At 27.8% G+C, this 59,153-nt stretch overlaps 1 protein-coding gene across 1 annotated transcript; it reads left to right on the top strand.

Annotated features, from left to right (window-relative positions):
* Positions 1-27,955: 27,955 nt before the first annotated feature.
* LOC111036214 (laminin subunit alpha) lies at positions 27,956-57,711 on the top strand. Its single transcript, XM_022318164.1, has 51 exons — positions 27,956-28,335; positions 34,414-34,560; positions 36,271-36,398; positions 36,459-36,567; positions 36,922-37,092; positions 37,163-37,376; positions 37,473-37,682; positions 37,762-38,034; positions 38,115-38,252; positions 38,337-38,609; positions 38,698-38,832; positions 38,912-39,076; positions 39,152-39,310; positions 39,382-39,638; positions 39,716-39,865; positions 39,937-40,068; positions 40,650-40,856; positions 40,911-41,547; positions 41,635-41,792; positions 42,023-42,179; positions 42,934-43,333; positions 44,449-44,569; positions 44,656-44,820; positions 44,882-45,363; positions 45,469-45,697; positions 46,013-46,140; positions 46,281-46,405; positions 47,312-47,616; positions 47,741-47,891; positions 47,963-48,216; positions 48,280-48,447; positions 48,517-48,974; positions 49,053-49,332; positions 50,477-50,632; positions 50,720-50,907; positions 52,655-52,857; positions 52,929-53,082; positions 53,149-53,332; positions 53,394-53,524; positions 53,589-53,882; positions 53,959-54,166; positions 54,229-54,393; positions 54,644-54,811; positions 54,870-55,183; positions 55,244-55,485; positions 55,550-55,735; positions 55,816-55,985; positions 56,040-56,273; positions 56,389-56,542; positions 56,610-56,840; positions 57,080-57,711. The coding sequence occupies exons 1-51, from the start codon at positions 28,102-28,104 to the stop codon at positions 57,355-57,357; spliced, it is 10,980 nt and encodes a 3,659-aa protein (XP_022173856.1). The 5' UTR covers positions 27,956-28,101; the 3' UTR covers positions 57,358-57,711.
* Positions 57,712-59,153: the final 1,442 nt, after the last annotated feature.

The following is a 59,153-nucleotide window of genomic DNA, read 5'->3' as shown; positions in this document are numbered from 1 at the left end:
ATTATGACTACAGTTCTATAGTTTAAAGTTAAATAATATTTTATGAAGTATGCATTACATTTGCAGTAAACAATTTAAACTCTAAAAATAGTATCAATATATCTAAATAACTAATATAGCTACTGCTACATACCTATTACCAATGAAGTGACTAGTAGATAGGTACAATTTTTAAGTTGAGTAGCTTAGCCATAAAGGTAACCTAAGAATTTTTTATCCGACGTAAGATATAACATAAACCTCTTGTCTATCACAAATATATTTTGTACCTAATAAATATATTTTGTTTCACAAATCTATACTTCCTTTAGAAATTCTTCTATATCTTTAAGATAATTTTTTTTTTATTAGCCTTTATAAAAAAAATTAAAATAAACAATATGTGTACAATATTAACGAGTTAAAAAAAAAATTAATAAAAAAGGTCAAATGACAAAGCCAGCCTTAAGGAATTAAGAGAAAAAACTAAATGAGTATGTTTTATAGAAAGTGAAGGACAATCGAAAAGGATATGCGATAAATCGCAGAAGCATTCGTCCAAGTGAAGCGTACAAAAAGAAGAACCATTTAAGTTTAACTTATAGGCATTGGAGGGTAAAAGATAATGTCCAATACGTAAACGATTGAACTGTATGATATATGATCTGGATAGAGATACATTTTTGAACCAAATATCAGTTCCAATATTAGGAACAATAGATTTAAATGTTGAGGCAAAGTTAGCAGGTAGGTTGTTCCAATAGGTCTTTAAGATAATTATATATATTTTAAGAGTATTGAATGGATCCAAGTTTATTGAATTTTATAAAATCGTGGGCATTTATACTTTGTTATTTTGAATTTTTTTCAAAAACAATGATAATCATCTCTTTAGATTTTTAGGTTATTAAAAATACAATAATTTTTATTCTACCTTCACATCAACATTTTAAATTTCTAAACTGAATTTTATAACTGAATTAAATTGATACACTGCAAATCCTAAGGTTCATGAAATTATTCAAAATATAAGTAATTTAAAAAATAGAAGGGTTTACAAATGTAAAATAATGATATGTCCGACCAATGCACGTCGCTTTGGATACATGTTTTTAATAAACTAATGTAGCAGGTACATTATATAATAATATAAGAGTATATAATGACGCAATAATATAATAACTTATATGCCCTGTTTAAAATAAACGTAATAAAAATATAACATACTTTGTGTTTTTTAATTCAAATAATAAAATGCATTAAAATATATCTGAATAATCTAAACGTTTACCTTATGAGTTATGGCCAATACCTAGAGCAGGGTTTTTCACCAGACTGAATAATTAATTCAGGTATTCGGTTTTAAAAACATAATCGGGGGTTGAAAACTGTAAATAATATTGATATACGTTTTAATATTTCGAGTACAGAACAACTTGGATAGGCATGATTGGAAAGCATGTGGGGTATTATTTACATTGACCGTGATAGTTCTAGGTATCTTTTTTGATGTAATTTCTTACAGTTCTTTCATTACAATATTCATAGGTATGAAGTACCTATCAAATAGAAATACATGTGGACAATAATTAACGTATTTATCAAAGGTAATTAGAAATATCAACATATAATTCATAGTTGTATTAAAATAATAATTAAAAATAAGATGTAACTTTTAAATCTTGGCCATTGAAAACCGTGAATCACAATGGTTTTTGACAGTAATTAAATAACTTTATTGTTGTTCTAACGGTATCAGGTGAATCCTGGTGAAAAGCCCTGGTCTAAAACAGTATCTATACTACCATATTATAGGCGTTTCATAGACATATTATATAATTTCCGATCGACTATACACAGATCAGAGGTGGCCCCCTTCCAAGCCATTATTTCTAAATGAATTACGTAAATAGTCCAAAATTTAAACGAGTAATTTGTTAGTTATTAAATGTTCATAAAATAAGAATAATAGTCCTTAAAAATATTAAATAGTTGAAATGCCTATTATATTTAGTAACTGTTTATTTTATATTTGGACCTTTTTACAAATTATAATTGTTGCTAAAATTATTATTAATTACTATTAAATACACTTTTAAAATCCCATACCATTTATATCTTTCAAAGTTGTTATCATGGATCTATTATCCTTAGTAGGTACACAAAGTTAAACTAAAAAACGAGTTAAAATTTTGATTTTGACACGTCATAACTTTTAAATAAGTTATATCCACCAAATAATTTACAGAAGTTTGTGTTCTACAAGACAATCATTAAATAGATCGTTCACTTCCTGATTTCGTTCAGAAACATAAAAATCCGTATCCAATAATTAAGCTAGTATTTTCTGTGAAAATATGAATATTGTATTGTGAACATTTAATATGAAATCTGCAACAATTAAAATTCGAAATAATATAGCGTATCATCGGTCTGCATAATATTGTTTCGTATCGTTTTGTAAGACGATAGTGACGAGAATTTATGTGTTTTGATTGATCGACACAGGAAAGCAAAACCATAATAGTGGTGTTCTCATACCGGAAGGAAATGGCGGGCACACAGCGGCGGCGGTGGCTTCGGTGGCAGCGCGCGCAGTACCAATTCATACTCGCTTATTCTTACCGCCGTGCAAGTACAAGTGCATGTCCGGAACGATACAGGTTGAAGCCAAAACCCTATTCAGACACACACAATGTAAACGGCTCTAAGAAGAATATATTAGTATATTATAGCAGTTTGCAGACAGACACGAATATATGGAATTACATTTCTTAATTGCATTAAAACCATTATGCTGATAAGGTTTGGAAAGTGTAAAACATCCAAACATCGTAAAAACAAATTCCATTAACTAATTTTGCTTTTTGAGTGTGTGCGAATACGATTCGTATACAATATACATACAAATTATTAGCACGCCATCAAGACGACAAAAATGTTTACATACATTACTGTATAATAATTATTATACTATATGTACTGTGCAGTATCTACTTGTATTATTAAATAATATTATTATCATTCTTAAATTTATTGTGTATGTATTATATTGTTATTACATTTAATGCATGTTTTGGGTCCATGTACTTAATTTTATATACTTTTTCAAATAAAATTATATAAAAGATAAATGAATATAATATATGTATGTATAGTAGCTGCAGGTAAACAGATTGTCGTAAATTTTGGATTAAATATTGTTGTGTTGTTCTCTGCAGGCTAGGTTACGACGAAATCTTTGGACAGCTGTCTGTGAAGACATTTTTGAGAATTTTCGTAATTTTATATTAAAAATATAAGGAAAAATAATTATTTCCCGAATGATTTCAGTACACGATTTATTTCACCGGAAACTATAAACTCTTTGTTTCTATCCAAAATCGACCTATACGTACCACACAACGTTTCAACCCTTTGCATAAATTAATGAATGAATACAAGGATAGGCAGAAAATGGATGCCATTATTTCTACAGTAACACACACATATATGTATATAATAATATAATAACTATAATACAATATACATACGTAGGTATGTATATTTTCAAGTATGATAAGGGCATAGGGCTAAACAGCTATAGTTATAAATTATTTAAATCTTTAAAATGTATTATTATGTGTTGGTGAAACAAACATGAATGTAATTCGAAATTAATTTTAATTGTAAGGTTCTGTATTATATTTTACAAAATAAAGTTTGTTACCGTTTATTCTAACTAATAGTATTTACACATATGTTGTGTTAGTCGCTGGCTGTCAACGTTATACAACTAATAAAAATAAAAATCTCACAACTTAATGTTTTTCGAGGTTATTACTTTTAGGACTATAACAACAATTACATGCAATACCCTATTAAAATGTAAAATAAAAAATACTGTTTTTTTCCAAACAAACAGTTAAACTTGGTTAATTTTTCATATTAACATATAACGATACAACTCATACCTGAGTGTTGAACAAGATATATATAATTATTACTGCAATAGTTGTCACTTATCGTCGTAAATACTTAATATAGTATATTATTAAAGTTTTACTGCGAAAAGAATACTTATATCATATGGATATCTGTGTATTCGATAATGTGTAAATCATATATTTAATTAAAGTTATATACTTAAGCAGTTATTTTTGGTTTATTCAAAGTCATGTTTTATCGATAGAAAAAAAAATAAATCATAGAGTATTTTTATTTTTCATGTTTCGCTTTAGATACATAATATTATGTAGTACACAGTACACTTATCTATTTAATAAAGTAACAACAGTATGTATATTATCAAATATTACAAGTATAACTCTCTAATGGATGTACCTATTATACTTAAGTACTATATTATTTGTTTTATATTTTAATTTTAGACAAGAAACAGAAAGGTTATTCAGATTTTTGTAGAAGATAATAAACAATGAAAACCATTTGTATAAATTAAAATGTAAGTAATTTATAGCTACCTACTAATTTTATCTAAAATGAATATAGATATTAGGTACCTATGTATATTATATAATATAATAATCTAGCAATTTTAAGCATGTATTATGTATATACAGTATAGATTATAAATTAACCTATAAAATTAAAATTAAAATAAATAACATATTATTTAAAACGTGTTTTGGAAAAATTAGTTCCGGGTTTACCATAATTCAGAAATGTGACTTTTTTTAATAAAGTAGGTATACATATTTATTTTTATTCCTAACTATACATTTATACATGGTTTCGACTTAAGGCAAATATGATGAATTAAAGTTTTCGGTAATTTTCTAGTTGATGATAAAATTATGGGTATAAAAAAAAAACATTCAAACCACCTTTCACTCAAAAACGTTTTTTAAATGCAATGATTTATTATTGGTTTCAAACAAAGAATAATAATACAATAACAGTTATTAATTATTATTTTGTTATTATACATTTGGTAATGTAATTTAGATGATTTAGAGATATCATCGCGTTCGAAAAGTTTTACAAATTGGTGAATTTCCTCTGTGTATCAGTGTGTACACCGTATAGGTACAATATACATTATACACGTCATAGACTATATTTCGTGCGTACAGTTTGTTGATTTATTTCCCATAGTAATGTAGTCAGTTTCGAATCATTTCACACCATAACCACTTGTCTGCTAAAGCATCAAATGCATGCAAAAAATAACCCCTAGAGGTTTATACAGGAAATTCAGACGAGAAAATTACTTACAAGGGTGTCAGACCCCCTATAAGGAAATTGATGGTAAATTCCTCCTGGTCCACCCCTTTTGACCACCACCAATCGTTCCCCCATTTGCTGAACCGAAATATCGCCGATTTACCGACTCACCACAGTCAACGCCCACATGCTGGTTTTTTATATTATTTATGACGATATGCACAGAGTTTTATAGTACTTGTATTATTTATTTTTATTCAAAACTTAATTCTAAATTGTATACACGCTCATCTCTTATCTTTCGTCTATATCCCCTTTGGCCTTTCAAAATATTAACGCTTCGCATTATATATATTTTTTTTATTTTACAATATATATGCAAAATAGGACATAATATTATGTACGTGCAATTAAATTACATACTGTTGTAGCTCCAACTGAGAAAAGAAATAATTGTAATAACAACCATTTTTTTAGTACCTATAACTGAGTTAGAATAAAAATACGCTACCTACTGTTACTTCAACAAAATCCTGAATCTACAGTAGTTATTATACTCGTACAATTACTATATAATCTGTACTAATGCATTCAATCGATTAAATAATATGCTACGATTGCTACGTATAATAATTGGGTCACGTTAACTGCCAAAAATTACTTGCAGAGAAAAAAATATAAATAAATATTTTAATACCAATATAATGTTTTCGTTCCGTCGAGAGCATAAAACACAACGGCAGTGAACATGTAGATGCCATGTTTAAAGTATCGTAAAGTATAACGCAGTAAAGAATTACTATTGAGAATTACGCATTATTATTTTTTTTTACCCGACGACATTAATTTAAATTTTTATTGTTCTAGATGTATAATTACGCAATGAACTACTATAATATTATAGGTATATTATATGAAATAACCAATAATATATTTAAATATATTCTGTACCTATATACGAAGTCATTCAAATTCATATCTTCCGACGTTAGGTTAACAATAACTATCATAAAAATTATAAAGATGCCAAAAAAAGAAAGACAAATAGAAATAAAGGTACCTATAGTAAGTGTACATAATACTGTGTGTGAACTGTGAAGTACATTTTCATTCTTTCTCCGCTTTATAACTACAGGGCCGGAACTTGCCGGGCCCATCCCACTAGGTATTTTATTATTATTATTATTATTATTATTATTATTGTTTTATTATTCCTTTTCGCCACGAAACGTCTATTAAATCGAAAATTACGCCGTACAAATAATGACTACAACATTTATATTAAAATTATATACCACAACGTACACCGACTACAACTACAATAATATCATTCTGGTATAATAGCTATATATATAAACATAGTACACTATTTTTTTTAATACTTATTCGTTTCAGTAAAGAAAGAAATATTTGAATACTAACTTACTAACAAATATAAAAGACAAACGAAATATTGCATAACATATAAGAAGAATCACATCTATAATTTATTATTTGTTGTTTTTTTTTTGAAAGTTTATTATCTTATAATAATGTATGGGTACATATTTTATGTCTTATTCATACCTAATCAAATATCTACCATGAAATAATCAATACATACACGATGTCTTTAAATATGAATTTGTTTTATAAAATAATATTATAAAGCGATTATGACAGTACAATTAAACTATATGTTAAGTATATTATATTATAATATATGTATTTATACTTATTACTTGTTTTAATCATATTAATTATTAGTTTTAATTACTGGAAAAAATTATTGACAACAATATAGTGGGTTTTATTAAAATAAAAAAGTACAACTAACTTTGGACTAACAAAACAATTTTAAAATATAATTATTTAATAGGTAATATTATAATGAGCTACGTTGTAATAACATTAGCAGATAAAAACATGCCAAACAAACCCAATACCGACAAATTTCTTTTTTGTTTAAGGGCATTATAGATATGTACCTAGGTATTATTAATAAATTATACTCTATCAGAAAATAAAAATAATAAATAATAATAGAGTGATGACAATATTAAAATAATATATTTAAGCATAAAATTGTACGTATGATATAGTAATATTATGTATAAAAATATATGTTTATATTTTAATAAAATCGCTCTCTATAATTCGATGTGCGCCGTCACTTTTCTGTGTTCTGCAAACTAAAATACTTAAAAATAAAAACATTTTTCGTTGTTACTTGTTAAGTGTAACAACTAACAATTATATGTTTAAGTTGGGTGGTTTTATACATTTTAATCGATTTTGAACTTAATTCCTTTATAACTGTTCTGTATATTGCATGCAACTAAATTTAACCATTATATTATGAAAATTAAAATGTACATATGTAGTGCAATTTGTTTATAGTAACAATAAAATTATGTTTTAAAAAACAACAATTTATTTTTATGAAATATTCATGTATTTTTACTGAATATTCATGTTTGGTACATTTAGATTTTCAATTTAGAATTTTTTACACGACATGAAATTGATCGTTAGAAAAAATTGTTTAATTTAGTTTAAGAAGAATTCTGCTTTGAAAATATATAATAAAAGTTCAACATCAATGGTTTTGAAATAGTGAGTTTGGTAAATACTATGATAAATTGTTCACAACTTCACTTCTCAATACAAATTCAAATTATAACTCCTCGTTTTTTTTTTTTTAAATATTATCATTTGTGTTGACAATTGAGTTTGCCTAAGGCTTATAATTTCAGCTGTTCCATAACCAAAGACAACTGCTGATGTAATAATGATATAATGCAATATTAATTAACATATTATTTAATTTTTAATACATGTTCTATAGGTAGGTAGATATGTTCATTAAAATATTACTATGTAAAAATTATGATTTGTTTCTTATACAATATAAAGTTTCATCAATATTATCATATTATTTTTGAGTTGATGAGTTAAACCAATCAAAATTAAAATGTATTATTTTTAAGCATTAGAATTTAAAAAATTAGAATAATACCTATAGTTATCGCATACTAATAATAGGAAAAATATACCCTTATAATATACATATTATAGGGAAACAGTTGTATTTGTATTTATATATAACATTTATACATATAGGTACTATTATACTAATACATATAGAACGACGACTACTCATATTTTTTTTTTTATTTATTTAAGCTTCGGCAACTGAGGCCATTAGCTGTTCTACTCATATTATATTGGCAATATTATAGTTATCTTTTAACCTAACGTCCTATAATATCATGAAAAAGTAGGTATATTCAATATTTATAAACTACATTGTTGTTTTTAATCAAGTACAGATACAATTAAATGATGCATAATGCATATAGATGATTATTTTCCTTTAATTTAAATAAATTATTTAAAAGCAAAATGCATATTAAAGATTAAAAGTAAATAGTTATCCGAAGAACTTTTCGTATTGTTTAAACGTGTAAAATTACAATAACAAATTATTCGAATAATACATTATTGAAAATTAAGTATTTATGAAATAAACTTTAAGCTACAGAGGTTTCATAAAAAAATATAACGGTTCTGTGTTAATTTTTCAAACAAAAATAAAATTAATTTAGAATAGGTGTAGGTATGTGAAAAATTTAAATAATTACTCTTATAGTTCTTATATAGTCTAATTAAAATTACAAGTGAAATAAATGCATTAGGTACGTATGATATTATTAGTTATGCCTATGTCGGATGTATATATTAGATAGACTACATAAGTATATTGTTTATTATATTATGATTCAACACATCTATATAATTTTAAAATACAATTCTGCATAAAATATTTTATTCTATAATTTAATACTAACTGTCTTTGACGTTTGAAATTTAAATATATTTATCATTTAATAATTTAAATAAATTGCTATATTAAATTTGTTTTCCATATTTTGGAATATTCTTGGTCGGATAAAATGAACGGATTGTAAATATTCCGTTGTTATTTTTTCATTATTATTTTTATATTTTTAATTTTGAATAATTTATACTGTAATAAAAACCGTATATTAATGTAAACGACCCGATCGTTGAACTCCAAACATGATATAAAACCATGGCAATATTTCGTTACTGTATGTTTTATAGCAGTTTACTAGTGTCCTCTAAATAAAACTATATCTTTTGATTTTATTAAATATTATGTCATCATATTTTAAGTAAATAAATAATATTACGACAATCGAAAGCAATATTTTAAAAACATTTTTGGGGTGGACAGTTTTAAAATTTGTCAATGGATTTTATTTATATATATTAAAACTAATAATAATAATATATGGATGGTTAGTAGGTATGCCATTAAATAATACATAATTCATAACATTATATAATATTCAGAATTGTTGTTATTGTTGTATAGATTAAATCTTCAAATATACATAATAATACCATGCGTTGTCAGGTAATGTGCGCTTAATAATAATATATAAAGTATATAATTATTATTACAATTTGAATAATACTAGAAACTTGCATATCAAAATATAAAAAGCCTCTAAGGTTACAATCACAGAGACCAAATACCTACCTACATTTGGTGCCAGTCTACCTTCTCTCATCTCTACACAGAACTATTTTTGTGGCGTTTTATTACTACTTATTTTAATATTGAAAGCAATAATAAACAGTGAAATTCGAAAAATTATTTTGAGTTTACATGGTATTCATCATGGTGTCCAGTTTGTGTTTTGGGTATATACCATGCCCCCCCTGACATTTCCCCCCTAATAAATGTATTTTGTATATTATTCAAGTATGAAAACTATAAAAAAGTAGTTTAATTTAAACGTACACCCCCCCCCTCATTTCATAATCATGGCTACTCCACTGTTCATAAAAGTTAAAACTTGAAAAGAATTAATGAATAAATACTTTCCAAATGTACTTAGTGATAAAAACGATATAATAAGTAAATAAAATAAATAAAAACAATATAATTATTAACAAACGTTCAGACGAGCCTTTTATTAAGAGTCCTATTTTATTTTGTAATATTCATATACACATAAGTCATAATAAGAAGTCATTTAAAAATTGAAATATCGTAAAAACCAAACGTACAAGTACCTACTTGCTTATAAATTTGATAATAGGTTAATTCCCTCTAATATTAATGAGCTAACAACAAAAGTTAGTTCTACTAAACGAAAATAACTATGTTGTAAGTTTGTAAGATGGAAACAACACATGCTGGTGTGGCGTCCTCTTGATGAAATAATTTGTTCACCTAACTAAGTAATTGAAAAAAAAGTTTACTTGGGCAATAGACACAACACACAACAATTATTCATATACACCAAATATCATAAGCATTAGCACACCCGTTTATAAAAACCAAAGTGTAGGTACCTATATTATATTTGTTAGCTAAAGGTAAAGGTAACGGTAGTGTATAATATTATGTATTCGAAGATACAGTAATGTGTAGTCGTATACAAAATACAATCTATCAATTTTAGCGTAGTCATCAATTTCCTTAAAATGTATCAGGTAATATCAGGATATTCAATCTCATTTTTACACAAAATTATTAATATCGAGAGTTATTTTCCGATCGGTGTATTACAATTTAAATTATTTATTTTCGCCGTCTGGGTTTTGGATTGGATAAGGGTACGAGTTGAGTTCAATTTAAATCAAAGAAGGAAATTAGAATCAAGGGGAGGGACATATACGTTGATCAAAAAACACAGTTTTGGGGTATGGAAACCGTCCAATGACGGCACAGTTTTATTGGAAATATATAACCTCTTAACATTGCAGGGTATTTTCCCCTGTAGGAAAATAAACAATTTTTACACGGAAGTTCATGCATTGCTGTCGTTGCATTTCCTTTCTCATGCCAAGAGCAAATTGAAAATATTTATGATTTTTAATTAAATACTAGCATAGTTTACATACAATTTCATTATAAGAACATTAATAAATGAATGTATTCATATTACGTGCGTTTAAACTTTAAATTTAGGATAACACTTAATTAATAACATAGGTACTAAAGATTTAAATATTTGTAACTGTCATAAATGGTAATTTAAATTATTATTTATAATCGTAATTGTAATAATAAATAATTGGTAATGTATTTTTAGCTTATTACATTTCTACAATGGTTGTAATTCATCAAACTGATAATAAATACATTTTATACATAGCACTCCACATATCACGTAAGACCTATTATTTTTTTTTTAAATAAAACTTTCGTTTTAAAAATAGTTATCAATTATTATAACTATGTCAATAATATTTAAACTAAATCATAATAAAAACAATAAATGCCTAGTATGAACGTGAATTGATATTCAACCAAAAATGTAAATGTAGTATCTTTCAACATTAATAAATTATAATATTTTATGTTATCGATTTCACGAATGAAAATATTATTTATATCCTTCAATATAATATCAAGATAACATATATTTATTGATATTCAACGAATTTTGTCTTCATATTTTAATAATATTATGAATAATCCAAAATAAAAAATGGGATACAAGCGTTGGGTGGGTTAGTGAAGCTGAGGTAGGGATTTTTAAAACAGAAAGCAATCATACATTATTACATTGAAATAACAAATATGAGTAGGATTTACCCTCTATTGGTTAAGATTTTGTAATAAAAATTGGCCCTTACTCTTACCGTTTTTCAAGAAAATAAACTAAGGAATTAAAAATAAAAATATGTGTGTTCAATTTCTAATTTACGAAAAATTGTTTACGCTTTTTAAATGATTTAATAAATTGGTATTTCAAATATTATTAACTATATATATTTTTTTTACTATTTTAAAATATCTTATATACTTATTTACTACAAAAAAAATTCATTTAAGCTTATTTTGATAAATACAATTCTATGCATGAAGTATATATATACATGTTACACAAATAATCTTAAATTGAACATAAGCAAAAAATTCAAAATTCCAATAGTTTCAATGTTTGAAGCAAAAAAATTATACTCATATGTATAGCATTATAGCTCGATATCAAAAATTATTAAAAAAAAAATATTAGGCAATTCAAAAATAAAACATGATTATTTAATCAATAAAATTATCAAAAGTTAAAAATGTTGACTGATTTAAAAAAACTGCATGCAAGTTTCCAATATTTTTCGTTCAATAAAAATAACAATTCGATACTGTTTTATGATGAGTAATTAGTATGAAATATTATTGTAATAAGTATAAAAACAAATGATGATAAAAGTCAATATTTAATTGAAAATGTATGAAACACAGTATTATAAACCTAAAAAATTATAAATGTTAATACATGTCTTACGTTTGTAATAAAAACTACAAGAGATTACCATTTTAGGTAAATTAATGCTCATGTACCAGCATCATATATAAATATTGCAACTATACCCACAGATATGAACATGCATTTTTAAAGTTTATATGTATATAAAATATATACAAATTACTAATTGGACATGAAGTAAATACTATGTACCTACCTACATGTATAACACGTGAAAAACTGACAGCGATGCTGTAACCATATTTGTTAATTATTAAGAAGATGTCACACCAAAATTTGTTATTTTAATCTCTCAGGGGCCCTATATTCTTGTAAGCATACCTGCACTATATACGAATATACGTTCGCCATTTATATTTATACTTCAACGTTCGTGTACGAATATTGTTTCTATGGTTTTCAGGAATAAAAACCCTATTATGCAAGCGTAACATACCTACTAACAAAATCGTACCATAGGTGATTTTACAAAGGTTTTATGTAGATTACAATTTATTGACCTATTATAGTAATTAAAACAGAGATATCTTTTGTATAGTAGTGTCTTTTACTAGACCATACCAGTTGATAATAATTAATGCAAAATATCTAATAGATTTAATCACCCATAAAATACTAAGATCACATTTTGTATTCTGTTTAAATTTCGTAAAAGCCTAAACTCCGTCTAATATTAAAATTCAAACATTTTGGTTTTAAAATGCAAAAAAACAATGTTTCTAATGTCTACTGCTGACAGTAAGATTATCCAACACTTGATAAAATATACTTTTAGCTAGTATAGTATAAACATGGATTTTTGAATATCGGAAAATACTCATTCCTATAGTATTTTTTTTTATTCTAAAACTTATTCATGTTTGTTACTGTAAAACTATTTTTAATTTTCAGTAAAATTGTCCTTTTTTGTTCTCTAGTCAATGAAACACTTATTTCTCAATAAACAGTATTATTATACAATTCATTAAGAACATACCACTCAGCTCAACAGGGGGGTGACTTAAAAAATTGTGTGAACTGCCTTTATGATTTACATAATGTTCTGTAGTCTGTAAAATGTAGATCGTCAGTCGTTACACACAATAGTGAACATTCCATTGGTAACGCGTGAAAAAAACAAATCTGATAGTTTTGGTAGTCTCTTGACCTCTATGGCTCTGTGACTTTGTATACTATTTAGCGAAAGGCCTATGTGTATCTATGTATTTTATATCTTAGTAGATACAATTATAAATCCCGATTCAAATATGTTCAAGTCGAATCCATCGTTATGCCTTACGCAAAGTTATTTTTGTCAAATTTCTAAAAAATGCTTTCGGATTACCGAACAATGCATCGTTTTAGTTTGTTCCGTTGTCTATGACGTAATCTTGTGCATACAAAAATTGTAATTTCGTATCACGAAATTAAGTTATTACTAATATAATTGCTTATTTGCTTATTACCTAGGTTGTATTAGATATCATAGTAATACATTTCGCTGATGATGCATTATTTCATAGGCGTATGTAGCAGCCGTAGATCTATAATTAAGTAGTAATTACTAGACCATATAAATAAATATAGGTAGGTACCTGCATTAAAAAAACCTTATAGGTAGATATCAATATATCATTTATAAAACTATTTAATGTACAATAAATTTTAATTAAATTATAGAAATGTGTAACAAACATATGTATAACATACTATCGTTCCTATTAATTGTAAATTAGCTAATATTCATACTTCTCAATCATTAGAATTTAGTCTACTTTGTAAGATAACTTGCTTCTAAATGGCTTATGTCATCTTGGATATTTGTATTTGTAAAAAAAAATTTAATTCCCTTAAAACAAAACAAATTACACCAAAATGTAACTTTACATAGTAAAATCTTATTACTATTAAATGTTCCTTCAATTAATCATGAGCATTGTTTTAAGTTATAACGTTATATTGTTATGACCAATGAATAAATATAAATATGACAATAATTAATGTAAATAGATAATTGGAATTTAATGTAAACAATTTAATCACTAGTTAATAACCACGTATAGTTGATTCCTTATATAGATTTCATATTACACGACTTTATTTCAACCAATAAAAGAAAAATAAATAAATAAATGTTATGACTTGTGAGCTTTTCTATCCTTAGCAAATAGCAGCAGTCTACAATGTAGATAACTCTGGTTTCAACTCACAAACTATTTGAGTACCGTGCCATTTTATGCAGGTATATGAAAATGTACTGTGATTTTTTTTTTTTATACTAAAATACTACATTTTATTGATTATTAGTACGAATTTTATGGAATATTGTATGTATGACAAAGCTAACAAAATGCTAGTAGACAAACAAATTAAATTTCATTTTAAATTTCATTATGTCTTCCCATTTTGCATTTTTGCGAGTATAGAAAAATAAGGGTTCCAATAATTAAGGTAGGTACTCATAATTCATTATAAAGAATGGAAAAGAAAAAATGTTGACATTTTATTTATTTTAAGCACGGCAGATATAAGGATTAAAATTATTTGGTTGAATAAGATTCTAAACTATACAGTGTCTTAAAAACTGTTAACATTGTAATTATATGAGTATTGCTTATGTACCTATAAGGTGTTAAGTTTGTTCCTTGTGGCTCTCAAAATTTCACTGATGTCGGTCGTCAGAATAATTGCAATCGTTTAAGATGCATGAAACTCCGCAAAATTTTGTCGTACATAAAGACTGAAATGTATACGAGTTCAAAGATGTGTGTTCGATAAAAAGTCAATTTTTCATTTTTGTACCTACTTCATTTCTTCAGTGAAATGTATGAAGTCTTAAAAATTTTAATTGGAGTAAAAACTGTCATCTACAATTTTTCCACCCTTTATTTCATACATACAACTGATTGTGCTATTTAATTTTCTTGTCAGCAAGATTATAAAATCGTTAATAGTTCGTAGTCTTGTTATTGTCGTATCTGTCATACTATTGATTGCAGTACTTAATTAATATTTGGTTGTCACTTGACTTTATTTATTTAGTAATACTTACCTACCTACTTTGGTTTGCTTTGAACGTCAACAAAAAACAAAAATTACAACGACACTATCATAACAATTTTTTTATATGCATTTGTTGGCTATTAAAATTGATTTCTTGAATGCTTAAATGTGTGGATTGTTTTCATTAGTTTTGTGTGTTGTATCCATTTGTATAACAAATATGTAGGTCTCGAAGAAGTGTTTATAATTGATAATTTACGAATAATGATTGTAATCTTATTTTTGTTCTACCTTTATAATATCTATGTTTAATTAAATTGTATAATTCATTTATATATTGTTGATTAATCTCATCAATTAGCTAATAATTTTCTTGTAGGTACTATGTATTGTAATCTAATTAGTTATACATTTTAGAAAATATTTAGACATTGACGGAATGGAGTAACTAATCTGATTTGAGGACCACTTTTCTGTTGATTTTGTTTTTATGTTGTATTTTTTTTTTTTTTATATATAGTCACTCAGTAATTTCTCATATTCAACGTATCTTTGATAAATGTAAAAAAAAAATAATAGGTACCTATAACAAAACATAATAATATACTAATATATTATATTGAATATATAAATATATAAATATATTTTAGCGCGATAAAAACATGAAGGTGTGTAAATAAAAAGCACGTTTAACTTAGAATATTTAAAGAATAATAAAGTAATATTATTCAAGTAATATTTCATTTGAAATTGATAATCTATAACATGACATATTCTACAGGTTAGTCAAAAAAATTATAGTTTGAAATTAATCATAATATAATTTAATTCAGGTTCAATGTTTTATGTTTTATGTTTAATCAATAACCATATACACTCAATAGAAAACGCATATGATTGGACGACTTATCAAAGTATATGTAGGTATGATATTTTTATTATTTTACATACTAACAGACTATTTCAGGATAGTTAATTTTTTAAACATTTTTTTCACGAAACTTATACGTTATCATTAGACTGATGTTACTTATATTAATACTCGTGTAACATTGCAAGTACATACTTTCTATTTATTTTCTATACATTATAAATAAATAAATACTATTGCTATGTGCAAATCTATAGTAATTGAAGTGTATAAATTATTCATAAAACGTCATTTACGTTTAGGTAGGTACATTTGTATTCCATAATCGTATTAATTAAACTGTTCATATTGGTATTTAAATGCAGTTGCACACTAATTTATAATAATATAACGTAATCTATACCTATTATACCTACCTACTATAGAAATGTCAATAAAAGTTACATCGCTCTCTATGTCACATACTTGGTAATAAAAATAATATATACCTATTTCTTGTTATACGGTCGAATACAATTTTACAGGCATAAATGTTTTTAATAACAGTAATAATAATAAACTACAATAGAAAATTTAAATAAATAGCAATGAGGTTTTAAAATAAAATGACTAATGAATTGATGAAAAACAAATGTGAATAATAACAGTTATGAGTTTATGACTAACACAACTAATATGTACATTTATAATTATAATTATTCTTGGAAAATAACTCGTAAAATATTACCCGTAAATGTAATTAAATTATAATATTTATTGTTATACAGTATAGTTGAAACTAGTAAGAACTGAGAACATTCATTTTGTCTTTTTTTCAAAATTCAACCTGCTTAAAAGACATTTTTAGTTTATTCATTCATAATACAACAAACATCATTAATTGGTTTAAAAGTTAAACTTGCACAGTTGCACGTGTTAAAATAAACAAAAACATGATTATTCCTTCGGTTCGTAAAATGGTTATGCCAAGATTACGTTTTTGATTATTTGCCCAATAAAACTCATTTAGCTATTATATAAGTAGAATTATTATAATAATTACATTTACTTCCAAGTGCCGTGTATATTTTATAAATAACTCTGAAACATAACATTTTTGTGTTTATGTGTATAACAACCGTAAGTCTGAAACACTCGAATTCATCATCAAACGGCCGAAATAATATAAAAGATTAAAATAACTATAGCCATTAATAATGTTGCCATCTTACTTATGAAACAAAATTACATATTGTTGATGTAACACACCTACCAACCTACCCTACTGCACAATATTAACGATGCACGTATTAAATACAGTTTTTACTAAATCTTATGTCAATATAATATCTAAATCTAACTACCGAATAAAAAATATGCCTATAACAAGAACTAAGATAAAAGTCCGAGGCTTATACCGGCTATTGTAAAAACTTACATACATAGAAAAATTCAATTTATTCTGATGCTTATTGGGGACGTAGATGTGACAAAGGTAAAACGTATAAAGTTTTAAAAACCAGAAGAATTTTTTTTGAATACCTGTTCTACAATAAGGGTTAGGTTAGTTTTGGCCGATACTTTGATCTCAATTCTGTAAATTAGATATACAAGCAATAGATGCATTGGGGGTTATATGATTTTAATTAGGAGATACATTTTTTCGGGAATCTTATTTTTTTTTTTTTTTATTGTATCCCAAAATAAAAAAAAAGATTCTAATCTTTAAGCCAAAGGTTACTGTGTTAAAATTTTGTTTTTAAATTTTTTCTATGTAAATTTTAAAACACTGTTAGATAATACATAAATAATATAATAAATAATATTTCAATGAATTTCAACAGTCAAATAAATATCAACGTATTCATAAACCACGATTTGAGCAAGTAGATACCTAAATAAAATAGTATTACATAGTATGCGTATCTAATCATAATCATATCATAATGCAATATATTTTTTACAATATAGTTGATGAAGGTAGGTAGGTCCTACTGCACATGTATTTTGCACGGCTAAAGAATTTAAGATAATGAATATACTATATTCATTTTTTTTTAAATAAAAGACAATTTTAAAACTATGATAAGTATTCATTTTTGGTAGGTACACGTTAACAAAATTAATTTAGAGAAAACATTTATAATATTAACCACGAAATTGAACGACCAAAAAACATTAAGGTATTAATACAACAGATTGTAACTTTTAAATTTTTTTTTTGTATCGCTATATTAGTTATTATTATTATTATAGCACAACCGAAATAAAAAATGTTTAATTGTAGCTATAAAATAAAAGTGCTTACTTAGTTAATTGATAAATATTTGAACACTGTAATATTCTATATTGTTATGTATAATATGAAATATCTAAGTAGCAACTCAGTGTTTTTACAATACTGCATTATCAATACAATCAGTTAGATTATTTTATGATGAAGGTATAGTAACAGCTTAAAACCATAATCTACTGAGTGATTGTTTTTAGTACTGGACCAACATTTAACGGGACACCCCCGTATGTACCACTCTAATCCGTAAAATATTTAGAATTTATCTACAACCACACCTTCAAAATTTGATATTTATGCATCGAAATTCTCAGAAAAATATTCTGCTTCAAAATATGATACTAAACGAAAAACGAGGAAGTCACGAGACTGTATAGTAGGTGCGAGTGTACCTCATCAATGAGTAGGTCATCATGATGGATGTGATAATAATTATTTGAATTCAATGATAAATCATATTGCATAGGTACTAAAAATGACTGAACGGAGTCGGTATATATGTATTAATTTACACTTTTTGTGTAAAATTATTTAGTAACTCTTATAAATTCGTTTGATGTTTCAGAATTATACTTTTAAAAAACAAATAATTTATAAGAAAATGTAAGGTAGGTCCTTTCACGGAGGATGAACGCTATAATTTAGATATATCTACAGTCAAATTACGAAAAATGTTCACTATTGTGTCGAACTTCTAATATTAAATTCATTCAAGTTGTCGTCTTTTTTGTAGAATAATATTTTGGTTACATATATTTACCTATGTTTTAAATTCACGTACGATGCACTATTACATCAAATAGTATTTGCAATAACGTACCTATGCTGAATATCTAAACATTAAACAAACAAAATCCTTGTCATAAAAAACTGAAAAATATAACTGACATAACACTGTTTACTTTTGGTTATACTAGTTCGTTAGTATGTTTATTTTAGTTTGATAAACACATTTTTTGAAATTAAATTACATCTTCAGAGTTCTTCGGCTCTTTATTAACAAGTCAAATATAGATATCTACTAGTTGGTTTCTCCGAAATTATGTTTTATAGAATATTAAATTAAAAACAAATATAATATATGTACCTAATGCAAACCTACGGTATAAACATTTATAATTTATAACTACATTTAAAAATATATCAAGGTATTCAAAAATTTCTATAAATTATGGAGGTATATATATTTAGATTTTGAATTGAATGAACCTTGGTTTTAGAATGATGTGTATACAATTTTAAAACTTAAGTCTACATAATTTGAAAATTTCATTGTATATGGAAATAATAATTTACGAAAAGGTTTCAATTCCTTATACTATTATACGACCAATATCTTTTGAGTTACAACATATAATGCCTAAAACCGAAAAATCACTATTCCGGGTAAATATTCGATTTTCATTAAAATTGAACCTAAAATGTCTACAAAAAAATATATTGTAGTTTTAGTACTTTTAATTGTTATGCACAGTTTATGTGATTGTTAGTTTTAAAAATGTTTAGCTATAAAATAGTTTGTAAATCGTGATTTTAACCAATTTCATAGAAAATTCTAACTTCAAATGCTTATAAATAAGGTTATAACTTATAAATATGTATTTTTTGATTTCTGTAAAAACAACGTGTTGCGAGGAACCTTGTTCCAAATTTTTAGTTTTTTAACATCCAAACAAAACTTTCATTATCATAGATCAAAAAAAGAATAAAATGTATTATATCTAAAAACTTCTGGTATAAATATTTTGAGAAAATTTGAATTATCAAAGGCGATTCATTTTTGAACTACACCAAGATAATAAAATCAATTTTGTGGAAAAATACTACGATATCAGCTTAAATATTCCCGTTTTTATTTATTTATTTTTAAATCATGATTATAATTGCTCTAGCAATACAGCTTAATATTTAGATCCATTGCAGTGGTGCCATAGTGCCATTAATCCCGTTATATAAATATACAATATAATATTAAATATAAATTATAATTTATTATTCTTAGTGTACGAACTTAGAAATGAATGAAAAAAACTTTAAAAAAATTAATACTTTTTTTTAGTTTTTTAGGAACACTCTGTGTCCGTGTAATGTAAGTACTTGATTCATATTTAAATAATTAAATTCTTTTTCTCGTGTCAACAACAGCGCTAGAAGAATAATTAAAATAAAACCGATTGAAAAATAAACTTAAATTTATATAATAAACATAAATTTAAAAATAAACCAGATAGATAAAATAAAATTATTTGATTTATTTGATTTTTTTTCATCAACTGTTATATTCAGATAAACTCATAACTCATACAACAGAACAATTTACGTAGTAATATAACACAATTATGTTATTTTTAGGTGTAATTTTTTCATTACCTACGTAGCTGACAAAAAAAAAAAAAAAATAAACGTTACTTTTGGTTTTCGACTCAATGTATTGGTCTGTGCTAACTACCTAATCTATTAGTTTTATCACGTAAGTACTATAGTCTATAGGTACCTATCTAAGTATACCTATCGGCTATCTGAATGCATCAAAATATACTTAAGGTGGCTTCACACTGCATCATGCAGAGTGTATCAAGTTCGAGTTAAAGTATTCAACTTGTATTAAGCTTGTTGATAAGTAGTAACTTGTTAGTTTGTTACTATAATTTTGTTTCCAACGGACAGCTATTGAGTATAATATTATACATGCAAAAATACACGATATAATGCTGCAGTGTGAAGATCTCTGAGCACTTTTTACGTGTGGCGTTTTAACTACTAAGCTTTAGCACAATGTCTAAATCTTCCATTACCCAATAGTAATGAAATGGATAAAAAATTTCAAATGCCAGATGCCTGAATATACCATTGACGCAAGTAAGGATTTCTATTCTATGATGATCAACCAAATCTGTCTAGAAGAAGAATTTATTGTTCATAATTAATTTTATTATGTAGGTATTTGTCTTATTTATCTGGATTAGATCAAAGCAAGATCGTTGACATAATTATGTATCGCTTAAAAAATTATTTGGAAAATCAAGAATAAAAAATGTTTATATTATGTTATCCGTTGTTGATGTTCATAATTATGCATATTATTCTAGAGCCGGAGAGAAGTTAAATATTTAAATTTCTTATAAACCAAAAACGAAGAAAATAAATAAGTCGGGGTTTTGTAATTGGCCGGGCTTACAACTTACGTGTTACTCTCAGACCTCGACGCCCTTACCATTACTACACCACAAGCTTGAAATATGGATATGAAAATAAATTAAATTGACATATTGTTTCCTATAAGAAGGAAAATCTTCTACAATATTATGACAATCGAACACCAGTTAATTATCTCAAACGAATAACGATATGAAAAATTAAACGCACTCAATTATTACACCTATAAATAGGTACTTACATGATGTTTGTATGCCAACTGGCTACCTACTAGATACCTATATTTAATTTAAGTAGATTTACAGTCATGTAAGAATCAGGTAACTGTACAATTATTTACGAAATATTTTATCTGTTGATTTGTTCAACGGATAACATTTAAAAGAGAATATTGTATAACAATTAATAACAATAATAGATAGTCTCAATATAGTCCACATACTACATTACTTATGATAAATATTTTGATGAAAACTCAGTGGAGCTTTTCAATTTCTAGGTATCATAGAAATAAAAAAAATGTATTATTCAGTGTCTGGGTACTTTTTAAAAAATCCAAACAACATAGTACAAGAAATTGTATACCTACGCCATTGTTGTATTCAATGGTCACTATTATTCTCGCTATATTTTACTTTGGTTTCTGCTACCATTTTTTCTTATTAATCCTCGGTCATCTAAAAGAGTTACCTTTTGGGGCAATAGGCGTGCCAATAATAATAATAATAATAATATGTATTCATATAACGATTTAAAATTATCAAGTGCAATAGCCAATAACATTATAATAATATTATTATACATTTATACTACCGACAGAGACATATGTCGCCATGGAAACGCAACGCCTGCAACTATATTCGTGGTCTTGTTACCACTAGATGGCAGTACATATTACATATTCTGAATATGGAAGATTGTTTTGTACACAATATTCGTAGTTGGTTTATTATTTTATTGATATTTGCATTTCCAGCCGTCCCCTCTGACGTCAATATTTTGGTATTTCCTCTTAAGCCTGAAATAAGCCTTCTTAAGCGACCCATATTTTGGGTACAACGCAATTCATAACTTATTAATATTATAAATATTATTTTAATTTATTCCGAAATTGAAGTCGACCTGGTTAAATATAATATATTATGTAAAATTGTATATAATTTATGTATAGTGGGATCACAGAGTCTAAACATGCATAATTATTCCCTTCCAATATTATTATTTCGTAGAAACAAATCCTATTCATTCCCATTTCAGAAATAACATCCAAATCTTTAATAGGTAGGTATATCGTTCAATGTAAAGTTCTGAGCAGACAGATCAATGTACCAATTGGTAATTGGTGTTAGTGCATTACAATTATATTATGTAATTACTAATTTTACTTTTTTTTTTTATTCTGTAGATGGCTACTCACTCACTGTCTTACTACAAGCACCTATCGCATTTTTAAATCAAAGTAATTTGTTACGATTTTGATTAGTAAGTAGGTATCTATAGTTATGTTGGCTAATTTTTATTTTGCGGCATCACTGACTACTTAATACCTACATAATGATAAAAGTACAGTAATAGCTATAAATTAGTATTTTTATTTCCAACTTTAGAGATAAAATAAACCTGCGATCACGTAATAATATTGTAGTGAAAATGTAAACAACTAAAAACTACATATTTATTGAGGCGCACATTATACTCGTATTTAAATAAAATGGCTCAAAATCTAATAACATGCTGTGGCACTATAACTGAGGTAATGGTAGCACAACTAAAATAATATTATATCACTAAATGTTAATTGTTAGTAGGTATACATTCGGTCGGTACGTCATAGACTTCTCTGTTTTCGATAACATTATAACAATATAGGTACGGTTGATAACATTAAACGTGATTATTGTAAGCGGCGTCCATTGTATTTACTCAATCACATTTTAGGTTGAAGGAGATAAAATGTAATATCCTCTTCCTGAACCTAAACGCGACTCAGTACAACAGTTGCCCCAAACGATAAATTTTTATTGAGCCTACTCTACTAGCAATTTCAGTGTCGACAAAATGTTTCCTTCGCCATTTTTTTTTATCGTCAATAAATAAAAACGTTATTTTTATGGTGTACAATTTGTATTACCGTTTTATAATATTAATTCTTATAATCTTATGTTTATAATTAGAACGATAAACATACATTTTCAATAAAATATACGCGTGGGAGACTTGTAATAAAATATAGTTTTGCTTAATTAACATTATTAAATAATTATTAATTTAATAGGTTCTTCGAGTTTTTATCATCAACGATGCATAATGCATTGGCAATAATTGTATTAAAATAAAGTTTTATTACATATTTATTAGATATTGTGTACAATTACTTTATTTAATAGTTAATAGCTATAATAATGAATAAGTAGTAGGATAATAGGCAGGTACTATAATAGGTAGACACCTAATACCTAAGCATAATTATTTTGGTGTCGTAGAGTTAAAAATGTACCTACCTATGTTATGTTTCTGTAGGTATCAATCAATTAGAAGTAATTTTTTTCTCACCAAGTAAAAGTGAATTATAATTTTATATTATTTTTAAAATACAGAATTTATATTGAAAATTTGGAAAACTATATATTTTGTGTTAACTAGCGCCATAGCAATATAGCAGTTATCACAATTCAGTCAAACATTACGAGTAGAAACATTTAATTTTTTAGTTTTCCGATATTTATGGCCGTTTTGTATTGTTATCATTATATTATTCCCATAAAACTAAGAAAATGAATATCCATACGAAAGTGTATTAACTTTTTTAAATTTGTGTGATATTTAGGTAACATGAAATGTACTGAAAAGGTAGATATAATGTACGTAAAAATGTATAGTTAGGTTATGTTTGATTGACAAAATTAGGCATAGCCTCTATGCCAGGAAGCAATAAAAAATTTAAAAAGTCATAACATTATATTATATTCAATCAGTTTTCTCGTTTCGTCATTATCGGCAATAACTATACACACCATTAGTTTGATCCCTTTAAAACCACACACGACGCGACGTCTCGTTTTGTTCTCGAATAGTTGATAACATATTTCCTGTATATTTCTTGATAAGTTTTCTTCGATAATATAAACTTCAATGTGGTAATACTCATAAAATGTAATTCCAAACTTATATTCTAAATTATTGATGTATGTATAATACTGTTTAAAATTATGGAATTCAAATTAAAACAATTGTAAAAACAACAGGTAGGTATAAAATATGATAAAACATTTAAACAAATATCTAGGTGTAAATACCTGTTGTAATAAAAAAATGCAGAATTATATTACAATTTAAACTTTGAAAAACATACTGTGCAATTATTTATGCAATACCAGTATGATAGATCATAGAGATGTCTTACATTTTAAAATATTAACAAAACATTTATAAAAAATATAAAAATGAATTCTAATAAAGGTAAGTTTAGTTTAGTTTGTAGATTTATTAATATGTATCTACAATATAATAAATTGCTACCTGGATTTTAACTATAACTTTAAATTGCCAATAAATTAATGTAACAGCAGTATGTCGTTAAATTAAGTCTTGCACTATTAAATATTAAAATATTATATTTATTTCGTATACAATAGTACATCTCTTACATTTACGGGTGTTGTTTAAATTCGTTTTTTGTATTATTATAATGTTGATTAGACATATTGAATTTGACTATCGACTATATACGACCGCTTTCATATTAATTTTTTTTTAATTGAGTGTGCTGCAGTGTGCACTATTGTCAGTTATCATAAAAAACGTTTGGTAAAACGTATTATCCTTTGAAAAATTGGTTTTATAAATTAATGTACAAATAAAAGACAGTTAAAGTACTTATTCTTATTATTGATTTACAAACTTAACAGATTAATGACTATTGGGTATAGGTTTAGTTCAAAACAATAGTGTATTATGTTTTACTATATGCATAGAAAAAATATTATTATTGGTTATTAAATATTATAATATTGTAATTGTATATTGTATTTTAAATAACCAATTAATTATATTAGGTAAATGTAATCATTTTTATTAGAAAACAGTTCAAAATTGTATTCCAAAATGTATTTCTTGATTAGAGACAGCTCTTACTATAGAGCAAATAGTACCTGTATGGATTATGTAATTTACTTTATATAAGTAGACTAAATAACCCTTATTTCAAAAAAAAAATGTTGAATATCCACACTTTGTTTTTGAACTTCAGTAAAACTGTTGGGATGGGGAGGAATGTTACAAACACTTTTTTGGAAATTATAACAGCTTTTAAAACTACAGCATACTCCTTAAATTCATACTTACCGGGTACCAACACTACAAATATCCATTTTCTGTCAAAATTCTGGACTGAAATATAGTTAATGAACAATGCTCCTCCTAAAATTTCGATTCTATATAAATTGGATAGTATAGAGATAAAATTGATATAAGTGAACATCATGCTCTTACACGTTTTCGACTAAAGAAAATGAATTTCAAATATTTTCTACTGTTATCTTGTTACGTGAGTTATTTTTTATTATGTATCATAGTTAGGTATAACTATATATAAGCGTATTAACAAATGCGTAGAGAACTTCTACTTGTCTATGAATAATACTTAGATTTTAGTAATAATAATAATATGTTTATTTATTCAATTTTCACATTATACTTATGAAAAATGAAAACGATTCCTACTTAATGATATTTATTAATTAAGTATATATGTACAATAGTTAATATACCTAGTTGTATGTGTAAATAGAAACCTTTAAATCATATAAATATATTTAAATTTTAAATAATTGGAACTGTTTTAATATAAATGTATGTTATAATAATCCTTTGTAAAAAAACTGAGTCTCGTAAGATTAAACAGATTGAGAGTAACTCTTGTAATACGTACATATATATATTGAGTATTTTTAGGCTTATATTTTTGGACGTAGTATAGAACATTATATTATAATACTGGGCTACTGGATTCCAACACGTGACAACTGTTTTCAATACACTCGGAACACCGCTCCGACATCTGGTCCTAACAAATAATAATAATAATAATAATAATAATAATATTCCGTACACAGGCCATATTTTGTTGGAGGTAGGAAAAAGGTTAAAAGCACTACGAAAAGGGACTGCAGATGAATAGAACACATCAGTGCTCGGAAACCAGTATTTCGCAAATCCATAATAAATATTATTCAACAGTGACCAGTTTACTCTTTCTGGCATTATATACTAGCCTTGAAATATTGATCAGCCATAATCACATTGAATGGGCTACAATAACTACCCTTATTAAATGGCTCAAAAGTGAAAGGAGTAACAAATTATAACAATTGACTCACACAACACCCCGGTGTTTCAAGCGATAATATTGTCGAAATACTGATGCAATCAAAATGGAATTGTTTGTCCGATATTTTTATCCTAATTGATTATCTCAACCAAACAATATTGGTAATACATATCATATCATACATTATAGATCAGTTTATTGGAAAAGTCGCATGCATATGTTATAAAATGTATTTCTTTTTTGAATTTATTTAAACCCTAGAGTAGTACCATAGGCCGTTTGTAAAAATTAAAATATTCTTTTAACAATTATTAGACAATTTCACTGTTCACTATGTAGTCAAAATAAGTTTTTTTTTTGGAAGATCATATGGAGACCAAATGTTTGTAAATAATCTACGATGGACGTATTTTGGGACAAGTGCTTCTCAAATAGACGCATCTGGAGGGTGAACCTTACACTGAGTTTCCTAGTTGGTTTTGCCGCACACATGTTTTACACGATTAGCTCCGACTGCGGGAATGTATAAAATATACTCAATTCGTACATAAAATACGCATGCATCGATTTTCTTTTACATATTAAACCAGTTGGATAGCCGACACTCGACGGCGAAAAGGATTTATCGAAAGTTTAGAAAATGGAAATGTGTTTCTATTTCGCATATTACATTCATAACCTTTACACTATATCATAGTATTATAATGTGAACGATTCCGAGATAAAGTACGCCTGTAGAAGTTGTGGTTGTGGATGGTGAGGATGTGCGGGGGGTGGAAGGGGGGAGGAGAGGAGTGGCCGTCGAGTTTAGGGACCACTGGCCGTCGGCGGCGGTCATGCCATGACATGTGTTCCGATGATCGGGAGCACGCACGAGGGATGAGTGCCGGATTATTATTATCATCACCGCACCGGTCGGTGCAGCATCACCGCGCGCAATATTTATTATAATACTATGTTATACGGCCGCAGTACACGTCCGTTCACGTAATACGTCTAGCCGAGTCACGTCCGTCACGTACCGCAGTCCGTCGTCACGCACAGCACGGCGATGCATGCGATCGCCGCCGGCGTTTTATGGGCCCTAGTGGCGCTGCAGCTGGCCCGTCCGGTTTGGCCGGAGGTGCTGACGCCGCCGTACTTCAACTTGGCCGAGGGCCGCCGGATCACCGCCACCGCGACTTGTGGCCAGGGCCTGCAGGGTCCCGAGCTCTACTGCAAGCTGGTCGGAGCCAACTCTGAGCGCAACGTCGACTACGAGGGCAATCTCGTCATACAGGGACAGGTGAGAGCGTACGAGACGACGGAAGTAAAATATATATATGTTTGCGATGCGAGAACCGCGACGGAAGGGAAAGAAGAAGTGCATAGTTTTCTCAATTTCGATCGTCTGGAAACCGACCTTTCACCTATTACATGATGTGCCTATACAGTGGCATACTCAGATAGCTATATGTGGGTACAATTGGCCGGGAGGGGAGGAGATAATCCAAAAATCGGGTGACTTTAACTGGTAATTCCGGAAAAATTAAAAAAAAAAAAATTTCATTAAATATAACTCGAGGACGGGATCCGATATTAAATCTATTATGGTAGCTTAGATGCAAACCGAAACGTGACATTATTTTTTCTGCTCTATAATGTGAAAAAAAATTTTTTAAGAATAAATTATTTTTTCTACCATATAATTCTATATTTTTGTAGTATATAGTCTGAATCGCTGTTACCCTTCATAATATGAATTCCATATCGTATGAATCTTAATTTTTGACCGAATTTTAAGTCAAATTTCGTTAATAAATACAGTTCGAATTTCTTCGGTTTTCTACTTATATAATTATTATATCAGGGCTATAAATATTATGTTTTCAATCATGCGTGTTGCAGATACTAGAATCTTTGTGATTTTTACGGTTTAGAACAGTTCCTATAAAAACATTAATGTTGGTAACGGTTTTTAAAAATTAAGAAATTCTGTTTTGATTCATCAAAATTAAAATGAAATGTTTTTGTTCGGTAATAATATAATATCGACTTTAACCCGTTCCAATATTATTTATAGGTGTACAAAAAATTAACTTATGAAAATGATAAAGCCAATAACATGGGACAATACCTTTACAGTACTCCGAGTACCCAAACTATTGAGTTCGATACCTATCTAAAATATTTAAATCAGAGCTTTGATGAGTTCAAGTTTCAATATCTTCAGAAGGTCCCGGTTCTAAAATCATTTCTTTTCGACATGGTTCAGATGTATCAAACTATAAAATATTTTTTCTCACATCAAATGGTAACCTTGAGCAAAAGTGCAAATACCTGTAAATCTTGAAAAGTTGAAAATGATTTTATTTTTAGAGTAATTATCTTAGAAAATTTTGAAATCTAAATTTAATTGATAGATTTCAAGTCCCAACTGGTCATAACAACTCATACATATATTATAATATAAAGGTTTTTTAGACTCAATGGTATTAATATTTATATATAATATTAAATTCGGTTCTAACTTATCGATTACCGTATAAATACATCTTTAAATCATGTTTTGAAGTTAATATAATATATATATATATAACATACACACATAAAACGTAAACCAAATTCTTCGATAAATCTTCAACATTACTTACATTGGTGTATACTGAATTATTGAATAATAATATTACCTAAAATTTAACTTCACTAACGCTGTGTGTAGAAATGTTTTGATTCCAAATAAATATATTATATATTTTCGTTTCAGTCACTATCACAAATGCCTAGCCTTACCTCCATAGAATCGGCACTAGTTGTAAAGTATAAACATACATAAATAAGTCCTTAATTATTAGCACAATTAATGCCCTAATAAACAAATTTTTAAATAATGCATAATCTGAATTGGAAATCTTACGATTATTAAAACAATTATTCATAAGAGAAGTACGAGTCTCCAGCATTATGCGTTAAAAGTAACTTAAACCCAATTCTAGTTAAAAACTTTGAACAGCCTGTTACTTCTCTGTTAATCAAATTAATTATTCACTCTCAAAATGTCAAGTTTTCCAAACTTCAACAAATACATGTTATACACCTTTTGGGTATTGTCCTGTAATGTCTATTTTAGTGTTTTCAACTATCATAAATAATTTTATACTTGTGCAAATAAATTATTCAGACGTTTAACGAATTTAAAATATTGCTGGTTTTATCTTTAAACTTTTAATTTCATAAAACCTGTACAATTTTTAAACCAAATAATAACTATATCAAATTTCATTTTACATAATTATTTCTAATAGTTGATCTTAAGACAGAAATTTTTTTTAAATTATGTTAAATTCTTATCTAAGTTAAATTTTTACACTGTGAAAAATCAGACAGTATAACATAACTTGGAATTTTAAATCTTTATACCATATTTTTTAGAATCTAATTTCAATTTTTTACTTACTATTCTGCAATTAATTTAAGTTTAATATTATATTAATGATGAGCACATGATTGTTAATTTTAATTCAAATACATAGTTTAATTTTTTTTTAAATTAAAAACATCAATTCAATTTTTATTAAGTTAAAAATATACCTAAACAAAAAATGAAACACTATTTATTAATTTACTAACATCGTTTAAAATTGTATGAAATTCTGTTTTATAGTTTAGTCTTATATTTTATTTGAAACCCAAAATAATAAGACACTATGTATAGTTATAGATAAACATTATGCTATTAACTGTTAAAGATACAAATAATTGGATAACTATTTAATTATAATTCTTGATTTCCCTGTGGGGCATATCATCAGTTAGTGGTTTACATGGTAGGTATAGTTACTAAGTTTGCTTACAAAATGTGTAAGCACAAGTACTGTCTTACAACATTACTGGAAGTATATTTTAATATTGTTTGAAAAGTAGAGTCTTAATCGACAGAAAATGTATATTTTTAGTCCATAAAATAGCGTGACCAAAAAAAAAATATTTTAAAACTATCTATAGTAATTTATTAATATTGTGGAATTATAGCCGTACGGTCATTAATTATCATGAAACATAATTGTAGTCTTTCTAATTCCGCCAAGAGTATAAGAACATTTTATTATTATAACCTTTTTATTTAAACATGTGACTACCGATAAGCCACCCTTGATGTATATACTAATAATATAATTTGTAACCTGTGTTTAAAACCAATATTTACAAAAATAATTACCGTATAAAAATATACTATTATACTATTATAACCATAGTTCATAATTTCATCGACAATTTCAATAATAACGCCTATAAATGAAATTGGTTTTCAAAAAGTTAATTTGAGTAAGTTCTATGATAGTTATTTAATATTGATAATAATTATGAAAGCTTGAAGTAAATGTTATGAATTAAGTACAGAAAACGGTTGCTATATAAATCAAATAATTAAGGACAAATGTGCAATTTTACGCATGTCTTTTATATTGTTGAACAAATTAACGCCCAATAAAGTTTTGTTTATACTTTACTGTGGTACACCATACATTGTCGTAAACTTTTACTTTCATCTCATAAAATTATTAACCGGGCAAAAGTTAAATATTTCATGGAAGGGGAGGGGGGGTCATAGGATAGCGAGTAGGAGGTAAACAATATTTCAATGCATTGTATTACAAATTAATGTAGTTCTACTATTTCAAACTTGATTAAATTAAAAAGGCTTTCTGTATAGTTGATCAAACTCGATATGTTGCATTTACACCGGAAGAAGAACCTGAAATCGTGTAACCTGACTTATTAAAATTTAAATAATTTACAATTGAATATGTATTAAAATTCGAAAGTCAAAGGATTTTAACTCTTATAATTATATTCACAACTCAGAACAATAGAATAAGTATTATATTACATATTGTTGATACTGTCTGTCACCTAAAACAGCTATAGATTTCATACACACTACAACGGCAATACCAATACGTATAATACATGTCATCAATCATCAGTTATCATGAGAGATGTTTTGACCTCAACATTTTTAAATAGGCTTTTTTTATTTCAACACCTCTTTGACATTGCTCTGTATACAATTATTGTTACATTAAGGTTAGTTTCATACACGCGATGTGCTAAACATTTGCATGTTTGTAATGATTAAAAAAAAGTACAAATTGGCATAAACAGGTAATACATTTTACACAAATGTAATGATTAGTGATTACTATTTAATAGGTTATGGATCAAACTGAACTTAATAATGTAAGTTTATGAAATGTATGAACCAAGAAACAGTTTTTTTATATATCAATGATATAGACATTTTTTAATACAGTTAAAAGTAACTATATTATATTTGATTAATAATCGATATTTTACAAAATATCTTGTGGTATGAAAATAATAAAAGGGTTATTATCTATAGTTAATTATTTATAAAAGGTAATAGTTTGTAATGTTGATACAATTTATCTATATTTAGTGTTAGTAGCTATAAAAATCATTAGATACATATTCAAATAATATCACTGTACAAATATAATTTATTATAAATAATTCAAATTGTAATTCTTGATACACTCCTTAAGATATAAGGTTTTAACTTTTTATTATTTATTCAAATACAATCGATATCAACTCAATTATAAAATGACCTAATTTTTACATTAAAAAAAAAAAAAATTAATAGTCATAAACATATTATAATATATCCATGGATTTATGCTTATAATTACTTATATTCATGTACCATAGGTACTAATTATTCAGATAAAAATGTTTTTATTTTTTTTATGTAAAAAGTTTATTTAGTTGTGGTTTTGTCCAGCCAAAAATTAATTGCTTTTATCTAAATATTATCACTGTTGATAAAATGTTGTATATAATATGAAACAGTATTGAACTGTAAATTTAAATAAATTTATGTTTAAATTTTTCCAAATAACATTAATATTTGTACATGTAACTTAGGCTCTATAAAGATATTATCAAGGGCGTAATTTTTTCAATGGTGTCCACGATTTATTTTAATTTAAAAAACACAATTACCTTTGATTTATTCGTGCAACTTTTACCTACATTTCGGACAATCTAATTTTTTTTAAATACAATTTTATTTGAAATAAATAATCTACATAATGAAATGCGGCATCATAAGTTTATGAGTTAATAGTATGGTACAGATGTGAAAGAGTTTTTTAAGGAGCCACTTATTAGTGACTTTATTATTACTACTTTGTTTGAAATCTCTTAGTCGAAGATATTCTGACGCATTAGATAGAAGATCATTTGGTATGGGAATAGGATTATTTTGAATTCATGTTTCTAATATGAAAGTGAGCATAGAAGATATTTGCTTCATGATCAATAGTTTTCAATGCAAAATCGTTTGGAAACTTTAGATTTGTAATAAATAAAGGGCCGATGGAGGGCACAATTAAAAAAAAATTTGAATTTTGCTGAAGTCAAAACTTTTCGATACACCTCGACGGAGTTGATAGGCATATATTTTACTTGATAATTATTGTTGCTCCGCATGATATAATTATTGATCGTACAACGTTGTAATTATTTTATAAATTACTGGTAAGTTTTATTTGATGGGTACGTACCTATTATTTCAATTCCGTTGAAAACAATTTGATATTAAAAGTACGTTTCAAAATTACCTCAAAAATATAATTTTATTTAAAAGATACTGAATATGTCAATTTTTTTTTAATGTATTTATCTTGTTGAAAATCAATTTACGTCACTAACATTGCAATACTATGTTAAAATATATAAAATTTAAAAATATATATCTTAAAATAATTCCAAAAGTATAAAAAAATTTTGAAAAATTAGCTTATATTATGTATATACTTATTGAAAAATAGATAAATTGAATATATCAAATAACTAAATAACTAGAAATATGTTTAGGTTTTAGAAAAAATATATTTGCAATATTTTTCCTTAATTATATAGGTAGGTCCATCTATTATTTATTTTAAAGAAAGGTTAAGAATCATCAACTTCAGAATAAAGTTTAATATTAATAAAACACATTTTCGGGTATTAAATATTTTAACATGTTGGATTTGCGTTTCGTGTCAAGCAAACGAATACAGCATAAATTATAATTACAAATTGTAATTTTCAATTGTAATGTTTAACGCAAGTTATAAATTAACAGTTTTATTTTAATATTAGTATTTTAAAATTTCTAAGAAAATAGTAAATAAATTTTTTTATTTATTAAATAAACATTTTTTTCTTCATTTACAATACCTATATTAATTCTTTAAATTTTTACTAAACAGAATATATAAAATACAGTTCGAACTTTCGACTGGGACTATTTGTTTTTTTTAAGGTTTATAATTTATTTTATTTGATGTTTTCATGTACGTTCACGTTCTAGGTATGCGATCATTGTGACGAGAGTCGTCCAGACAAATCTCATCCACCAGAATATGCGGTCGATGGACAAGAAACATGGTGGCAGAGTCCACCTTTATCCAGAGGAATGAAATATAATGAGATTAATTTAACAATCGATTTAGGCCAGGTATGTGAACGAAAAGATATTAATTTAATTTAATTTTCACTTATGTATAATACTCTAATAGCAACTTCATTTTGAGTTATTCTATTTCACAAAATATGCATTATCGATTGATAAAATGAAAACCAATATGTATTAAGTAACGTACAATTTTATGTTTACACGATAAATAAAACAAAGCTAAGGAGTAAGTAACGATTATAGCCTCAACTAGTTAAAAGGAAAAATATATTCAGAATTAGGTATTTTAAGTCATTGTCATAGCCCGAAATTTTTTTTATAAACAATGGTATCATAAAGTAACAGGTGATAATATGTCTAGTTCTATACAAAAACTATAGAAAAAACTGAAGTGCCCTACTCAAAAAAAAATGTTCTGACTACGGCACTGCTAAAATTATTAGATTATCAATAATATGTTTCTTATTATTTCATTCAGATATCATAATAATTTATAAGTGATTATTATAATAGTTATCAACTTGGTGTTACCTATACCTACATAAATATATATATATTGTTATATATTGTGATGAACAAGGCCGTAAAATATGCATAGTTTTTGACATTTCGAACTTTTATATAACGATTTCTTAGGAAGTAGATAAAGTTATGCCGTTATACTAGAATAAAAAATAAATTTAAAAAACAAGGTCGTGAATATTTTCTAATTTGCTCGAGAGCAAAATTTAAAGAATATGCATCGAATGTCCAGGTATACCATGTGTAAGCGTAAAAGGTCGTCCGTGGTTATCACACTTGCCACGCTCGTGCGGTTCAATATCCCAGGAACCAGATAAGTACGACCTACATGTCCGATAAGTTGATTTCATTGAGTTTGAATATTACTTTTTTGGAACACCACGACAATAATTTCCTTGTGCTTTACAATTATAATAGTCGTAGTACTTGTTAATTAACGATATAATGCCGGCTACTTAAAGAATGTTTTCCAATGTAAAATACGATATCGTAGTAAAACAAATTTCATAAGCTATTTCTTAATAATAAAGCTGTATTGCAGTGGCTATTGATGTATGAGTTTATAATGAAATAAAAAATATTTATATTACAACAAAATTTTGTTTTTTTATCTATTCATGATATGCTCTTTTTTATTATCAAAATCACTTCCGCCGGACGATTAATATACTAGCAAATAGATAATATTTTTATGAATGCCAACTATTTAAGCTCATTGAATAACAACTACAAAATATCATTGTATTAATGAACTAAATAATGCATTATAATATACAAATTAAGATTGTATACAGAGTGATAATATTTGTTGTTATTTCTACTTAAATTTGATTTAATGAATACATTAATACAGTGCTACTGTAAACTAATATAATATAATATTTATGTTTATGATTAAATTTAAAAGCCATATAGGTACCTAATGCACTCCCGAGTACATATAAATTATAATCAAACACTTATACCTACGAACAATGTCTATTATAATATTCAATATTCATTCAAATTTGTAAATAATTTTGATACAACACTATACCTACATCAATTGTATTAAGTGTATATAAAATATTAAAATATAATAAAATACTGATACGATTTAATTAAGTATTTGACAACCGTCCTATTCAAAGTAATTTTCATTTGTAATATATTATATTAAACAATTAAAATATATGTATTATGTAATTATTGTACTTGTGTACTACACAACATTTAAAAATTATTTTTTAGGAATTTCATGTTGCTTATGTTGTTGTTAAAATGGGTAACTCACCTAGACCGGGTGTTTGGGTACTTGAAAGATCAGCAGATCACGGACAAACATACCATCCGTGGCAATATTTTGCTGACACTCTTGCGTAAGTAATAGGTTGGTAGTTATTATAGAAATTGAATATTTATCGGTATCTATATTTTAGAGACTGTGAATCATACTTTGGAAAGGAAAGCATTAAACCCATTTCGTCCGATGATTCAGTTATATGTGACACATCGGTTTCAAAAATTGTGCCTTTAGAAAATGGTGAAGTAAGTGTTCATAATGTATATGTTTAATTTAAAAATACAATTAATTAAAATCAAATTGCTGATTGTAACACAAATACTGAAATACCTATAGGTGCTAAGAAACTTTTGGTATTGGAAAGGTGGGTGGAAAATGAAAGTTATAAGCTTATAAGATATATTATTTTAATTTTATCTCTATATGAAATAGAATACGTATCATTTCGGGTATCATCATGTTTAGCCATTTTAGATACATCTATTAACTTACAGGCTTAGTTTTTTCTTTAGTAATAATTAATAATATATTATAAACGATTAACACATTAAGACACTCATCTAGTATTATTCAACAACATATGAATTTCCTGTTTACAGATATTTGTGAAGCTTTTATCTAATAGACCTTCAGCAAACAACTTTTTTAATTCTTACGCATTGCAAGAGTTTACCAGAGCTACAAACGTACGATTTAGATTACTTAGAGTAAAAAATCTTCTTGGTCATCTCATGTCTGTGGCCAGACAAGACCCCACTACCACCAGACGAGTAAGTAAACAATTGCCCGATTAATATTATATTAATTTAATTTATTTGCGAGTGTTTGTCTTGTTTTTAGTACTTTTACTCGATAAAAGACGTGAGTATTGGTGGTAGATGTCGTTGCAATGGTCACGCAGATCTCTGTGACATAACTGATCCCACAGATTCGTATAAGCTCATATGTCGTTGTCAACATAATACCTGTGGCCACAATTGCGAAAGATGTTGTCCCGGTTTTGAACAGAAAGCGTGGAGTCAGTCTAAATACGATAAATTATTTGAGTGTGAACGTAAGACAATAAATTATGAAAAATTGAGACAACTTAAAGTTCATAAATAATAACAACGCATCAACTGATTTATTTCATATTTCATTATCATATTAGCATGCAATTGTTTTGGTCATTCTGAGAGTTGTGTTTACGACAACGCAACAGACTCGTCACATCTGTCGATAGATATTCACGGGAAATACGAAGGAGGTGGCGTGTGTCAAAATTGTCGAGATAATACAACAGGTATCAACTGTGATAAATGCGTTTTCGGTTTTTACAGACCCGTTGGAAAGTTGCTGAATGAAACGGACGTGTGTCAACGTAAGGCGCTTATAATTATTATGGTTAATTTTAATTAATTCTTAAATCCTTTGATACCTACCTACTTTTTAATTTTTAGCTTGTAATTGTGACTACTTCTATTCGACCGGAAATTGTTCGGAAGGTTTTGGTAAGTGTGAATGTAAGGCCGCTTATGCTGCTCCAAATTGTGACAAATGTAGCGAGGGATATTACGGATATCCGGATTGCAAGCCTTGTGAATGCTTCTTGGATGGAACTAGAGGAAGACAATGTGAAAATACAGGCGGCCAATGCCCCTGCAAACAAAATTTCGGTGGGAAATTTTGTTATCAATGTGCTGATGGCTTTTACAACTTCCCGGAATGCAAATGTAAATATAATTTTATTTATATACAAGTAAATACGAGAAATGTACAACATACAATTGTTTACATTTGATAATTTACACAGCTTGCGAGTGCAACGAAATTGGGTCTAGAAATTCGATATGTGACCTAAAGACTGGTCAGTGTTCGTGTCATAGCAGTTACGGAAATCTTTCATGCGATCAATGTAATCACGGCTACTATGGATTTCCCACGTGCTCTTGTAATTATTTTGACATAATACCAATACATCTATATTCTATAATAGCATAAAATATTAGCATATTGTTCATATTGTTTTCTATAGATTGCAATTGTGATTTGATTGGCTCACTACCAGAAGTATGCAATAAAACGAACGGGCAGTGTATGTGTAAAGAAGGATATGCTGGTCCTAGATGTGATAAGTGTTTACACAGTTATAATGGATATCCTGACTGTAAGCCGTGTGGTTGTTCAGAACGGGGAAGTGCAACATCCATTTGTGATGCTTCTGGAAAATGTCCTTGTTTACCTAGTTTTGCTGGGAGAACATGTGAACAATGTAGTCCAGGATACTATCAATATCCTGAATGCAAATGTAAATACATTTATATCATAAATTTATATTTTATACTATGTAATTTTTGATCGCAATTAAAATGTACACCCATATTTTATTATTTCAGTCTGTGACTGTAATAGTCAAGGATCGATAGGAGTATCATGTGATAATGATGGTAAATGCAAGTGTAAACCAAATTTTACGGGAACTAGGTGTGATAAATGTAAGGAAGGTTTATACAATTTCCCAATATGTGAAGGTAAAATATTAACAATTTATTCAAGCTATCATAAATTTTTAACTTGACATATTTAATTTTATAACCTATGTTTTTACAGAGTGTAATTGTAATCCTGCTGGTGTTTTGTCAACGTTTGTTGGATGTGGATCATTACCGCTGGGTGAATTATGCCAATGTAAACCTAGAGTCAATGGCAGAATATGTGATGAGTGTCGAGAACTTTTTTGGAACTTACAACCCACAAATCCAGACGGTTGTCAAGGTATAATTAAATCCTTTTAAAAATATTTATGCAATTCTTATATGAAGTATCTACTACCTAATATTTTATTTTCAGAATGTGATTGTTTCATGCCTGGTGTACTTAGTGGTGTTGGTGTTTGTAATCCAAAATCTGGTCAATGTGTTTGTAAGCCATCTGCTACTTCTAGAAGATGTGATGAATGTTCGGAAGGATTTTATAGTTTAAATGAAAATAGCTTATTTGGATGTACAGGTATTTTAAATTATTTTAGTATTGTAGCATTTAAAAATTGTATGCAAATTAAAACACCAATTTTTTTTTAGAATGTGGTTGTAATGTTGGTGGCTCAATAAATGAAAAATGTGATAAGAATAGTGGACAATGTTTGTGTCAACCTAGAATTGTCGGAAGAGCTTGTACTGAACCAATGCAAGCACATTACTTCCCAACTTTACATCAATTTTTGTATGAAGCTGAGGATGGCAGAACTCCAGCATATTCTCCTGTCAGATATGGGTTTGATGAAAAATTCTTTCCAGGTTATTCTTGGAAAGGTTATGCTGTTTTCTCTCAACTTCAGGTAAGTGATTTAATTGGTCTTTGTGAATATTAGTTTGTTTATTAGATACCTAATTTTTTTTAATTTACATGAAATAGAGTGAAATTGTTCAAGAACTAAGTATAGATAAACCATCAATTTATCGAATAGTACTGAGTTATGTGAATCCAAATAATGAAACCATTTTGGGTTTAATATCTATAACACCTGAAACACCAAATAACATCAATATCGAACAAAAGTTCATAGTAAATAAATAAATTATATATATTTATTATTTATAAATTATCCGTTTATTAATAGTTAATTTTATTTGAAGGTACAATTAAAACCTACAAAAACTCCAACCTTTGTAACAGTATCTGGAGCTACAGGAAATATTCCATCGCCATTCGTGATGAATCCTGGACGATGGGCAGTTACTATAAAAATTGAACAGAATTTGTTTGTGGTAAGTTTTAGACTTTGTAAATTACACAAATAATCTCCATTGGATGAAATTAAATCTTAAAAAGTAAAAACCGTTTTAATGTAAATTGTAATTAATTTTGATTGTAAATTTGATACATTGTATTTTTTATTGCAAACAGTTACTATCAATGTTTGTGCTTCTCCTCCTTGTATTTGTATCAACATTTTTGGAAAAACTGGTATTTTATTTTTTGAGTGTATAAAGTACAAACAATGGGACATTACCTCTTGATGTACCTAAATTTGAATAACAAACAATTATTTTTTTATTTTATAAATTGGTTAGGTTACTGTTTTTATGTTTTGTATTTGTATTTTACTGGACAGATAGCGCCACTAGCGTACTTCTATTTTCGTATTTTATGAACATTAATTTGATCATACTTATGTTTAAAAAAAATTATTTGTGCAAACCTCCTTTACCATTCCCTTCCAATGATATATATATTTCCTCCTTATAAATAACATAAAGGCAAAGTTATTGGTAAGACATAAAATATGCTTGTGTATTTTTGTAAGTTAAATAAAATACTAAGTGAGTAATATATATTATATTTGTAGGATTACTTTGTGATTTTGCCTGCTGAGTACTATGAAGGAGATATACTGGTTGATAAAGTATTGAATCCTTGTGTCATTGATAATATTGAAGTTGGTCTATGCAGACATTTTGACTATCCAAGTACTTCTAAATTTGATCAAGTCAAGAGCACTTTTGCATTAACTTTAGATGACAAAAACCCTGTTGATTTCGTTGACGATTCAAAAGTAAAAAAAAAAATGTGTTTAATTATAGAAAAATAATTATATTTTTGTTTTTAGCAATTGGACATATTAGGTGTCCCGAAATTACCAGTCATTAGTGAAACACAACCAGAACTAAAACTAGAATTATCAATTGTGAATCCTGGACCTTATGTTATCTTAATTAATTACATGACACCATCTTCTATTCAAACAAAGGCAGTTATTGAAATTGAAGTAGACGAAAAGATGAATTCTGGTAAAGCAATATTATATGCATGCCATCATACTACACTATGCAGGCAAGCTGCAGTGGATGCCACTGGAAAAGTGGCTTTATTTGATATAAATAAACCAGTTACCAAAGTAATCCTAAAAGGAGGAAAAGACCATTCGATAGTTGGAATAGAATCAATAGTTGCTTTACCATTAGATAAATGGTCTTTAGACTATATAAACCCAAATCCTTCATGTGTAAAGAAAGATGGTAAGTGTATTCAGTCCTTCTACCCAACTCCTCCTGACACTAAAAAAGTGGAATTTAAAACCGGAAATGAGGATCGTCTTTCCACAACTGTACCTAAAGATATATTTGACAACACCACTGCATTGATCATCCTTGATCAAAAAGACAGTATTGTAGACCTAGCTGGAAAAGTTCCTGCTCCTGGAGCTTATGTTTTTATTGTTCAATTTTATCAACCTGATTTTCCAGGTAATTTACAGCTACATAATACATAAATTACCATTACAACAATATAAAAAACTTACTAACATTGTTACTTGATTTTATATTATGTAGCTTTTGAAATGAATGCATTGATACATAATGGTCAAACATACGATGCAGTTTTGCCAATAAAACATTGCCCATCAAACTCGGGATGTCGTTCTGTAGTAAAACAAGCTAATGGAAATATAAATTTTCAATTGACAGAAAACTTTTTGCTAAGTTTAAAGGTAATTATTTGTTTCAAATTTATTTTACAAAATAAATTAGTGACTTAATAATCAAATATTCAAAAAGTTGTTTGGAGGTAATTAATTAGTTATTTATTAAACAAAATATTGTACAAAATTAAAATAAATGAAAACATAAAATATGTTTAAATTTAAAAAAGTCGCTTGTTGAAAAAAATGATCGAAATTAAAATATCTATTTATTTCACATGATATTTATATATTTTTAGGAGCCAAATCATAAAAGTGTTTGGTTAGAGTATGTTTTGGTTGTCCCAGCTCAAGAATATAGTGATTCTATTACAGTAGAACAACCATTCGACTATACTGGCTTATTTATAGCACATTGTGGAAGCAATCACTTTTATATCAATACTTCTACTACAGGTAATATTTTTAATTAATGTATCCAACTGAATCTCTTCAGTCGTCATCTTGCTTACACATATTATTATCTTTGTGTAGAGTGTACAGATCTTTATATTTTAATTGATGTTAAACTTGTAAATGGGGAGACAGTGTATTGCATTTAAAATGTTTGTTAAGCTAATTTGGAAATGCTCAATATCAAAAAAAGTGGGTGATGATGTTCTGCTGTACATTAGGCGTTTAAAGAATCACTGATGGATTTGTTTTATTTGAATTCAATCATTGAATACAAAAAATGATTCAGAGCCAAAACGGTCTGTCCGCCTATAATATTACTAAGAATATTTTATGTTACTATTGTGATTGAAGTAATTTATTTAACTATAAAGCATTAGCACTACAGTTGATTGAATTTATTTTTACTGAACAAATTGTATTTGAAAATCATTTTGTATAAAATAAACTCTGTAGGTTATTTTTTTAAAGTTTTTTCCTAATTTTTTGTTTGTATTTCATGACACCTACAAAAGTACTGGGAATTTTTTACTTTTAGCCCCCTAAAACTTCTTATATTCATTATTTTCTTACTAGAAAAAATGCTGAAGTAGAAAATCTAAGGATTTCTACTTCCCCAAAAGGTGGTGACAGACATATTATTATATATGTACTTTTAGTTAATTGGTACTTAAGTAATTACTATGAAGAGTATTTTATACTCCCACTTACTGAAAATTATAATTTTTCAATGTATTAATTAATTAATTAATTTTAGGTTTTTGTAAAGAAGCCACATTTTCATTAACAACTGCATATAATAGTGGAGCACTACCTTGTAATTGTAACTCTGATGGTTCATTAAGCTACGTATGTGATCCTTATGGCGGTCAATGTCAATGTAAACCTAATGTAATTGGTAGACAATGTCAAGTTTGCAAAACTGGATACTTTGGATTTCCGGATTGTAAATCATGTAACTGTCCATCAGTCGCTACATGTGAGACTTCAACAGGAGAATGTATTTGCCCACCACATGTAGTTGGAAAAAACTGTGACCAATGTGAACCAATGACATATGGCTTTGATCCAATAATTGGATGTGAAGAGTGCAACTGTGACATTTTAGGCGTGGAAAATAAAAATCTTCAATGTGACTTGTTCAATGGATCTTGCGAGTAATTACTACCTTTTTTTATCTAAAGCTATAAGGGCTTTTTATCTGTAGCTAACCAAAATTAATCTTGCTATGCTAACAGTAGGCACAGTGCTAGAATTTTTCAGGAGGTGTGGATAGGAGTAGATAATTTTTGGACATGGGATAGGGTTTTATTAAAAACTACACTGATTACTCAAATAAATCATTTAATTTCATTACACTATAACATAGCTATAGTACCACATATTTAACTTTTTGAATTACTTTTAGTAGTTTTTACATATTGAAGTTCTAAATAGATAACATGTATGAACTTTTGAATAATTAAAATAGTTTAAAAAAAAACTAGAAAATATTACCTATAGATAATTAAAATTGTACAACACTTACATACTCTGATTTCTGATACAACGTCTCACCGTATTGTATTGCGTAGGTACCTATGAACAGTAACACAAAATATGACGTCATGTAATAAAACATCTCAAATGCTTTAAAAATAATACACATTGATAAATAACACCTAATATATATATAAAATATAATATTATAACTATTGAATATCTAAATGTAATAATCAAGTCATAATATTATTACTTATTTAAAAATAGACTGCATGATGATTTTTGTTGATAATATTTATTTTTCAATTTTAAAGTTCTGGTATTATATTTATTTATTAAAAGATACTTAACTTTTTTTTTTGTTATACTATATTTTTATTTAATAAGAAAATATACAACTATACAATTAAGCACAACAAGTTGACACGGCCCCAGCGCCTCATCACTCTCTCTCAACCGTATACACTGCCACTCTGACCTAAAAGGGAAATTTCGAGATTTAATAAATAATTCGCGGTGGCCCAGTGTTACGTGTCCGGCAGTCCGGCGCGTGGGTCAAATCCCGTGCCGTGCAATTTTTTCATTAATTTCTCGGTATCTCCCCTAAGACCGGCCACATCACCTGTGGTCGCGTCAAAATAATAATGATGAAGAGAATTACATAACATGAAAATGGCACGATGTAGGAGGGCTCCCAATGGAGCTACCTACTCGATACCTAACTTAAACAATTTATAATAGGTATGATAATTATATTTAATTTATACATCCCTTGTATTTTATAATTTAGGTGCAAGCAAAACATTGTTGGCCGTTCTTGTGATCATTGCCGTTCTGGGCATTGGTCTTTCCCTCGTTGTTATTTATGTAATTGTGACTACCGAGGCACAACACCTGAAATTTGTAATCAGGTTTGTTTTTCTTTTATTCATTTAAACATTATAATGTATTATATTGGTTTATATTTTTATTTGTTTATTTATTACAATTTATTAAGAACAACTCCGAATGTTTTTGTAAATCTAATGTTTATGGTCAAGCATGTGATTTATGCAAAGAAGGGACATTTAACATACAAGAAAAGAATGATGAAGGATGTTCAAAATGTTTCTGCTTTGGTAAGACTACTCGGTGTCAAAGCTCCAATCTTTACAGAACAGAGGTATTTTTTAAAATATTACTATATTTTTTTAAAATATTATATATATTATAATTGGTTTTAGATAAATGATATGGAGAATTGGTTGTTAAAAACTGTCAATTTAACTACTAAACCAATTATAATTGAAGATGTAGAATTTATACTTGAGAAAATAGCAGATGACGAACTTGGAGTTGATTTAACACCTAAAAAACTTGAAAAAAAAATCACATATTTCTATGCACCAAAAACGTACTTGGGAAATCAAATTAAATCATATGGAGGGTTTTTAAACTATTCCATTCAGTATACATCAAACCTTTTCGGAAGTGCTGTTAGCGGTCCCGATGTTATTTTATATGGCCACGATACTTATTTGTTTTATTTTTCGTTGGAGCAACCAGCATCAAATACGTTGTTCCCAAATTTTGTTGAGATTGTAGAACAAAATTTCATACTAGCTAATGGTTTACAGACCACTAGAGAACAAATAATGCAGGTTTTACAGAACTTGGATGGTATTTACATCCGAGCTACTTATTGGGAACCAACAGTAACAACTAGGTACCTATTTAATATTCATTTTTCATTATACTTAATCTGAATTTAAAATGTGCAACACTTTAATATCCATCTTAATATGTAACTCAATACAAAAACATTTTTCAGGGTATCGAGTATATCATTAGAAACTGCACAAGAAGAATATATCCAATCAAAAGAAATTGCTTTATCTGTTGAGCAATGTCAGTGTCCTGCCAATTACGTTGGATTATCATGTGAAGAGTGTGCTGATGGTTTCTATAGAGCACAAACAGGACCTTATGGAGGCTTTTGTGTCCCTTGTCAGTGTAATGGGCATTCCAATACTTGTGACAAAGCTACTGGAATATGCAATGTAATCTTATTAAGAATTGTTCAAACCTACTAACATAATTAATATTCAATTTGTATGGAATATCCCATGTATCTTATTTCTTCAAAAATAATTAAACAGAGCATCATGGCATACTGTTATAATAAAAAATATAAATAATCCTTTACTAAAATAGTTTAAAAAGTTTTGAATTTTTGACTTACATTTTTTTATTTCATAAAATCAATCTTAATTAGTATTTCATAATATTAGCATTAATATAAATAAGTAATTACATTATTAAATAAGTTTATTAATTTAATGTTGTGATATTTTTGTTTTATTTTACGGCTTTAGAATTGCAAGCATAATACCACAGGTGACCATTGTGAAAAATGTATCATAGGTTACCATGGAAATGCATCTATTGGAACTCCTTATGACTGTCTTATATGTGCTTGTCCACTGCCAATAGCCTCAAACAAGTAAGATAATATTTAATTTATATTGTCCTTATATTATTGGAATGTAAAATAAATAACTCAATATGCAATACATACAAAAAAATAAATAAATTGTATAATATGTATATGTTATTGATAAATAATACATATTTTATTTTTAGTTTTGCAACAGGTTGCGAAGTCAGCCCAGATGGTAATAAAATCAGCTGTGACTGCATGCCTGGGTATTTTGGAGCAAGATGTGAATCTTGCAATGCTGGTTTTTATGGTAGTCCTGAAACACCAGGTATACATTTATTTTTGAAGTTATTTACTCAAATTAACTAACAACCGTGACGAAGCCAGAGTGGTATTTTGGTGTTAGCACCATCCTAATCCAAGACCATATTTATGCAAAGCATATATTTACTAAGTGCCTCAACTATACAAAAAAATATATTGCCATAAAATGGTTTTATTTCATACCATTATTCGATTGAAGACTACAACAGATCATGTGTGAATCCCCCCCCCCCCCAAGTTCTATTAAAATTACAATTTAAAACAACCCCTCTTCAAATTTTGGCTAGCACCTGATTTATTTATCTTGCATTAATCTTTACAAAACAATATATTGTATTCAGTGTGATTTACCATACACTATAGTCACAAGTTTTTTTTTAGTAATGAATTTATTCAAATTTTGATTTTAGTAAACCTCAGGACCATATTTTAAATTATTTATAATTTCTACACCACTTAAGAAGTGTCTTGTATAGATACAAACTTCTTTTTACAAATGAGTACTTCATTTTTTTTTATTGTAAATAGTTTTTTTTTGAAAATGTTAATTTATTTAAATCAAAAATTAAACGAGTAGTTTCTAAGGACCTAAGTATACTTGAAATTTCAAAAAATTAGAACACAAATTAATAAATCATTAAAAGGAAAATATATATAAAATTATTTAAGTACAAAATAGGTAAATTGATTTCCAAAAATACAAAAAATACATAAGCTTATAATTAATATACATATTGAACACGATAATAGTTTTATTACATAATATGTTTGAACTTCTTCTTCAAAAAAAATTTGCCTATAAAATAGAATTGAAATTTCTAAATGGGATCCCGCTTTTTATATAAGTTTATTTATTATTCAATGTTTGTATATCAAATTCAACCAATTTCAAATTAATTAATATTTACAGGAGAAATATGTAAGGAATGTCAATGTTCTGGTAATATAAACAAGGAAGATCCAGGATCATGTGACTCGATTACTGGAAAATGTACACGTTGTTTAAACAGTACTTTCGGTGAATCATGTCAATATTGTAGACCAGGATTTTTCGGGGATGCCGTAAATTTGAAAGATTGTCAAGCATGTGATTGTGATAAATGTGGAATGGAAAAATGTGATAATTTTAATGGTCTATGTGTCTGTCATCAAAATGTAGAAGGTGAAAAATGTGATAGATGTGCTGTAAATCATTATGGTTTTGAAACTTGTAAGGTAAGCTTTTAAATTATTTAATTCAATTATACAATACATTTAGTTTTATAGCCAATTATTTTATATATAGTATGCATTTGATAATCTATAAGTAAACAACATTTTTTTTCTCAATTGCATGTAGGGTTGTAAGGCATGTGAGTGTGCTTTAGCTAGTGAAAGTTCTCAATGTGATGAGAATACAGGATTATGTAGATGTAAGCCTGGTGTTGCTGGTAGAACTTGTGATCGATGTAAACCTGGATATTGGAATTATACTGAAGAAGGATGCATATGTAATAAAACTTATTTTTTTTAAATAAATAAATTACCTTGTTGAACTCAATATATAATATTACACTTACAGCATGTGGTTGCAACTCAGAATACAGTGTTGGTGTTAGTTGCAATCCTCAAACAGGTCAGTGTGAATGTTTACCTGGTGTAATTGGAGATAAATGTGACCATTGTCCTCATCGATGGGTGTTAATACAGCTTGGGCCGAATATGGATCAAACTAGTGGAGCTGGTTGTTTTGAATGTGATACTTGTACACATTCTCTTTTAGATGTTACAGATAGTTTATTCACTAAACTTTACTATGTCTCCAATGAATTTAAAGTATGAGAAAGGAGCTAATAAAACATGTTTGGTGTTAATAATTTAATGTTACGGTTTTTCTAGAATGTGGAAAATGGATATTTCACTGCTCAACGTTTATTATACTTAAATGATACAATATCAAAATTGAAACCAAATTTAACTAGTCTAATATCAAGTAGTGCTGACCCATTCCCACTAAACAAAAACTTGACGGATTTCCAGAAAGACATCACTAATATAAACAGAAAGGTATTTTTATTTATTTAATAATACAAGTTACAATATTAATTATTTGATACAAAAAAATGTATTGTTTAGTCCAAATCAGCTTTATCAGATGCATTAGTATTAGCATCAAAAAGTGATATAACAAATAATATCGCGGTAGAAGTGGGTTTAGCCATGGATGAGGCAGTATCAGAATCTTTTAAAGCTGTCAGTGAAGTAACTAATTTAGCTCAAAGCCTTCAAGATGGTGCAGGGCCACAAATTGATACAGCATTAAATGAAGCACAAATGTTAATGGAAGATATAAAAAAATCGCTTCCAGACATGACAAATAAATCTAATGAGTCTGAAACTTTACTTATTAAATCAAATGATATTCGTGAAAAAATGGCACTGTTTGCATCACCGTTAGAGACACCTTCTCAATCATTACAATTTTTAAAAATTAAAAAAACAAAGTTTTATGATGATATTATAGATATTAAAAACTATACAGATATTGCTAAAGATAAAGCAATGCAAACTGGTTCAATAAATGATGCAAACCGGTTAGTTAAAAATTAGTTGTTTAATGTAACAATGAAAAGTTTAAGTTACTGTATTGATTTATATTGATTTAATTTCAGTGAATCATTAGCAAAAGAAAATGATCGAATAAGTTCATTGACAAAACTTAAAGATGTAGCAAACGATGGTATGGACATTTTAATTAAAACAGTAAAAGAGGCATCTGATGATATAAAAAAATCTAAGGATGCATTTGCTAACCTTGGTGCCGAAAATGAATCAATGAAAGCAACTAAATCTAAAGTAGAAGATGCAATTGAAGAAGAAAATCGAAAACTGGAAGAACTGCAAAGAGGTCTGGATACAGCAAAAGAACATTCTGATAAACTCAAGGAGCAGGTATTTTAATTTTACAATGTATAGATAGCAGTGTGCAGTTGTTGTATATGATTAATTAATTTTTACATTGGCCAATTCACAAATTAATATATTATAGGGAGTAATAAGTTAAAAACTATTTAATGGGCATTGATTTAAATACACATCATATATATATATTTTTAGACAAATTACTATCCAAAAATATGTTGATGTTGAAGTTAATTTTTAGGTTCTGAGCAGAGCAATAAATAATTTTTACGAAAAACCAGTTTTTTAAAAAATAAATTTTGGTTTTTAGTGTAACTCTAAAAAAATAATCGTAGATACATGAAATTTTCTCTGAATGTTTGTGTTAGCATTTTCTATTCACCATAAAATTTTTAAAATATTTCGACTCGTATTGAACTATTTTTCAAGCATGAAATTTTCGATTATTTTTTGTTTTTTTTAAACTAATGTTCATTAAAAAAATTTCGCTCTGCCAAAAAACATGTAAATGTAATACAAGATTCTTCGTAAGTTGTTAATAGTGGAAATTAAAAAAAAACTTGAGGGTAAATCCACAATAGTTTTTTATATGAGCATTTAAATTTGGAATGTTGATAAAATTCATAAAAATCACGAAAATAAGCAAATTATTGTGAGTTTGAAATTCATAAAAAGTTTTGTTTTATAGCTAAGATTTAAAAATGTAATACAAGTTTCCCTATAAGTTTTAGTCCACTTTAACAAAAAAAAATTCTACCGGAAAGTCAAATTAAATTTTTATGAGTGTTTGAAATTGAAATTTTTATAACAGTGGATATTCACTCGATTTCTCGTATAGGTTGGTGGGTGTGGAGCATGATTAAAGATATCTTAAATTGTGGTTTGGAGTTACAAACTAAAAATATTTTCAGAATTTATTCAAAAATATAGAAAATAGAATATAGATATTCCAATTTTAAAACAATAAAATTTAAATTGAATGAGAAATTATGAAAGGGCATGTTACAGATATCTTCCCTCCATATACCCCTTACATATACTTGACTAATGTGAGACTATTAAATTATATGCTTTAAATGTACGATATTGTCTATTATAAAAATAGGTACCACCTAGATATAATTGTAAAATATGTTTATTACTGCGTACTTAAAATTTTTGTTTTATTCCAAAGGCTGATTTGATGGAGTCTTTAGTCAAAAATTCAACCTCTGCATCTGAAACAGCAATTGCAGCTGCAAACTCATATAAGAATATAGTAGCGGAAATAGAAAAATCATTAAATGCTGCTAAAAATGCAAGTACTGCAGCCCAAGAAACCATTGATAAGGTATATATTGTGTGTTTAATTGTATGTCGTAGATAAATTCTAAAATTGTTTTTATTATATACTTCAACATTCAAACAATGATTTCAGTCAAGAGGACTTGATGAAAGAGTTGCTGTAGCCGACCAAAATTCAACAAAACTTCTACAGGATATTAGAATGGCTTTAGAACAAGTACAAGGAGGCTTAGAAGAGTCATTAAAAGATGCTAAACATAAATCTTCAATAGTATCAAATTCGAAAAATCAAAATGATCAAAAAATAGAAGAGATATTTAAGTAAGTAACATTTATTCGATTCTAATGGTTTTTATATTTCCAATTTAAAGTAGATCCACCAAGTCCATATCTGGTTACAAATTAATTTCTCGTAATATGTTGACTAATTCAGAAAATTAATTTCACAAGGTATATTAAACCAAATTTTAATTTTATGCTTTGTGCATAATTTGTTAATTATAACTCTTTTAACTTTTGAGCCCTAAATCCTAATAGTTCATAATTAGTTATAAGTAATAACAATAATTATTAGTTCGGTTTCGAACACCGTCGAGTGCGCACGTATCACGTAATTACGCTCCGTATCAGTGTAGGGTCGGCGTCATGGACGTTGAACCCAAATACTACAATAGGTACGGTACACAAATTCCAACTCGTTCTGCCAAACAAATGTCCATAGTCTACGACATTAACGGTAGAATTATTCCTTTCCAAAATGTGGTACCGGTTGACCAAATCGCTCACGTACACGGCAAACGCAATTTATCTTCTTCGTCCACTTCCCCCGGGCCCGTGGACAAGAAGTCTAAACCATTTGTTTCCCCGAATCGGTTCGAGGTTCTACAAAGCGACGATGATTCAAGTGAGTGTGCATTTCCTCCACCTAATGATCATACTGTAGTCCGTGAGACTTAGTCTTCTACCGTTAACACCAATATAACTACCCGTTCTCAACCTATCTACATCAAAAATATAACTTACTTCACTTTATTCAAAAACAAATTAATACAACTCACGGGTATTAATAGTTTCTATTGTAAGGCGACGCCTTCCTATCTTATCGTTCGACCGAATGGGCCGGACAATGCAAAACTCATACTCGACCACTTGTTGAACTCCGACACGGATTTCCACACTTTTTGCCCACCTAGCTCAAAACCATTCAGGATTGTAATCAGAAACTTACACCACTCAACTCTAATTTCTGATATCTCTGGTGCTCTAACGGAGCTTGGACACTCGGTTAGACACGTGTCTAATATTAAAAAGAACAAAGTATCTCTACCGTTATTCTTTGTAGACCTAAACCCCAATAAAAATAATTTGGACATCCTTAATACTACTACACTATTGCATACTTCCGTCGTGATTGAAAAACCATATAAATCTAAAATCGGTCCACCTCAATGCCACAAATTTCAAGCCTACGGTCACACGAAATCATACTGTTCACATACACCTCGGTGTGTCAAATGCGGAGAAGAACACCTCTCCGACAAGTGTTCCAAAGATATCAGTCTCCCAGCTAAATGCGCTCTCTGCGCAGGAGCTCATACTTCATCTTACAAAGGATGCCCAGTCTTCAAAAAGCTCACCACCGCTTCTCAAAAACAAAAAGTAGGACGACGTTTACCTACTTTTTCCAGACCAACCAAACGCATGCAGTCTGAGAACCCCTGCAGTTCCAACAAAACGCGTACCTACGCCGATGCCACAGCTAATCAACAAACACCAGTCGAAGCACCTATTTTTAACAAAATTATTAGTGATATCTCAAATATTTTATTCCCATTAATTAAGTCATTAACAACTATTTTAAATAATTTAAATTCAATTTTACCTTCCCCCTAATCGTCTTAATACTATTAGATTACTTTGTATAATTAATTCTCATTATTATTAGTTGTCATTATATTACTGTAACTGTCGAGCTGTAACAGTTTTCTACTAAAAAAAAAAAAAAAAAAAAAAAAAAAAAACAATAATTATTTTAAAAATAATTTTAAATATAATTTTTTTTTAATAGACAGTTAGAACAGATTGTATCTGAAACTCCAAAACCAGAAAATAACATGGAAACTGTAATGGCTAATGATGAGAAGTCTCGAAAATTAATTAATAGACTTGATTATGTTGTTGAATCGTTACCAAGTCTTCTTATTGCAGCCCAACAGCTCAATAAAGACACTGATAAAACTATTAAAGATGTTACTCAATCAAATAAGCAATGTAAGATTATATTGTATAGGTAATAATATAATGATATTCAGTATTTAATTAAAAATTTGGTCATTTTGTAGTGGATACTGCACTATCACTTTTACCAAATGCTACCGAATCTGCACATCGTCTGAAAAATAAACCAGAAATACTTCAAAAGGAAATAGAAAAGTTGAAGTCTAACGTAAAATTACTTCAAACTAAGGTTATTACTAGCAGAAATATGGTGAATAGGTACGTTCTGAACATAATTAACTTTATTAATAATGTAACTATTTTGTTAAAAATTCATGTTTTCAGGATTAAAGTTGGTGTAAATTTATCAAAAAATTCAACTCTCGAGCTTCGAAATCCTGAAAATTTAGCACAACAAAGTATAAGCACTCTTGCATCAATATACATTAAAACAGATCAGCCAAAAGGTTTGATATTGTATCTTGGAAACGAAGTTGGTACTAGTCGAAGAATGAGAAGATTTAAAACTGTAAGTTGTTATAAAATTTAAAGAAATATTATTGAAACTAACTGAAATATATAATTCATAGGATGATTTCATGGCACTACAAGTTGATAATGGTTATTTAGTATTATTAATGGATATCGGTTCCGGTACTACAACACTTTCCAGTGATAAAATAGTATCGGATAACAAATGGTATAAAGTCGTTGTTGAAAGGTAATTTAATCCAACTTCTACTAATTAGATAAAATTGATAAAATAATATGAATGTTTTTTATAGAACTGGTAAAACAGTGAAATTGATTGTACATGAAGATGTAGGAAAAGGCTCAAATTCTAATGTAACAACTTATTCCAAAGAAACAATACTTCCCGGAAATTCTTCTAGTTTAAATTTAGATAAAGATCACTCAAAATTATTTGTAGGAGGTTTACCAGCTACATTCCAAGCCCAAAATGACATTGTAGATCAATCGTTGGAAGGTCGTGTTGAAGATCTAATGCTTGGAAATACATTTGTTGGCCTTTGGAACTTTGTAGATTCTTCAGGTGTAAATACTGGATCAATTGAAAGGTATTTACAATTACAAATTTGTATTTATATACATTTCTATTTTTTGTATACAAAACCAACAATTTTTTATTTTAAGGAATAAATTTATGAACACATCTAGTTCTGGGCTCCGAATGAATGGCGAAGGATATGTTGTAATAGAATCTCTTTCTTACCAATTGAAATCTAAATCATCTATTCTTTTAAGTATAAAAACCACGTCTACTGATGGGCTAATATTTTTAGCATTTAAGGATAATACTTTTATGTCTATTGAACTGGAAGCCGGAAGTATTGTGTTTCGAGTAAGTTTTTCATATTAACTATGTAAATATGAGTACCTTAAAAATATGTTTAATTAAAATAGTTAAATTTGGGTGGTGATACTACAACATTAATTTCTCCTCTTTCGTATAACGACGATAAATGGCATACAATTGAGGCATCTAGAGATGGTAAAAAGTCTATATTGAAAATCGATGGAGAAATCATAGAAAGTGGAGTATGCAATGGAATAGGAACAGATCTTCAGGTAGGCATATTAATTTATTATATAGTTACATTTTTGTAATTTAATTGCATATTACAATTTTTTTAACATGATTGATGTTTGAATAATATTAAGTAATTTAATATAATATTTTGATATAATTCATTATTATAATTAAATTGACCTTGTATTAAGATCTCTGTGTTATAACTTATAATGTATACATTTTTAAAATTAAATATTTGAAAACAATCATGGATAACTAAAACATTTTCAAATATTATTTATGTAGGTTTCTGAACATCTGTACATCGGTGGTTATCCAAAAGATCATGGAATTAAAGAAGTATCTATGTTAAAATATGATGGATGTTTAGACAATGTACAAATTACTTCAGTTCAAGTAAATCTCAACAAGAATGTTGATGCCCAGGGTATTACTTCTGGATGTTCAGAAAGGGTAAAATTAAAATATTATATTGATTCTAGACTTTTATAATATTGAGTTGGATTTTCAGATTACCAGCCTTGTATCATTTAAGGCAGGCAGTAGAGGCTATGTCAGATCGCCAAAATTAGTTGCATTAGATAATTTGATTGAATTAATATTAAGATTTAAAACTACTCAACCAAATGGTTTACTAGTATATGGTAAAGATGGGTCTGTTTTTTCATTGCGTATAAAATCTGGAATTTTAATATTTGAAAGTGGAGGAATTCGTGTTTCTTCCACACAATCTACACGATATGATGATGATCAATGGCACGATGTATTTGTTGCACACACAAATCAAGAGCTTTTGCTACGTGTTGATGATTTTGATAATTTCCAGTATGTATTATTATTTTTAAGATATTCAAAGATTTAAACTATTAAAACTCAATTATTTAGATCTGAAAGTGCTCCGTCACCAGTGCGATTCTTATACTCTGATTTTTTCTTTGGTGGTGTACCACCAGAAGTCGATGCCGAAACTTCAATGTCTGACTCATTTGCTGGTTGTATTAGTGATGTAACATTCAATGGGAAAATAATTAATTTTGCTCAGCTTACTGATGCACCAAGAGCTATCATAGGAAGATGTACAGAGACATCACTATCTGGATTTAGTGTACCAGAGTTCAATAACACAAGTAACTTAAAAAAATTAACTAAAAAAAAAAACGTTAATTTTTAATTTTAATAATTCTGTTGTAGTACGACAAAAAAAACCTCCGCTAAGGGATGAAGCAGATATGAGCTTAGTGTCACCTATTCTACCATTTACTCCCTCTCCTATTCTTGTCCCAGATGAAATAACCTATGCCCCGGTAGGATTATGCGCACTATCAGTAAATCCACAATTAGATACTGATTTAAATAAAGATAGTGGATTTAGATTTGGTATGTTAACTCATTGAGAAATTATTGTAATTCATTGTATTCATTGTAATAATATGCTTCATAAATATTATTATTTTTAGGAAATCACTTGGGAAGTCGGTTCGAATATGATTCAATAATGATAAAAACTAAAAATAACAGAAACGAGATTTCAGTAGACGTAAAAACTTCTAGTTCGGATGGAATAATATTTTTTGCCCATCAATCTGACGGAACTGACTTTATGGCTATTTATTTGATTGAAGGAAAAGTAATATAACCATATTATATTATAAATAGTGTCAATAATATTTTTAAATTTTAGGTTAACTATCAATTGAGTTGTAACTCTCAACCAGCAACAATCAAAGCTCAATGGCCAATTAATGACGGAGAATGGCATTCTATTAACTGGACTAGATCTAATACAAATGCTGAGTTATTTGTAGATAGTACACCAGTTGGATTCAGTACTATGTCAGAATGTAAAAACACAAATTCCCCATTCTATTTCGGAGGCACTAATCCAATAGCGTATCAAAAAGTTATAGAATTCATAGTAAGAACGAAATATTTGATTACAACTAAAAATAATAATATTCTATGATAACATTCTGAACCAAAAATAACAAGAATTATTGTGCTTAATATAACTTGGATACAATTACTTTCAGGGAATGAATGTAACATTTGAAGGTTGTTTACGCAATTTCAAAGTAAACTCTAAAGATTTAGGTGCTCCTAGTCATAAATATGGTGTAACCAAATGTTCAGGCAAAGTTGAAGAAGGGGCATTTTTCTATGGAAATGGCGGTTACATTAGATTATGTAAATTATTAATGTTAATTTAGTCCTTACAAATTTTATTTCACATTTAACTAACATTTTATTTCAGTGGAAAAATTTGTTATTGGCAAAGAAATTGAGATTTTAATGGATATAAAACCAAGAAGTGTTGATGGCATTTTGTTGTCAGTTCAAACAGTGAAGAAGAACTTTTTAATATTAGAAATGAAAAATGGAACAATATCATTTTCTGTAGATACTGGTAAAGGTCCAATTTCTGCTTCCTTCACTCCAACGTCTCCTTACTACTTATGTGATGGCTTATGGCATAGAATTAAAGGTTAGTTTAGAATAAAACATTAGTAATAATCAAGTATTTCAAGTACTTACACATATATCATATTATATTCAATGAAATACTAATGGATACTTTATATATAAATGTAACTATAAATGTTATTACATGTAGGACGTTGATTTAATTTTTTTCTTCAACTAAAATTCTCTATGCAAAATTTTGTAGATAGTCAATAAGTTATTATTATTATTGTTAATTATTTTTATTTATTTTTTTTACAGCTGTGAAGCTAAAAAATGTTGTACAGTTAGGTGTAGATAATATGTTTGCGACACCAGACCAGTATGGTAAAGGAGGAACATCCAGCAATATGTCGAGCAAATCATTGTACCTTGGTGGTAATCCAATACATAACAATCGTCAGTCCAATGGATACTTAGGATGTATACGGAACGTTGAGATAGTTCACAATAATTTACATGAAAAAAATATATTTAAGAAGTTCCCAACCCAGTTGGTGCATGGCAATGTGACATTAAGTGTTTGTCCAACAATTTAAAGTTACTATTCCAATATCCTGTATAGATAAAAAGCAAATATTATTCATAAATTATTTTTAAATTTATAATATTTTATATTTTTGTAAATAATATTTTTACTTCATGATAATTAATAATAATAACTTGGTCATTTTTATACTTCATAAATATAAAAACATAACCAATTTAAATAAAAAAGGTAATTGTACAAAATAAAAGTATCTACTTTTAAAGCCAGTAAGACTTAATTCCATACAATTGATAGTGTAGCAATTAGTAAAAATTTATATAATAACATATTATATTACTTACAATATATTATTATACTATATAGTACAAAAGTGTATCACATACTGTATTTAAAAGAATCAAGTATATTATGAATATATATTTTAATATACACAAAAAGTATTTTTCTTATTGTCTGCCTTATATATTGGAGCTCAGATTTAATTGTTACCATGATGTGGTTATAACCAGTTATACTTTTCAGTTTTCAACAAGTAATCTTTGGTGTGCAGTGCTTCTCAAAAACTGCTCCAACCAATAACCATGCATGTTACTATACACATGAGTATTAGAGTATATGACTATAATAATACATCATTATCGACTATCGTTATGTATCTATAAGGTCCTATCTCCTATGAAGAATTGGCAAGTTATGTTTATAGCTCATAATCCTGAACTCCAAAAATGTAGTCTGAGGACTAAATTAATAAGTAACTATAAACCCATACCCATAGGCACACTGTAATAATATGTCAGTTATTCAGAAGATATTTTTACCATTGGACACAACTACTAGTAGCCACCCAAAATATTAAAGGGCTTAAGTCTTATAAACAAATCTATAATGAACCCAACTTTTGGTGAGTCAAAATTCTGAAAGTTATTTTTTCAGTAGAGAATTGGAGAAAACATCCAAATTTTAAAGTTTATCGAAATATTATTATTATCATAACAATTAGACGATACCCTCATTACATACAAATTTTCAGTCTACACCACCGCTGTAAAATAATAATATTTTTTTTTTTTTATTACTTAATTTATATTTCCACAATCCGTTTCATAAATTTTGAACAATAAGTGAAATTGATGAATGATGACTATGGCGTGAAGGACGGATTAAAGATACCTTCCAGTGAAGGCACTTTTACAGTTAAAGATGTAAAAAAAAAAGTGTTAAACAATGTTAGTAAATGTTATAAGGAAAGATAAGTAGAAATAACAAAGATAGATATAGAAAGAAGAACAAAAGAAGTTAGATTGGTCTAGGCTAATAGGTCCCTACACCACCGCCCTTTTCAACCTTTTTTGTGGGTTGCCGGGTATATTTATAGACGCAAGTTCTTTGATTAAAGGATTTTTGTGGTTTTGTAGGTTGAAATTTAAACGTTTGTAGAAGGTCTTAGCTACATCGTTGATAGGAGAGATGGCTAGGTCATTATGTAATGTATGATTTGATACTTAGAGGGGTGCTTTGGTTATAGCGCGAAGGACTTTAGACTGGATACGGTTGACATATGTTGGTTTTGCGGAGCCCCATAATTGGACTCCGTTCGTCCAAATTGGTTTTAAGAAGAGTTTGTATATTAATAATTTAGTGGATAGTTTTATATGATGAGAAGTAAGGAGAGAACGGAGAAGACGAAAACGATCGTTTAGGGTTAAGAGCTTGTTACGTATATGTGGAGTACAGGTGAGACGTTGATCGATAGTGATGCCATTATGCCAAGGTAGCGAATGCATGGTGCGACAGGTAGAACTTGTTCATTAAGGGTGATAGGTGGACATTAAAATAATAATATAA

The sequence above is a fragment of the Myzus persicae genome, unplaced genomic scaffold (genome assembly GCF_001856785.1).
Source record: "Myzus persicae strain clone G006 unplaced genomic scaffold, MPER_G0061.0, whole genome shotgun sequence".
NCBI classification, from domain to species: domain Eukaryota; kingdom Metazoa; phylum Arthropoda; class Insecta; order Hemiptera; family Aphididae; genus Myzus; species Myzus persicae.
The sequence above is the reverse complement of the archived record's forward strand: the minus strand, read 5'-3'. Positions and strand labels throughout refer to the sequence as shown.

What these genes read in the sequence shown, in the direction of transcription:
- LOC111036214 (XM_022318164.1), top strand. Translation starts at nt 28,102, where the DNA reads ATGCATGCGATCGCCGCCGGCGTTTTATGGGCCCTAGTGGCGCTGCAG. An exon ending in TAAATTATTTGAGTGTGAAC is followed by an intron (nt 37,377 to 37,472) that starts GTAAGACAATAA and finishes TTATCATATTAG; the next exon opens with CATGCAATTGTTTTGGTCAT. An exon ending in GATGATTTTGATAATTTCCA is followed by an intron (nt 55,184 to 55,243) that starts GTATGTATTATT and finishes TCAATTATTTAG; the next exon opens with ATCTGAAAGTGCTCCGTCAC.